The sequence below is a fragment of the Watersipora subatra genome, chromosome 8, assembly GCF_963576615.1.
Source record: "Watersipora subatra chromosome 8, tzWatSuba1.1, whole genome shotgun sequence".
NCBI classification, from domain to species: Eukaryota; Metazoa; Bryozoa; class Gymnolaemata; order Cheilostomatida; family Watersiporidae; genus Watersipora; species Watersipora subatra.
In genome coordinates, this window is record NC_088715.1 from 10,588,084 (window position 1) to 10,660,172 (window position 72,089).

At 35.0% G+C, this 72,089-nt stretch overlaps 1 protein-coding gene across 1 annotated transcript; it reads left to right on the forward strand.

The window, feature by feature from the left end:
• The first annotated feature begins 20,264 nt into the window (after nt 1–20,264).
• LOC137402284 (uncharacterized) lies at nt 20,265–42,682 on the forward strand. The gene is made up of 9 exons (XM_068088778.1): nt 20,265–20,428; nt 22,705–22,861; nt 24,381–24,564; nt 24,949–25,139; nt 29,376–29,546; nt 37,455–37,563; nt 39,612–40,151; nt 41,710–41,841; nt 42,534–42,682. Exons 1-9 carry the CDS (start codon nt 20,265–20,267, stop codon nt 42,680–42,682), a joined length of 1,797 nt encoding a protein of 598 aa, XP_067944879.1.
• Nucleotides 42,683–72,089: the final 29,407 nt, after the last annotated feature.

Consider the following 72,089-nt stretch of genomic DNA (forward strand, 5'->3'; position numbering starts at 1 on the left):
TATAGTTTCAGGTATCCAACTGCTCTAACAGCCATGTTATTACAATATGAACATGAATTTTTATTTATTTCAAAGGGTGTTCCAACTAATTTGGTAATCAATTTACATATAGATATACCTAGACATAAATATGGCCATGGTATGTAATGTTACCAAAATATAAACTTAGTTGATAATCAATATAGCATAGTAACTGTGAGTCATTTACACCGGTGGTCATGGTGACAGGGAGGTCTAGTGGCAGCGTGTGTCAACCACTGGGCTGGTGGTTTGACTCCTGTTTAATTCCGAGCTGACAAAAAGCTCTCAGCAAGCTTGCAACATCAAATTGCTTGGTCTTTAGCATCTAGACCATACTTTGAAAGTCCCATGTTCCACACTGACAATGTGGGCACGTTGAAGATCCACCTCTGTCCTTTGCACATTCGGCAAGTAAAATGGCTACTCGGCTCTGTCATACTAGCTAGATGCTAAGGCATCCTATCAGGTTAATCTGACAATTCCAGAAGTGGTAGATTCAGAGAGCTGGGTCACCTCTTTTCTACCATACTGCCCAAACATGCATCGCTGAGAAGAAAATGATTGTAGAAAGTGACAGACCGCAAGCCGCAAATGTTAGCGCTATGGCTAAATATTCGGACTTGCTAATAATCACTTTGTCTAAGTTATTATATAAATCACTACTTTGTAGTTTTTATACATTGTACTCTCGCCTCGAACAATTTTAAAATATTCTTAATATTTTAGTATTTAATAATACTTTTAAGAAGTTTCAAGGTTTAAAAAGGTAATAGCTAAAATATCTGATTCGAAAATATGCTTTGGTAAGAAATTGTGTGTGTGTACCGACACATGTATCTCTGCATGTCTTGTGTCTGTGTGTGCATGTGTGTGAACACATGTGTGAGCATGTGCACCCATATTTGTGTGTGTGCATGTATGTTTGCGGATGTGTGTGTATGTGTGTGTGTACATGTTTGTTTGCGTTGGTTTGTGTGTGTTTGCGTTGGTGTGTATGTGTGTTTGCGTTGGTTTGTGTGCGCGTGTATGTGTGTGTGCGCGTGCCTGCGTGCGTGTGTGTGTATAAAATAGCCTACTGTTCTACTCGAAGCTATCCATCAAAACTATGAAGAGGACGATACTGGTACCTCTCGATACTGGTCCAGGTGTAATAACCAGATATCATATTGTATTTGTCTGACCAAACGGAAAGGGAATGTAGAGGCTCTTCCTACGGATATAATAAAAGAAGAAAGGAATTTAAAAAATAGGTTTTGACCCCAGATATGGTAATAAAGCTATATGTAAGATTTATTTCAACAGACCATTGTAACGCATTGCTAAAATAATTAGTGTGTGCATACAGTATTATGGTATTACAATATGTTAACACCTCGGAGTGCTATGTGTCCTATAGCTCAGTGGCAGTGTCTGAATTTTAAACTGGCAATAACAGTTGAAATGATTTGAACTCCATGAGTTCAAATCCCTGAGTTCAAATCCATCAGAACACGAAAAACGTTGTATCGAAGATTGTAATAGCTAAAGCTGGATGCAACTACAGATATACCATCAACTTTGAGAAATATATACATATTATATTGAATATACATATTTACATATATATTAATATACATATTAATGTACAAATATATATATTTACATGTATTTAGTTTTATATAACTTTGCATGTCCCTGATTATAGTAGCTAGCACACTGAAAGTCTATTATGCTGAGAGTGGTAGTCAGGTGGGACCATAAAACAAAGAGAGCAAATATCTGTCCAATTATTCTGGAACATCGGAAAGTGGATGATTAGTGAAAGTTAGAGAGTATCACTCTACCAAGCTGAATGTCACAAGTTCAAATCCTGATTATAACAATATTTTATCATAACATCTAACTATGGTTTCAGATAAAGTGATAGCCATGCCTCATATAATAGTTATGATTAACAGTAGTTCTATCCATGACCAATTGTGAATATGTTAGTCAAATCCTGTTTATACCAAGGGTGCCCATGTCAGACCGGTTATACTGCCCATTCAAAATGTACTCACATAAATCTATGTAGATTTTATCAGAACCTATCAGTGTTTCCACCATTTGCAATTTATTTTAATTTTTGGGTGATCTGACTGTCAGGATGTTTCAAGATTGTAATGAGAAAAACTTAGTTGTTGTGAAATGTTTAGATCAAGCAAAGATATGATTATCATGTCCAAAGTTTCAAAGAGACCAACATAATTGAGATGTGGAACACAACAGCTTGAGAGCAATTATAGCAGATGTCAACAATAGCAGTGATAGTAACTAGTGCCATAACTTTGCACATATTGATCCTCGGAGCATGTTAGTCAGAATCGATTAACATCAAGTCTTGTTAATTTCTACCTTGAAACATCCAAATAGTCGGAACACCACAAACAAAATAGACATTGAACAGTTGAAAAATATTGATAGGTTCTCAGAAAATCTACTAAAATATTTTGCTAGTTGATCTTTCACTGTAAGAAGTGTTGGTTTTAAACAAAGCCAGTGTTTTTAAGGATGAGCTAACATTTATAAGTGAACAACTGAAAGAAGGAATGCAAGAAACATTTAGCATAAAACAGTATTACCAAGGCAGTCATTTTAACCTTTGGTTCGGAACAAAATATTACCAGTACATTTATCATCTGACTTCCAACAATGCAAACATCAAAATGTGATGAACACTTTATTTTAACAAAGCGCAAAATTTCAAAAGGCGGGACGAGACTGACTGTTTGGAGCACCGAAGACAGTAATGAAATTGATAGGAAAACATTACAAACACAAAAGTATAAGATTAATGACTATTTTGGTTAAAATAGCTAAACTTCAAAAATAAAAAAATATATTTATGCACCGAATTCTAGAATTTTTTTACCAATCATTTCTAATGATTTCAAACAAAATTTAGCAAAAATGCGGAGTTATCATAACATGAATGTATTAACTAGGTCAAGTAACTCCAAGTTCTCTGACCACCTGAGTATATATTCCAACTTGGAAGCTGTAATAACAAAAATGCTATTTGCTCATGCAGTTGGGAGTGTTTACAGCTTTTAAATCGATAAGATGTCTTGAATTGTTGTTAAGGAATACAATCATTGCTCTACATTTAGATTTATATAATGTTAGCTTTAAAAAGCTTTTCAAAAGTTTGTTGTGAAATCGTTATAAAATTGATAGAATTGCAAGGGGCTAAGAAAATATATGATTTTAAGTTTAGGCGAAAAATAGTTTTAAATATTTAACCTTCCATGATAATACATTTTTTGAAATTTAGAAACATAAGAGCAAACTTGCTGGTAAAAAGGATTTTTTTTACAAAACCATGAAATTCTGGAGCATAAATAGCATATTAGCGCTGGAGTAAAAATTATCACATCAGTTTAATTTTAAAAGTAGAAACAAAATTGGAAAATAGAGAAGCAAAACTAAGCCTCTTTTGTCCGTAGAATGAACTTTTGAAAGATTCTTTACAATAAAATTTAGTTGAAAATAGGATAATTATAACATTACTACTACTAACAAAATTATTATATTGTGGTACAAAATTTTGCAATTATTATTAATATATACATAAGGAATCTAATTATACAATGGTTAAAATGTAAATTCATAAAAATTAAGTACTTGGACTAAGTTCTAACAATTTTCTTTGAAGCTATATCAAGTTCTCTGTATAATTATGTTAAAGTTTTACTGCACATGAAATATATAATCTCTATCTTGTTTTATGTCAGTACAGTGATGTTATTGTGTGAAACTCAGGTAGGTAGAGTCTGAGATCTAAACAGTCAACAGGGGTGTTTCTAGACCAATACGAATTAAGAAAAATACATGAATATAATAGTCTTACTGCGGCAGTTTCCAAGGATTGGGTAGTAGATACAACCATTGTAGCAGACGATATTAGGTTTTTTATACCCCTCATTGGTCAACAGCGGGCAGGTATCAGAGGTACTCAAAGTCCTTAGAATACTGAGTCACAGCGCTAAAAGAGACTCAATTAACATAAAAAGCAGTTTTCTTTTTCAAACATGCTTTACTGCAACCATGTTGTACATTCAAGTCTGGCTCTTATCAAACTTTATTATAAACATCGTGTAGGAGTTGTGTTCTCAGGGTATAACAATCCTATCGCAACTGATTTGTATCAGTAGTTAAACGAATCCGGCTCTTTAACTGAGTTGAGAAAGATAGTAATCTTGTTTTGTAAAACGGACTGTTTTAGAAGATTTAAGGGAAACAATTTCAATTTTTGTACCGTAGTTATTTTCAGATATGTACTAATATTATTAACAATTATCAGTAAACATGATATTGCTCTGGATGTTTAATTTAAATGGCTTCTTTTCTTTTAGGCACCATGAGAGATTGTCATATGTAATAAATACTTGCATATTTATTCTTAGATGTGTAAACGCATTTGGGTTCTATAGATAGTAGTGTGCTTGGCTAGGAATTCAATTATCTTAATTCAATTGTCATCTGGTGCAAACTTTCGTTCTTTTGATGGTAATCCGAACAGACAGACAGACACGCCTCATATTATAGTAAAACTAGCTGTGCTACACGGTGTTGCCAGAGAATAAAAAGCAGCTTATAAACAATGAGACGTAATTAGAGTTGCCTGCCACTCGCTATTTGCCTGGCACATTGCCAATGAAAAATTTGAGTATGCTTACTGATGAGAGCTATTCCTTTCAGTGGCGTTACGCAATCGCCCTGCGTAGTATGCAAAGTGATTGGGTATTTGCTCCCATATAGCGCCATATACCGACCAGCAAAAAAATCATTCTCTGTGGCCAAACTAGTAGTGGTTGGACAGGCAAATGGGAAGGTCCAATATTAAATAAACTTTGGTACCGATTCTTTGTTCCAATATTTTTATACGTATAGCCAGAATGACAGATCCACAGACATAATTTGAAAAATATAAATAAATAGATTAGACATGAGCTTTGTGCTGCTCATGATTTCTTTTACTTTAAAACAAATTTTAACTTTTACTTTTGCGGCAACAATCTATGAAAGCTTCGATCAAAAGGAATTATTTTGAATGCTTGTAATGTAATAACTTATAGTTTTAATCAAGTATTCCATGGCACATTTATATACAAGTTAAACAGTTATAGTTTTGAATTAGGTATACCATGGCACATTTATACAAATTCTAAAGATTTAAGATTGTCAATTGAGCCAGTCATTGCTTGAAGTAAGCTTTATATTTCAACTTAGATAAGTTGTATTTTGTGAAGCAATGGCAGCCAGGTCCTATAATTCTTCATTCACTCAAAAATTTACATTTTTCTATAACAGTATAGATTATTATATTTATGGCTATATTATAGATGTTGTTAGTAAAGTGCTGGTATCCTAACTTGAATGTCACAAGTTCAAGACTTGTACAAAACAATATTTTATGAAGCCGTATAATCACCGCGTGACAATATGGCAGTGAAATACTGTCACATGGTACTGTATGACATTATCGCACTGTCAGTTTACTGATCACTTGAAAAACTTTGTTAAAAATCAAGCTTGTTAACAAAATGATTAGAGTTTTATAAGTATACAGATTGGTAGAATTGTCCAAAATAAATACTTACTATATTAAGTGTTGTGTCCACTTATCTAAAACAATGGTTGAAAGTTGGGAAAAAATTATGGCAACCAACTACAATTTGGCATATTGGAATAATTATTCATATAATTATTACAGTTAATGATCTCTCACACCAGAATACTAGTATAATAACCATTGAGTACGGCAACATGTAACGATTTTTTTGTTGTTTCTGACCAAAATCACAAAATGAACAAAAAACACCAAAATCATTCAATCAAAATTCACAAAATTATCTAGCTGTGCATGCACACCGAAATTATTGACAAAACACTTTTAATTGGCTAAACAATTAATTAGCGAGCACAATTCTAGAAGCTTACGCAATCTATATAATTCAAGACACATAGTGCAACACACAGAAAAAGTAGTAACGTGATTGGCAACAGTAAACACGATGCAACTAACTTGATTGCCCTAAAGATAGCAACTTTTCTTTACAACGGAAGTTTTGCTGCTAAAAAGAAATTGTTGTTATTAAAAGCAAATGGTTAATAGCCATGCTGTACAAACGATAAAAATCAACCAAAGTGCAATCTTTGCAGTTACATCGAACATATGTACTATGATAAATTGTAATGATGATTTTATTGTGTGTCGTAATATGTGTCTTGGATTATATCAATTGTAAAAACTTCTAAAATCGTGACTGCTAAAAAATTTTTCAACCAATTAAAAGCATTTCATTGACAATTTCGGTTTTCATTTTGGCTCAGATAATGCTGCGAATTTCGGCCAAACAATTTTGCATTTTTCGATCTTTTTGTGAGTTGAGTCGGAACTAACGGAAAAATTGTAACGTGTGGGCATTTCTTTAGACAGAGAGTAAAGCTGAAACACATAATAATTATTTTATAACTAGAGTAAGTACTATTAACATGGCTAACACAGTGAACCTTTGAAAGAAATGCAGCCAACTAAAGTATGATAAATAACATGTGAGACAGCATGATATTGCTATTGGCAGGTTTATTAGATCTATTCATTACAGTGAGTTACTAATTGGTTGGGTAGCTCATCTGTTATTACAGTGAAAACCTGTAAATTGCATTTGTTACAGTTAGAGCTTTTACCAACGGGTTTCTTTTGCTGCTACACACATCATTCAGTGATTTAAATGTTGACAGATATTTAGTCATACAGACATTTAGGAAAAAACTTATGTGACTCAGTAAAAATAGCAATTCATAGTTTATAGATACAGTCATATGACTTGGAATAAAATGACAGAAGATATAGAAATATGATATATTCAATTTGTTTGTAAACTAAAATTTTACATTATGATATTCTCTATTATTGAGATGGTTATGTTAGCTCAATACCAAGTTGTAATTCTGTCTAGAAAATCATTTGTCACAGCGGTGAAGGGCATAACTAGTAAAGCTGACTAATTTTTGGCTATTTTTTGTTAATTTGCTTTAATCTACCCCTTTACTAGACATGTTCAATTAATAAAGTGGAGTTGTCTCCTCCTAAAATATCTCAAATAAAATAAAGACAAGTCCGAAGAGTATAGAATCTTATTATAAAAATGATTGCAGAACCTGCTTTCCAAATGTTGTATGCACTCCAAAAGCATCACGAATATACGACAATTACTCGAGGCCAAGTAATAAATAAAGCCAAGTTTAATATTTCTATATTTTCCCTCTTATTGAGAATCGTCTACTTTCTGAAAGCATGGCATAAAAATAATCAAGTTGTGGAGATAATCAAAACTTAATAAAGTTATTTATAATAAAGTTCAAACTAATTCTAACTTTTCTTCTTCACACAAAGTAGAAACATAGACGCTGCTCAAATTACTTAATGCGTCGCTGCCTCACTATGGGTGATCTCGTATGATGGTCAAAATGATCTGTGACTGGCTGCTGCCTTGATCTATGAAAAGTTCCACTGTAAATACAATGTGACAGCAACAATCATATTTAAGTACATCATGTACTCAGCAGTTTGTTTCCAATTCCCTGGCAGCATAGAGATCACCCTTATTGTAGCACTACATTTCTAGTTAATAAATACATAAAATGAGCTACTTCAAATGTCTTAATGTGTTTGAATATGAATGTAAATTTTATTTTGAGCCTAAAAGTGCCTAAAACTGTTCTTTTAATAACATCAAACGTGAAAACCTTCAAATTAAAATACCACAACTTTTACATAATAAAATCTGGCATTAGAATAATTTAGCCCGTAAAATCCAAAACTGTGCACACAGTTGTGTTGTAATAATTCCTGATCAAAGACTCTCAGGCAGTATTGTTATTCAAATTGCTTTGAGTCTACTACTGCAAATCTATCAACAAGTGTTCTTGCTAATTTTAATTTGTTAAATCTATTTATTGACCCAGATGCGACTTTATTTTTTAATCTGACTGTGCCACCTTAACACAAGCATCTCATCGTTAGCAACACAAAATATATTACTACTGCTATTTCTTATGCTATTCAACTTGCTTTAAATCTAAAATTAGATCACAGAGAGAAAATAGAACCAACTGTGCCATTATGCCTCATGTATGTTACACAGTAAACCAATTACTATCAATAGCCTTGGGTCCTGGCTTTTACGTACATGTAACTGCTCTTTAAGTATTTTTTGCAACTTGTTTTATGACAGGTATAATTTATTAGGTCAGCAGTAGTGTAATGTTAATTATACACAAACATTCAAATAAATATAAGAATTAGTGTTTTGCTGATTCTACATTTTCATTAACGAATTAAATGTGAATAATTGTTTAAAATAATAAATAGGCAAAACATAATATTAAAGTAACTTATGTAAATGTTATTTGTTGATATTTTAAAACTCAACAAAATGCTTGAAATGGTTCTTCAAATAACGATCAGACTGTCTGTTTAATATATGTATAAACAACAGTATGATAATATATTTTTTAATGACCTTCAAAGTGACCCTTGCAAGCCCGGTCAGCTTTAAGACACTTCAATTCAAAAGAATTCAAAGGCATATAAATATAAAGGAAAAGAGAAAAAACATAGAATTTTTACCTTTTTTTTGTAAAAATATATAAAGAAAATTGTAAATGGAAAAGAACAATTGTGACAGGCAGGAATTGTCTTATCCTGCCAGTTTGCTAAGTGTGATCGACTGTTCCTGAGACCTCACACATGTGACCAGCATAGAAGGTTCCGCTCATTCTTAAAATTTCCGAAAGAGTGTCAGTGTATTACCTGCAAATTTTAACAGTCTTAAACACCTGCCTGACATGTCCATCAACAAGCTTAGTCCTTTCATTATTGGCTTATCAAAGAAATGACTTAATCTTCTTGGGCTTTGCTCGATTTAAATAAAGCAGATGAGGCGAATAATTAAGAAATTTGAGCCCTTTTTTTCCTGGCTATTTTTCTATGTTTTCTATCTATACAAAACCTCTTTGTTTAAAGGAATTTATTAAAGTCAACAATGTTGTAAATAGTAGAAGGTGTTGATTAAATTCCTTTCATAGTATCCGTTAAAGAAGGGAGTGTTGCAGGCATAAACCTTAGAATTATTACGCAAGTCAAAAAACATTGGCTAAGGTTCAACTAATTAGCTCAACTGTAGTTCAACTATTTTGCTTCAAATGGCATGTCAGTTAGTCTCAAGCTTGCCTGATTGCAAGTTTTTATTAGTTTCAAAACATATTTATATCTCATGCATCTGTATTATAACATCCCTAAATTATCAACAGGAGTGACTGTTTATAATAATTCAGAATAATTTTATTTTAAAATATAACTCAAATGAATGTAGAAACCTTATTTGTATATTACTTATAAATAATAAATCTTTTAATCTTCTCATAGCGGTAAGACAACTCCCAGGTGAATTTACAAAAGTTTGAAAGATGTATTTGCACCAAATTTTTGTTGATTCTATCAGAAACTAAAGGTATTATTCTATCATTTGCAATCATTTTTGATGTTTGAGATAATCTGACTGCTAAGATGTTTCAAGATTAAAATCAACAAACCTTTTGTCGATGGAAATGCTTCGAAGAAAAAAACATCCCGAGACTTCCCTGAAATAATATACATAGCCACGAGGCTGTTTGTATCTTGCTCATATTCACATTGGCTCTTGATATCATTTTTTTTTTAATCGATTTACCCATCGGATCAACTCTGAAAATAAAGAGTTAAATAACATAAACCCTTTGTCTGACAAAGGGTTAATGCGGTAATGTGGTTAAGTTATTAGTGTGGCAAATAGTTTTTTGTGTAGCTCTTAATACTAAGTTCAATGGAATTGAGTCGAGATATGAGAAAACTCGCTGACAATACAGCACTGGTTACGCATAATTAACCCATTTATCAGGCAAGTTTTAGAACAGGTGGTGCAGACTTATTTGATATTTTCTACAAATAATTTTTTGTTTAGTGTTATGCGACTGATATTTTGAATGATAATTTTCACAACTATGTTTTGCATTATCTTTACCATCATTAGTTATTATGTAATTTTTACAAGCCAAGATATGTTCATCTCAGCAAAGGTTTTCATTAAAAACATCCATCACAGCCACTCACATGGTTTCAGCTCATATAATATGAACAGTTATTCTTCTGCAGTAAACTTAAACTCTGTATGTATTGTATCTTGATAATTCCCCCATATCCTTAATGCTAGGATAAGTAGCTCTCAGTATGTTGTATATGCAGGCTAGTAGTAGCCACCACTTTGCTATTGTAAGCCCTTCTTGGTATTTCCAAAATACAATTTATCTGTACAGTAAATGTGTCACAAAATGGTGATGCATTGTGACAGGTTCGAGATATCTGGTGTTGTGATTGTATCCTGATGTCTGCACAAGGCTAAGAGTTACAGTAAGACGTCCGGGTGTAATATTGCGGCTAACTATGTATAAATAATATAGTGTCTATATAATAATATGCCGAGGATTGCTGTGAGATTATAAAATAATCCTTTTTTGCTGACTTGTAGCCATGTACACTGTAAACTGGATTGTTATGAGCTGCCCTGTACTAGCTGCAGTCAGACTATTTATACATCCTTACAATTATTCTAGAAAATTCCAAAAAATCCATTCAGGAAAAATCTAGTAATAGAACAATATTCTAAATTTATGATCATGACTCATCAAAACATGTACACCTACATTTATAAAGGGCTAATAATAATCCACTGTGCTACTACTGTATGATTCATCAGCGTATTGCGCAATAGCTATTGTCATGCTATAACTTTGTTTACTATACTACGTGTACTAGCTGTGCCACCCGGCTGTTGCCCGTGTAATAGAAGAATATTTGGACAGGCAAATGTTGTTATATGTATTTAACATATAACAACATTTGCCCTTCTAAATTTCAAACTACATATCATGAGAAAAGTTTTTTGTCTTATAAACAATTAGTAGTGAGAGCTTTGCTATTAGCCAGTTTAATAATGTGAGCAAACTGCTTCTCATGACGTTATGCTATTACCCGCGTCATACGTAAAGCAATTAGGTATTGCTCTGATATAATATCTAATATTAGCTAGCTAGTAATTCGACTCCTGCAGTCTAGTGGGCTAGGTGTAAGACTGGTGAACGGCTAGGTCCGAGGTTGAATCATCTTCGGTACGGAATATTTATTTCAAGATTTCAAGATCTATAGATAGAAAAACGTCATATATACGATCCACAACAGACTTTGAAAAATATATATAAGATACTATACTATATACAGCACTCAGAATCTGTGACAAAATGCTTGACTTCTTTTGTCTCTGCATACCATGTTGTGCATCCCATATTGCTGCTGTTTTTCTAATGGTTTTAAACTCTCCACATCTGGATACTTGGTTACTAACAAAACATTAAAACCTCGTAATCCTTTGACAATTTATGGAATGCTGTTTGAGAGTTTTATGACACCTAGCACAATATCAGCAAAAAATATCCAATTAGCTACAAAACCTACCATAGTAGTGTTGGTAGCTATGATAGGCAACTCTCATCAAACTAAGTTTTCTCAATGGACCTGGTTTCATAAGACCGGTAGTTTTTTGCACATCTGCAGCACACTTAACGCCAGTCTAAGGAACCGAATGGCATATATCATGGTTTGTGCAGCGGACAATCGTGTCTCTCAAACCAAATGCATCGCTGTTTGAACACATAAAAACGAAATATAAGACGGGTGTTTAGTAGCATCTGTCAGAGTTGGAGACATGGAAAGTTGAAGGCTGTCACAAACAGCATAAAAGAAAGCAGCAATCAATATGATGACATAAACTCTAATGACCTTTAAAGTGAACTTTAGTAAAATAATCGGCTTTAAGGTCATTTGCCGACTAGCTTATCTTCATTTGACTCATCGTAAATATACTGTAAATTTGAACCTCGTCATGATTTACTAAAGTAACAATTCAATGCAGTAATGGGCTATTAAAAAAACCGCTTTCAGATAGCATCGTCGGAGTAACATGGGAACACAAGTTAGTTGAGTGTAACAACAACAACGACAACGACAACAACAACAACAACCAACAACCAACAACTGTTAAAGATTAGTTGTGCATCATGTGGAAACATACATGCATCTAATAAAAATATAATGCAACGATAACAACCCAGTAAACTATTATGGTTAACGACATATTATCCTATTTGTTGTTAGTTTGGTAGTTATATGAGAAGTTGGGATGATCCACAAGTAGAGCCGACACATATATGATTAGCAAGTAACAAGTCATGTGATCTTAGAGAGTAATGTTCACAGTAAATAACATAAAAGAATTAGTAGCATATGTCTATCTAATCATACTGTAACATATAATTTAGGTAAAATAAGGCTTACATGAATATACCACACATAGTTACTTTTTATAAAGATGAAAGAACATTCACATCCATTACTATTGTTACTATTATTACTACTGTCACAGGAGTCAAAACAAAATATGAAATAAATAGTACAAAACTAGAGCTTTGTCACATGTGAAAAGTTAGATCAGATCAGATTGTTCTCACTGAGAGCCTCTAAAGGCAAAAAGACATAAAAACTCAGTTTCAAGAACCTTTTTTGTTTATTTTTTTACTTTTATTTTATTTATTTATTCTTTATTATATATTTATTTATTGACATATATACATGTACAAATCTCTCCGGTTAAATCAAAGAAACTAAACATCTGCAAACTCGACATTCCCTTGAAGATCCCTAGTTGTTTTTGGCAAAAAGGAGTGAAAATATTGCCCTGATTTTATAAATGGCATGTACAGTTCCCTATTTTGTCTTGTATCGTGTGGGTTATTGGGAAGAGTAAAAGTGTTTTGAATAATACCAAAACTCAACACTTTGCAATATAGTTCAATTCGGGCATCTCATCTACGTTCTTGTAATGATTATATGTTAGTGCTTTCCCTGAATTGTGAAAAGCTTACTGGTGATATGCGGTAAACAAATTTCAGACATTTATTTTGGATTTTCTCGATCTTCTTGATATTTTTTTTTAAATGTTGGTCCCACACCTGGCAAGCATATTCAAGACCTGATCGTATCACAGTCTTGTATGCTACTAATCTTGTCTTAGTGTCAGCTGTTTTAAGAACTCTATGTAACATTCCTACAAGTCTGTTAGCTTTTGATGTAATTTTATCTATGTTTTTTTCCCATTTTAATTTGCTACAAATTTGCTCAAATCCTAAATATGGATTAGAGTCAACATTTTTTAACTTTACATCATGTAAATAATAGATAATTTATAATCTAAACAAACAACATGTAATTATATAAAAGAACCATTTTAATTATAAATAAAATTATAAATTAATAAAATGAAACTTGTAAAATATAATCCCGTTTTTTTGCGGCTCAATATAATTAGGCTACTATTACTAGTGTTAAGCGTATTTTGGGGTGTTAACTGTACACTTTGTATGCAATCTAGAACGTCGTACTTGTTGTCGTATCAACATAATTACACACTTTCATTATAATGTATGTATAGAAATATTCAAAGTACTTACCATATTTGATATTCAACCATGTTAAAAATATTCTATAAATAGTTAGTACTATAAAATGTATATTTAGTCAAAATTACAGCTATGAAATTTATTTCTCTGAATCTCACATGGAAAAAAAACTATTTTAGATTTGAAAAGTCATTAAAGCTTATTTTGCAGAAACTCTATTTACCGCTATAAGGCAACTCTTTGTGAAATTCCATGATTAAAAAGAATCCTGCAGAGACATGGAAAAATGAATGGTTTCCATGAATTTGATAGTTCTGAAGACCACTGAAATTGCTCGAATTCATTAAAATGTAATTGGTATAAATCGTAAAAATTAAATTTGACATAAAATAAAGGTAGAGTACAAGGGCTAAAATACAAAGATTGAAATGCAAGGCAATTCTTGTCTGTTTGAAATTCCTGTTTGACATTAGCTCTCAGTATGTTGTATACGCAGGTTGGTAGTAGCCACCACTCTGGTATTGTAAGTCCTTCTGGGTTTGTCCAAAATACCATTGATCTGTAGATGCTTGAATCTTTCTGTTTCTCCATACCATGTCGTACATATTATGTTCCTGCTGCCTTTCAGATGATTTGAGATTCTCCATATCTGGATACTTTGATATTAACAAAATATTAAACTTTCCGTACTTTTGATAATTTATTAAATATCACTTAGAAGTTATATGATATTGACACCTTTTCTTAACAAATTATTATGGAATGTTACCAAACTTTTGTAACAGTTTAAATTTTTTGAACTTTAGTAAAAGTTTAAAAGAAGTTAAACCTTCACAAAAGTTTTACTTGATAGTTAATTTTTTTAAAAGTTGACCTAGTACTGTATGGACTCACAAAGTTATACAAAAAAAACTTATTTCATTGTCATATTAAAAGCCGTAACGCCTTCAACCATAAATGCCTTTTATCACAAAACACCAAAACAAAGATCAGTTAAAGATAAGTTATTAACACTGTTAAACATACATTACGTGTCCAGTAAAAATAAAATGCAACTATGACAGGTCTGCAAACTATTAGTATTCGCTGCATATTATCTTATTGGTTCTTCCTTTGCTAATTATATGACAAGGTGGGATGATGAGCAAGTAGTACTGACAAACACATGTCAGTATTTGTTATATAGATAAATGTGACAAGCAAGAAACAAGCCAAGCATTCAGATAAGAATGCATGACAACAAATATGAATGATATTCTTATCTGTTGTTTCCATATTCTCAAATATATTTTGTGCTATACTAAAACAGAATATGAGTGAGTTTTTGTTTGTTTCATCTATTAATTTTCTATTTTGCTGAATTAGAACTGTAGAATGACATCACAGCAATTAACTTTCAAATTATCTTTCGTTTTCCTCCATTTAGCAATTGTAACATATGCCTAATAGTTTATGCAGATATATCCTCACATGTGTTGTAGCAAAGGAGGACTCAACCTTCCTTTGCACTTACATGCACTAATATACTGTGGAGTACTGTGTAATCCTCTGGTTCTAGTTATCATAAATCCCTTGACTAACCGTAACAGCTGTGAGCTCAGGCATCAATTTAGTGTGAGCATCAAGTATCCCATCATTCAACACCAATTATTTTCTGCTTAATGTGTTTCACGCCTGATTCATTGTGAGTTCAACTATTTGCTAAGTGACGGATAGCGAGACCCACATACCGGCAAAACTTTGGGTTAGCGATTCCTTTTGGAGTTACCCTTCCTTTTACTCCACATTTGACATACCCTAGGACACTTATGTATTTGCGGCATCTAACTTTCGCGCTTTCGCAGTGTCATCCTCTCGCAAAAGTTTCATGTGCGAAACTAAACTATCATAACAAACGAGCGAAAAAGCGAAACTAAATAGCTTTGTTCATTGATACTGTATAATGGAATTTTATAACGACGTTTATTATAATGTTTTTTAACGACCACTATAGAATCGTTAAAATGTAAACCAACAAAATAATTTGACTGTCAAAATTTATTACGTTATTATTTTGCAATTAATTATGATTACTTTCCCATTAAGAATGATTTATAATGATAGGAATTTGATGTCAATGCACACGTGTTAGTAACGTTTGCTGGGACTTCAATCAATGCAGTGAGCACCGTGTGTTGAAAAAAAATAAGACACATGCACTGACACTCGCAGTACTACACAAACAGCATGGCTCTGGAAAGGTTTGGATTCACCACTGACACCTCTTCAATAACTTGTAATATTTTGAGATTTGTTTTGTTTTAAGTGATGTGACTGACGAGACGTTTTTAAATTAAAATAGGCAAAACATGACCGCAGTTAAAACGCTCAGAAAAAATACATCTTTTTGTTTTGAGCGTTTCAACAAAGATCAATTTTGCGGATTTTATTTTAAGTTCATTCGGAGGCTTTTACGCTTTCGATGGGACATGGCCAAGCGGGTGATTGATAAAACTTAATCTGCTGCAAACCTTTATAAAAGTCGTTAACAACAATATTTTGCTTATGATGATGATAATAATGATGTCTAAGAACTACTAGAAGTTGATGTTTGTCTTTATGGCTTAGAATGAAGTGATATTCTACAGCGATAAAAACCGCATCCATGGCCGTTGGGCAAATAACTTTTTGAATAAATGATGTTGAGGTCGAGTTATCTAAAGGAATTTATCATTGCGTTGGAAATGACCAAACAAATCCGTCTGAGTTGACCTTGTGTTTGAGATGAAATGTTACATTTTATCTGAGGGCGAGTTATCTTAGTTGGACTGTACTTACCGTAAAAAATTCCCAAAAAGTTGGGGCGGCTCAGCCGGCCAGCTGCCCCAGTGAAAACGGGCCTGTTGATAGTCCAAGAAACAAATGGCAGCAAGCGATCAAATTGCATTATCGACCTTGCCCACACCATTCTACCTGCTGTTCACAATTACAAACTAGTCACAAATTGAAATTTTTTTTATCGGTCAACTGAACCTGAGGAATCTAATTATGCTTGTTCCACTGCATTTATTTTTACGTCACTATATTTTCGCACTCATCAGAGCTGCGAAATTAAGTTGCTTCAAAATTTTACTCTGTGAGCTACTCATGAAACTAAATACTAGCGAAATATAAGTGTCCTAGGGTAGAGCGTGTGAAATATATGTTAGCCTATCTATTTTACATGCTTCACGCTTGATCACTCGCTCGCTCAGCAGCTAGCTAACTAGTGACTGATAGCGCTGCCCGCATAAAAGCAATGAACTAATCCACATTACGCTCGGGCTAACTTCCGCGTCGCCTACGTGAGCTAAAATTTATTAAGCCACAACGGTTGAAGCTTCGATCATACGCAGACTATCAAGTAACGAGTAAGTAGATATTCCTAATAGCAGTGTGCTAATTGTGTATTATGATACACACACTGTTATTATCACTTTTATTATTTTATTCGTGTTCATCATCGCTAGCTAAATCTAAAATAAAAAAATAGTTCAGTTCATGCCGTTTACATACATAATATATCACTACTAATCATTATATGTAATGTTTATATATTTATCTGCTTGTTGCTGTCTGACAAGAGGAAGTTGTTAACCCTTTAGCGACCGCGGGCTTACGGCTGGAAATTCCCCAGCGTACCAGTGCATTTACTATGGCGATTTGAGCCTTCGACACCATTGCGTAAAAACTGCATCAATTTTCTTCAAACTTGAGGTAGTTACATAAATTAACATGCATTCGAATCCTGAGAAATTTCTCTACAAGCTGATACTTTTTAATGTAGTTAGCTTGCATTTGCTTACCAGCAAGAGTCGCAATTCGTTGAGGCTACGAGTTTTTTATGTTAGTACGTCATTTTCAATTGTATTTTACATTCACTAAAAGCAATTGGCAATGTTGTATATATAATTATTGCATGGATTCATATGTTCACAACAATTTGCAAAAAAATTTAGTCGTCCAAGAGCATTGAAAGCGGAGTTATGAGCTCCGATGTATAGCGGGAGCGCCATTGGAAAAGCTCGAAACGCCATGTCCATAAGCAGCGCAAGACAGTCATCCGACTAGGTTGCTCCAACTTTTGTGCAAATTGGCACAAAACTGCAAAAGAATATGCCTCTTGAAGCTGAGACATTTTCCTGCAGAATGAGATTTTTTCCTCCACACAGCTTGCAAAAACTTTGCAGCTAGACATCTATGTATGCGCAGTTACAATTTTTGCTCTGAATTTTTATGCATTTCCTGAGACTAGATTTATGTAAAAAATTTGCATATAAAGTCATTGCACAGATTCATATGTGCTGCAGCAAAGATTAACTGGATGTGTGCAAAAAGAATTGAGTCGTGAGCCTATATTCACACATTTGGTGAAGCAGCAAAAGACAGGAAGCAACATTTATGAGCAGAAACAGCAAATCATGGACTGCTAGATTGCAGAACAATATGAAAACTGAACTATTTGATTAGACTGCTGCTCTGAAGATGGCAGTGTGCAACAAATACAGCACATCGATGCACAACTAATACAATAGATTAGCAAATGTATGTACAAAAGCTAGCAATACAAAGCAGTGAAGCATTTGCAGAAACTAAATAAAATACCATTTGTAAATAAATTTAGCTAGCATGGTAAGGATCAAAACATGACTCGCACAAAGATATTCCAAAATTGACTCCGCTGCCAGCGCATTCAGCTTGCTCATCGACAATGTATACAGACAATTGGTGCACATAGCCAGAGACAGCAACGGAAAGCAAATAACATAATTTCAAATTTAGATCTTTTAGATGGAATATGCTGTCTGATGTTGAGCCAGCCTTTCCATGCCAGCAAGCTTTCATCTACAAATATAAATTTATCAGATAGAAAAACAGGATAGAACCAGTTGCATGTCATGGCAAAAACATTTTTTTAATTTGAACAATTTATTGCCAGCAGGGTCTTCAAAATTGTCAATAAAGTGTAAACTTGCTTCTAATTTTCGTTCAATTTATAAACTGATTAAAAATTGGCGTAGATAATAAAGGAATGTGGACCAGTAAGGCAATAGAGTAGGCTTTTTGAAAATACCTATATGCAAAACTAAACAAGCAACTCGCCAAATATTTTTATCATCAACAGGCTCCGAAGCATCGCAATGTTTTTGAAGGCCATATTTATTCGTTTCGTTAAATAAAACATTTATCAAGGCCGATGTTTAAAAAGCTTTGAATAATAAAAACACTTACCTGTTTAAGAATTCAAACTTATACTCCTGCCAGGCTGTCAGCAAAATGTAATTCTTTTGGTTTTAAATCAGCTCCTCTTTGATATCCGCCATTATTCGCCGTTTCAATGCCGGCCATTACAGTCTCACTTTCGCAATCCAATTCATTCTGTTGATTTTCTTTTTTACTTTCATCGTCTTCCTCACATTTTTCTGGTCTAAAATCCTCTTCTTCACTTTCAAACCAGTCGGTATCTTCCTGTAAACGATTCTTTTTAGCAGCGCTTCAAATATCGCGTCCGTTCATGATGATCAGCTTTCCATAAAGAACGTTCAACTTCTAACAACGTGTTCTTTTTGCACATGCGTAGAAGGGACTAATTATTGCTTCAAAATAATAGTGTGATATTTTTTAAAACTCCTAAAAATATTAATTAAAAATTTTAGTGCCGTTTTTAAAATAAATAAATGAATTTAAAAAATACGTATCGAAGACTCAGATCTGACGGGCATTTACGGGTTTGGTACGCTGAGACTGCGCTCTCAGCCCGTCAGATTACGGGAACGGTATTCAAAAGGTTAAAGGACCTGGCAATTATTATACCACTTAGTTTAATATCAGCAAAACGTTCTACACCTCTGATAAAGGACTTCCTATAGCCATTTACCGTAGTAATGGTTACAATTAATTACCTTAGATTGATGGAATGAACTGCAGGAAAAGCCTGGCAGGAGTATCACACTGTCACTTACATAAAACAAGACAAAACTGCATGATTTCATAATAATAGTGTGGTGTGAAGTTTGCGTTGCACGTGATTGATAAAAGTGGACAAACAGGTGGACAATATTTTATGGATACGCTATCTTTCAAGCAGATGTTTTAATGGATTTACAAATACTTTAAATAACTCATTGCTATGATAAAGAAATACGTGCCTCTCCAAATTATGATATTACCATTTACCATCACTTGAGAAATTTCCACACTACAGAATAGAGTTCATTGCTACCCTACAGTGTATTTGCAGTCATAGGTTGTAATCTAACAGAGTCATTTCTATGTAGTTACCGAAAATAGGTTAAATGATGTATAGTTGATAGTATCACATACATATTTCACCCTAATTTATTGTGATACTATTACTGCAAACTAGATGGTCTTGACTTCAACTTTCTGAACAAGATGCAAAATGCTGTTCACTCATTTCAAAGTAATGAACTCATGCAAACTTTGCTTATTGCCTCCCAATGTTGCTCGCTAGGCCATGAAAGGTCACTCAAAGTTCAACAGTGTATTTAAGGTGTGATTGATTGAAACCAAAAGCTTTCACAATTTTTATTACAGTTTGCTGCGGAAACTCTCGACTATGATGTTATACTTATATATATGTAGTGAGATGAATCTCAGACACGGGCGGTTTGTATTTCTAGGTTACAATGGCTGAGGCTGTAGCGGATGTTGAGTGTGAATTTTGTTGCCGTAAAAGTGACACCATTATCAACCCCAAAGTGCTGCCATGCAGTCATATCCACTGTATGACCTGTTTGACCACTTACTATGAGAGCAAACACCTGCTGCTGTGTGGAAACAGTGGATGTGGGTGAGTCTTACTATATGTTGGTTAAAATTATATTATATAATAGTGCACATAGCCTGGGTTGTGATGCATCAGAACTACATTGCATCATTGCAGCGCAATACACAGTAGTTTTGCAATCATTACAACATTCTAATGTGCAGTTGACACTTACTGCTACTGGAACTGCATTCTTACTGCAAATACCTCCCTGAGATCCATTACAGATTTACTTCCATGACGCACATAAAAGTAAACGTAGCAATTTAAAAATGAAAAATCAACACTCTATATGACTGTCTAAAATTGAGAAATGCTATATTCCCGTTTATGCAAACTCTCACTTACCCTTTATATAAACACTCACTAACCCTTCATATAAACGCTCACTAACCCTTCATGTAAACACTCACTAACCCTTCATATAAACACTCACTAACCCTTTATACAAACACTCACCAACCTTTTATATAAACACTCATTAAACCTTCATAAAACAGTCACTAACCCTTTTATACAAACATTGACCTACCTCTAATCTTTTTATGCAAATACCAACCAACCGGCTATACAAACATTTGATAATCAAAGTAAAATCAAAGTCCTGCTCCAGGGCTACATCATAATTAAATAGCATACTTGCATTTGTGCTGAAGTTGACCATCTCAGCACTAAATATTTAATTCAAAATGTTCTTTCAGCTGGCAGCCTATATTCATACGGCTTTATTGGTTTATTGCAAAATATTTGCTGTTTAAACATTGTTTTTAATAATGATTAACAATAGTAATATAGTTTGGTAAATTAGTTGGTATAATTTCATATCAAGTTTCTCCTAATCTCTTAAACTGAAAAGTAAAGATGTTCTGCCTGCTTCTGTGTGTCTCACAATCAACTTTGGGGATCTTATTAATTAACACCCTAAAAGATAAACTTATATAAACATTTGATAGATTTTATCAGAAAGTATAAGTATTTTTTATCGTTTGTAATTGTTCTTGATGTCTCAATTGATTTGAAAGGCAGGATTTTTCAAGATTAATATCGTCAAAACTCATCGCAGTTAAAAAGCTCAAAGGAAAGATATATTCAAAATGATGAGACTATTTGCTATCGATGCTTTGGTTGATATTGGCTAGTCCGATCAAATTGTGTTCTGCGTTTTCATTTTGTCAGTTTCTTTGCAACTATAGACATGATAATCACTGTCTTGTTCGATCTGAGCATTTTACCGAGATCAAAATTTGTCAATTTTAATCTCCAATTATACTTGCTGTCATATCACATCAAATATCAAAAACAGTCATAGATAACAGAAGCGCACTGATACATTCTGATAAAATTACCAAAACTTAGTGCTAGTTCATCTTCAAGTCAGAAATATTTTGTTCAGTTTAAAGACAACTTTAATATTCCGGTGTGTTATAATATATATGTTTGTCTCTAATGGTATCTAAGTAAAACAGAGACCAGACTCCTAATCTACAAGGACGACAGGGAATCATTAGGCCTTTTTTTCTGTCTAACTATAGACCTTCCACATTGTAGGGTTAATATCTATTAACTTCAAGTATTTGTATCTCCTCATGTTTACTTTAAGTACATTTCACATTTAATCGGATCTTTCAGAGACTCTTTTATCGGCAAAAATAGCTGATAGTTTAAGCAAGAGATACTCAGGAAAATAAAGACGGACTAATATTCATGTCTTCTGATATGTATTTACTTCTGATACTTATTTATTCCTATGATACAATTTTTAGTTACTTCAGTTTTAATTTTAGTAATAAAACCTCTCCCCTCTACTCTTTACAGATGTAGATTCATGGATTCGTTCAATGTCAATGAACCAATTTAGCAAGGGACACACCTACTGATTTATGCCTCAGAGTTTTTCACCTATCACTGTACAATTCATAAAGAAACTTACCTATCATAGAATGACTCATAGCGTGTCACACGTCATGGTCATATATTGATCTACTATAGACACACAAGCTTAATAAGTGTAATAGCAACTGACGTAAGCAAGAGATACACAGGAAGATACAGACTATTAGTTAATTATGTCTTCTGATACCTGTGACCATAATGATGTAGCTGTGTAAACAGTTTTAGCTACTTCGGTTTCAATTTTAATAATAAAACCTCTCAAGCCTACCCTTGACAGATGTAGATTCAGAGATTGATCTACTGCCAACCCAAGTTTAGAAATAGACTTATCTACCATAGAATGCATCACATGACACTGTATGACCCCTGTAGCAAAAATATTATCACTTATGACTGGTTCTTTGTAGCCAAGCGTTTGAGATGCCACCAGACAGTCTCCCATCCTATGACTTGGGTACAGACAAGACACTCTGTGATGTTTGTCTAAAGAAGTGCTCAGCAAGGCAGAAAGCTATCATTTATTGTACTTACTGCTGTAAGAAGTTCTGCCCTGCTCATTTGGGGGTACGAGTTTTTCCTTTATATATGATAATTTGAATATGTTGTGGGCAGTAGTTCTGTGTGAAGTTGTTAGTATATATTATCATTTTGCATGTAACTGATGTTGGTAACCAAGCACTTTATAGTACTATGCAACTGTACAAAATCACATATGGAGGTACTATAGAAATGCAATACAAGTTTTCTTGCTCATCAGCAAAAGTTTATGCATGCTTAAATTTTAGGCTGGACTTTTTTATTTTCACAAACCAATGCTGTTTTTTTTAGAAAATTTAACCCTTTTACAGCTGTATGCCCATTCATGTAAAATCTATGGTCAACTGCCGTATGCTCCTTTTTGCGAATATTTCAGCAATTGCGTAGTAACTTAAATTTATTATTTGTTGACAACATAACCAACAATCTTTAGGACTTGTATGATATTGAAAGTTTTGTCAAGCAATTTTAAACTTTTCTTTGAGAACTTCCAACATAAAAACGAACATTTTTCCTTTTGAGTTTCAGACTATTTAGTGTTACGGTATTAGGACTTTAGTAAATACCTCTCGAGTTAGAAAACCGGTAATTAATTATTTTGCTGACATTGTAGCCAATTTATACTCAGATTTTAGTGTTTACACAGATAATTAAAGAAGCAGCACTGGCTCTGACGGTGGTGAAAGGAATAGTTTTGTAAGAGTAAGAGAACAGAAGACTGTTTTAGTTTTGTAGCGATAGTAGCTTCACATACAGTAGCTTTAGCAATGCATAAAATATAAATAAAATGTACTTTTTGCTTACCACTATTTGTTAACATGCTGGTCAAATGAAATATATAACAAAAGTGTTCTAGTTAGAGTTTGAAGTTGAAAAGTTTTGTATAAATATTATGAAGCAAAATTAGCAGTTTTCTGTAAAATGGCTAGCAGTAGGCTGATAGCTAAATTTCTACATGGATGGCAGTGAAAGGGTTTGAATGTGGATGTGCGGTATTCCTTGATACTGTGTAATATCAGCTATAGTGACTTTGGTCTATTGTGAGTTTTATGTTCATTTAATTTCAATTTAAGTCGTAATGGTTTCATGGTTTAAAAAATTTTTTCTAGAATCAGTATAATGTACAGCAAGACAACATACTTTAGTCTGAGTCTAAATAACTACTCATTGAGTATTGGTAAATTAAGTGCTATCTGTGCCTCATAATCACTAAACTCTAGTAAAACCAACCTGATGAGAATCGGTTCTAAACTTGCTTTATTATTTTTACATAAATATTTTACTGATAACATGTTCCTTATTCCTTATTCTACATTATATAGTCACACAGACTAAACTTTGTGGCCAGAACTATTTAAGGGAAGAAGACCCAAAAATTTTGAGGAAATGTGACATTAACCATTCTTCTGTTGGAGTCTTCAAGTGTTTTTTTACCAATAACATGTTCCTCAACATTCTGTAATTCAAAACATGAGATCAAAAAGTCATCGATAAGTTCAGATCGATAATTCAAAAGTCACAGTATTGTGCTGCTTTTATATTTAAGGGTCATGATGAAATGCTGGAGGAGCATCATAAGATAACAATACTTGAGTACCTGACTCAACAACAAAAAGCTAAAGTCAGCAGCTGCCCAAATCATAAAGACCAACAATATATTCTTGGGTGTGGAGTCTGCTATGTGCTCAGCTGCCTTAAGTGCGTTTCTGAATTACCAACCTGTGACACTAGTAAGTGTGGTTATGGTAGGTTTGTGTAGGTCTCTAAACATATTAGATTTGTTAAAAACAAGATATTAGTTTTAGTATGATATCTCATAACATCAATTGACCCGTGATGATATTATCAGCTATACTTTTTTCAGTGTAACATGTTCAAGCTGTATCAATGCATCTGCTTTTGAGTCAAGCATGAGTATTTTGTATTTTTCATTTTATTTTCAAGTAATACGAGTAATGCATCAATAACTGTCTAAATGCTTTTACTATTTACCACAGTCATTATTTGTAATGAGTCATTGTTTTATGTAATTGGTATAGTATAGTATACGTATATTGGTATAGTTGTTATTTGTTATGTATGATTGGTATATGTGAAGTTATATTCTTATTTAGGTTCTACACACTCTTTGCTTCCATTAGAGGACCTGGCATCAGCCCTTCTATCAGGTACGATATCTGCTGAAAGTTCAGCTAGGGATGAGCAGTTTGAAGTGTTGTTCAAGCGAATATCTAAGATGGTCTCTGAATATGACAGTCAGACTGAGTACATGCTAACAATGATTCATAAAAAGAGAGATGAGCAGGTTGGTGAAATAGCTCAGTCTATGTTTGTGTTTAATTATTTTCTGCACCTTTTGACTTGCATTTTCCACTTGTTTCTGTTTCCTATTTTATACATCAATTATAGAATAGTCAGAGATCGAGAATTATTTGCAATTAAGGGCTGGTTCATTACAGAAGTCGCAGTATGAGCTTTTCTCTATTTCAAGAGAACAACAGCTAGCTAAAGTATGGTTGTCTCACATCATACATCATCTGAAATATTTCCTTTTATGGTGTATGCTGACCTTGAACTTTAATGTTGACAGATTTTAAATCGAAGTAAAGATTTTGGAATTTTAAGACTGTCCCCCAACTCAAAACTTTGCTCCTTTTAAAGGGAAAAACCTAAACTTAACTTTTTCATCAAATGACCATACAATAACTGTAGCACTATTGGTTTATATCAACAAATTTTCTTCATTGCTTAACTCTCTGTTTAATGTCTGCCTCTCTGTTTAATGTCTGCCTGACTCTCTGTTTAATGTCTGCCTAACTCTCTGTTTAATGTCTGCCTAACTCTCTGTTTAATGTCTGCCTAACTCTCTGTTTAATGTCTGTCTAACTCTCTGTTTAATGTCTGTCTAACTCTTTGTTTAATGTCTGCCTTTCTGTTTAATGTCTGCCTCACTCTCAGTTTAATGTCTGCCTAACTCTCTGTTTAATGTCTGCCTAACTCTCTGTTTAATGTCTGCCCAACTCTCTGTTTAATGTCTGCCTAACTCTATGTTTAATGTCTGCCTCACTCTCAGTTTAATGTCTGCCTGACTCTCTGTTTAATGTCTACCTAACTCTCTGTTTAATGTCTGCCTAACTCTCTGTTTAATGTCTGCCTAACTCTCTGTTTAATGTCTGCCTAACTCTCTGTTTAATGTCTGCCTAACTCTCCGTTTAATGTCTGCCTAACTCTCTGTTTAATGTCTGCCTAACTCTCTGTTTAATGTCTGCCTAACTCTATGTTTCATGTCTGCCTAACTCTCCGTTTAATGTCTGCCTGACTCTCTGTTTAATGTCTGTCTAACTCTCTGTTTAATGTCTGTCTAACTCTTTGTTTAATGTCTGCCTTTCTGTTTAATGTCTGCCTCACTCTCAGTTTAATGTCTGCCTAACTCTCTGTTTAATGTCTGCCTAACTCTCTGTTTAATGTCTGCCCAACTCTCTGTTTAATGTCTGCCTAACTCTATGTTTAATGTCTGCCTCACTCTCAGTTTAATGTCTGCCTGACTCTCTGTTTAATGTCTACCTAACTCTCTGTTTAATGTCTGCCTAACTCTCTGTTTAATGTCTGCCTAACTCTCTGTTTAATGTCTGCCTAACTCTCTGTTTAATGTCTGCCTAACTCTCTGTTTAATGTCTGCCTAACTCTATGTTTCATGTCTGCCTAACTCTCCGTTTAATGTCTGCCTGACTCTCTGTTTAATGTCTGTCTAACTCTCTGTTTAATGTCTGTCTAACTCTCTGTTTAATGTCTGCCTAACTCTCTGTTTAATGTTAGATTAAAATATAGTCTGTGACAAGACTAAAACTCATACCTGTGACATTCAGTATAGCACATCAACACTTTGACATCAGCACCGATCAATCATCTTAAAGCGCTTCTGAGAGATCGTGCCTATTCCCTGAACCTTATTAACATACCATCTCACACAGTAAATTAAATCTTAAGTATATCTATAGAAATAACTGGGTAATTTATCTCTATATTTTTAGTGACGGTAATTACAACACAATTATATATTCAGTTGCGATGCTATAGTTACCACTGTGTATACGGTTGGTATTATCAAGGTGACCATAACAATAATGAATCATAATTATATATTCAATTGTGATGCTATAGTTACCACTGTGCATACGGTTGGTATTATCAAGGTGACCATAACAATAATGCATCATAATTATATATTCAATTGTGATGCTATAGTTACCACTGTCTATACGGTTGGTATCATCAAGGTGACCATAACAATAATGCATCACAATTATATATTCAATTGTGATGCTATAGTTACCACTGTACATACGGTTGGTATTATCAAGGTGACCATAACAATAATGCTTCATAATTATATATTCAATTGTGATGCTATAGTTACCACTGTGTATACGGTTGGTATTATCAAGGTGACCATAACAATAATGCATCATAATTATATATTCAATTGTGATGCTATAGTTACCACTGTGTATACGGTTGGTATTATCAAGGTGACCATAACAATAATGTATCATAATTATATATTCAATTGTAATGCTATAGTTACCACTGTACATACGGTTGGTATTATCAAGGTGACCATAACAATAATACATCATAATTATATATTCAATTGTGATGCTATAGTGACCACTGTACATACGGTTGGTATCATCAAGGTGACCATAACAATAATGCATCATAATTATATATTCAATTGTGATGCTATAGTTACCACTGTGCATACGGTTGGTATTATCAAGGTGACCATAACAATAATGCTTCATAATTATATATTCAATTGTGATGCTATAGTTACCACTGTGTATACGGTTGGTATTATCAAGGTGACCATAACAATAATGCATCATAATTATATATTCAATTGTGATGCTATAGTTACCACTGTGTATACGGTTGGTATTATCAAGGTGACCATAACAATAATGTATCATAATTATATATTCAATTGTGATGCTATAGTTACCACTGTACATACGGTTGGTATTATCAAGGTGACCATAACAATAATGCATCATAATTATATATTCAACTGTGATGCTATAGTTACCACTGTACATACGGTTGGTATTATCAAGGTGACCATAACAATAATGCATCATAATTATATATTCAATTGTAATGCTATAGTTACCACTGTACATACGGTTGGTATTATCAAGGTGACCATAACAATAATGCATCATAATTATATATTCAATTGTGATGCTATAGTGACCACTGTGTATACGGTTGGTATTATCAAGGTGACCATAACAATAATGCATCATAATTATATATTCAATTGTGATGTTATAGTGACCGCTGTGTATACGGTTGGTATTATCAAGGTGACCATAACAATAATGCATCATAATTATATATTCAATTGTGATGCTATAGTTACCACTGTGTATACGGTTGGTATTATCAAGGTGACCATAACAATAATGCTTCATAATTACATATTCAATTGTGATGTTATAGTGACCGCTGTGTATACGGTTGGTATTGTCAAGGTGACCATAACAATAATGCATCATAATTATATATTCAATTGTGATGCTATAGTTACCGCTGTGCATACGGTTGGTATTATCAAGGTGACCATAACAATAATGCATCACAATTATATATTCAATTGTAATGCTATAGTTACCACTGTGCATACGGCTGATATTATCAAGGTGACCATAACAATAATGCATCATAATTATATATTCAATTGTGATGCTATAGTTACCACTGTCTATACGGTTGGTATTATCAAGGTGACCATAACAATAATGCATCATAATTATATATTCAATTGTGATTCTATAGTTACCACTGTCTATACGCTTGATATTATCAAGGTGACCATAACAATATTGCATCATAATTATATTTTCAATTGTGATGCTATAGTTACCACTGTACATACGGTTGGTATTATCAAGGTGACCATAGCAATAATGCATCATAATTTTTGAGCAGATTATTATGAAAATTTTGCTTATGCTTATCGCTGGAACAATCAGTTTTTTGTTTTACCGTTTTGAATGTCGAGCCGATGTTGAATGGTTTTTCAAACTTTTACTTTTTTCCATGGAAGCGCGATTGGTTTAGCTTTTAGCACAAAGCAACGCCTCTCAGATAATCGTTCGATATTGTAAATCATCAACCAATATTTTGTGGATGACACCTAAAGCTTACTAGTGTTAATGTCCTTTGTTTAACGTTACAAGGTGACAGCTTTATAAACGTCTACCGAAAGCGACATGAATGTCGTTTTCCCACGCAACCGGTAAACAGAATTTTGGTCGTTTCACCAGCCAAAGGGTTAAAACTGTAAACTGTCTGAGCAAAAAACATAGAGTAGGTAGAAAGCAAAATTACGTGTTTTATTTGGATTAAAACTAACTCAATGTACCTGTGAACTGCCTGAGCAAAAAGTGAAATTTTAATTTTATATATCTAGAGAGACATTCAAAACAGCTAGGTTTATTTTCTTGTTTTGTATCAGATTTGACTATAACTGTAGATAAACTCACTGAAGGGGCAGTATGATGAAATAGAGAAGAAGGTGCTCGAGAACAGGCAGAAGTCTAAAGTACAGATTACTGACTTTCTGGAGGATGTGGTCCTTGATAAATGGAGAAGTCTCAGAAATCACAGAGATATGTTGGAGACTAAAATCAAACATTCTCCCCCAGTATGTAAATATTTGAATATCTAAAATAGTACTATAATAATAGTGGAGGTTGAATTCAAACAAAGCCTGGAATTGTATTTTGCCAATGGCTCGTCAGAATTTTCGGGAAATATATGTTCGCTTTTTTTACAGCTGAAGTGAATATTGCTTATTTTTTGCCTTCATTTTTTGTGGAGCAATAAAAGTTACTGCATCCACAAAGTTTATACCTTTTGGATGCAGTAACTCTGCTAGTTTACCAAAAACTTCTCAATGATCTCCTAAAAATATGCATTGAAAAACTGAGAAATATCTCTACCAGTTGATATTTGTTGCTTACACTTAACCTGCAATGATTTTAAACCTTTCACAGCCATCCTTGTACAAATTTAGCTATCGGCCTAATGCCAGCCATTTTACCAAAAAATTGCCGATATTGCTTCAGGATATGTGTACAATATTCTTTTAATTTCGAACTCTATCTAGAACATTTTCGTAACATATTTTATTTTGCCAACATTTTAACTAACACTGCTATGCAAAGAATTCAATGTATCTATACTTTGTGCAATGATAAAGTTATGGTAAACGATCGCTCTGAAGCTAAGACGATCCTCCACAATGTTACTAACTCTTACAAAACTATTACTTTCACCACTATCAGAGTCTCTGCTGGTGCTTTAATTATATGTATAATAACAAAAATCTTAATCTGAGTGGGCTATAACCTCACCAACATAAGTAATTACTGTTTTCTCACCCGCATGGTACTTAGCAAAACTTACACAAAAATTGTTCAATTTTAGGTTAGTAGTTCTCAAACAAACGTTTTATATTGCTTCGTTGTTTTAGGCTAATTTTATACATGTAGATGTATCTTCAAACAATTTTTTCAATATCATAAAAGTCCTAAAGATTGTGGGTTATGTTGTCAACGACTAATAAAATGAAGTGACTACACAATTGCGGGGAAAGTCGCAAAAATGTGTCTACAGCAGTCGACCATAGAAAATGCATAAATGCGTCTACAGCATCAAAAGGGTTAAAGCCTGTGTCCTGCTTTGCATTTTGTTAGAGCTTTCTAATTTTATTTCTTTCTTTTTGAAGACAAATTTTTACTTTGTATCAATATTTACCAATATTGCATAAAGTTTCACTGCACTTATTGATACGTTTGCTACAGTTTGCAACCAAAACTAACTTTTCATGTGCAATATATTAGGGGTTACGACCGTCGATCAATTGTTTGATGGGATTAATGTAATGCTGCTATCAAATAATAGGCTATAAATCTGCTAGTTTTTAAGTTGTATAATGATAAACCATCATATCCTACAAATATATAATCATAAACCAGTGACATACACAAAGCATAATACAGTCATACTTCGACTTACGAGCTTAATGCGTTCCGAGACTGAGCTCGTATGCTAATTTACTCGCATGTTGGTGCAATTTGTTTATATATTGAACAATTAAATATATATTGATTAGTTTCCATACTCTAAAAAATGCAAATAAAACACGCAAAACAAGATATTGTGACAGAAAGAACATGTTGGTTGTTGTCCTAACTTACCACAAGCTTTTAAAAAGCAACAAATAAAAAATAATGCAAGGAAATGTGATTATTAAAATGTAAAATTAAATACATACAATAGCAGCTAACGCTAGTATTTGCCAGAGAGGGAGATATCCTGAAGAGTTATATAGAGAGTTGTTTTTCATTACAACCGTTGACTTTGATAAATTAGGATTTTATCAGTTTTAAAAGACAAACTTAGAAGCAAACCTAAAAGCAAACTTTCATTTTTAACTTAACGTAATTAAAATCTCTTCGGCGTTCATAGTTAGCAGTTTCTCGCTGGTTAGCTAATTTTTGTTTGTCTCGCTTTCACGACTAGCCGGCCATTTTAATATAAACCTATCTGAGGACGTCGGCCTTTGTCGCCCTTTTAACATGTTGCGATTAGGATGAACACAGGTGTCGTCACAAACGGTTAATGTACGACCACTAGCCAACTTGTCCGAATGTTTATAGTTTGATAGATAGCGCCGACCTTTCACATAGCATCGTTCAGTTACGCTGTCACCGGCCAATTGTTTATCTTTTATGCAATGCCTGAGCAGTCTCTGCGCCGTTTAGAAACTATGGTTAGTCCATTTGCGAGCTAAATAAATGCCCTGAATATAATCCTTCTGTTTGATAATTGTGGATGTATTTCTGTCATATTGCTGAGCTAGCTCAATCACACATGCAAATTTCGCATATTTTTCCATAATTTTCTGTTTAATATCAATTGTTATCATTTGCTTTTTCTTTGCATTTCATCTTTCATTTTACTGGCAAACTTTTGGTCTACGCACTGTACTTTTAATTCACATAATTCTGCACTGAAAATCGCGCAAAAAACACGGTACAAAAAGTATAACCCGAGCAGTTGAAAAATACAGAGTGATGCTGTTCTCATAAAACACCTCCGGCATACTGTACTTGGCAACTGACTCACGTGCTTGTATCTGAAACATGGCTCGTATGTTAATGCTAAAACTTGCTTAAAAGATGGCTCGTATCTCAAGTTTCTCGTACGTTGGAGCACTCGTAAGTTGAAGTATTACTGTAATATTACAAACAGAAAGGAAAATTATTGTTTGTAAAACAAAAATTATTGCATAGTTTGCTCTGATCGCTGTGTTCTGATTGTTGCTTTAGATAGAATGAACGTTTCCTGGTTGTCCTTCCACAATATCTTCTGACCTCAACTTTTCTTCTGCACTGCTGAACTAGTTGGTATTATAGCGTTCAAATATGCTTTTTTTGCAAAACTTTTAGACGCGGCTATTAGCACAAATGCAACACGTAAATGTTTCACTCACCAAACATAACTTTTAACCTAAATTATTTGTTCATCTACCAGCAAAAATGTAAACCGTTTTTATGTACATGCAATTCAATGTATCAAAACTGTGTTAAACAAGGAATTGTTCACCTGAGACAGTCATTAGTTATTTTCCTTGGGTGCCTTTCAAAGTTAAAAAAAATTCCAAAAGCTCTGACGTTGGAAAACAAGAGATTTGATTGTTATGGAAAAAACGATTTATTTTTAACTAGCAGGGCTACCCAGGGTTGCCTGAGTAATAAAAATGTATTTTTTTTTCAAAAATTGATATGTATTTAACATATAACAACATTTTCCATTCTACCTTTTAAACTACATATCATGAGAAAAGTGTTTTGGGTAACTGAAATAAATTAGAAGAGATAAAAAATAGCTGTAAAGGCTTTTAAACTTTGTCAAACAACTTTTAAACTTATGTTTCCTCATATCATCAAGAAAATGTTTCGTGCAGGTCAAATAAATTAGGAAAAATAAAACAGCTATAAAAGTTTTCGGTGTAAATGCAATACAATTAGCAAGAAATGGCTAAATTAAGTTGCTTTTGCTATGATTTCAATAAAAGATCATTCAGTGATACAATTAATACGAGCTGAGTAAACGAAATAAAAATCCTGAATATGTAGAATTAATTTTCATAATTCTTGCATAGAAGTGTGTGTCTATAAAAAGGCTACTGTTCCACTAGAAGCTATCTATCAAAACTTTGATTACAGAAACGCTGCAACTATACGGAGACTTTTCCCATGGGGACAATTTAATGGTTCGTCCAAAAAGAATTGGCCCTGACCTCAGATATAGTAATTGAACCTGCACTGCTTCATACACTACTTGCCGCATCATAACACTTTGCCACATTGGTAACATAATCGGCATGCGCTACAGCCATAGCCGGAATTCATACAGACAGACGATATACAACAGCATATTTTGAAAAACATAAATATCTATAGATACTTCTCAAAGTTCGTCTGTTTTCTATGGTCCTTCGGTATGTCCAGCTATGGCTATTAGAATAGCTGTAGCCAGACCATGCGTAAGCAACATAATGGCGTACAGTCATTGAAAGCTTAGTCTTAGCAAGCTCACGGAAACTTTCCATTGGCAAGGGCCTGCCACTTGCGGGAGAGTTGGCTGCCAGCAGGTGGCAGACAACTCTCACTATATCTCATCGTTTATAAGTTGATTTCAATACCATCTTCCATTGGCAAATCACCAAGCTAATAGCAAGTGGTAGGCTACTCTCATTACTTCCTATTGTTTAGAAGCTGACTTTCAATACTCGTGCAACGCCGGGAGGCACAGCTAGTCTCTATTAGTGTTGGGCACGAGTACTTCTTGCCCAACAGGTGTTTGGAGTATCAGGTTTGTTGACACGGATTTTATGTTTTAATTTTATAAACGTTAGACATATCTTAAAGTTTACAAAGCAATTATATTTTTAATCAATTTATCTATTTTTACTAATTTATCTACTGAAACTTGTACTCGAAACTTTAACAAACAGGTTGTTAAAAATTCAAAAGTGCACGACGCCATAGACCGAGTTGTTGTTCACTTTACTCAATGGATCCATGTACGAAAACCCGAACTCGCCTGTCAAAACCCACACCCACCAAATCAAATTGCTCAAACTTTCTATTACCCGATACTCGAGAGAAGACAAACCCACTAGTTTATATATATATAAATTATATTATATATAAATATATAAATACGATTTTGTGGGCACTTTTTTAATATTCACTTGATTTTATGAGTTCATAAAGATCCGACTGGCGGTTAACTCTTCCGCTACAGCAAGTCGATGTATCGGCTAGTGCAGTAATATAAGTAAAGACCGTAAGCTGGTGTATCGGCTTATCAATAGGGTTTCACTTTTCTTTTCATAATGAAATGTACACATTAACTAGGCTAATCAAATTCTGTTTCCAACGAAACAACCTTGCTGCCACCCGAGTGCAATTATTAGAAAAAAATTTGGCTCAACAACTCCAATTCTAATTATTTTTCAAAACAGCAAAACCAGATCGTTATTCCCATGGCAATAAGAAACACAACGCGTTGGTTCAAAGCTAGGAAAAACTACGAGAGTAGGATATACTAAACAATTTTATACTTATCTTGTAGAAAGTTATTTTATGAATAAGATGCCTTTTACAGTAAAACAATATCTGTGTATTTATTCTCGAGATATTGCTTAAATACAAGAGGTACATCATTTTTTTCGAAAATCTTTTTGAATTAATTTGGGCAAAATAATTAATCGGTCAGAATTTAATGCGGTAGCAAAAGAGTTAAACTGGTGGTAAGGTGGAGGTGGGGTTCAAACAGAGGGTGGTGCCCTACTTTTCAACTCTTCTCTCATATTGGCCATCAAATAGAGGTGACATTCAAATAGAGGTGACGCTCAAATATATGTTTTATTGAATAGATATTTTATTGAATAAACGTTCGGTCTGTTGGATTATTTGATGGCTCTTTTAGAAAGTAAAGGGCTGGTAGAAACCTTTACAATATCATTTTTATGTTTGTATCAAAAGGTACAAATATCGTTCATCAAAACTTTGAATACGATGAGCCTCTGCTGCAACAGTAACCTCTTTTATACACACACTTCTATGAACTCCCTTTTGTATTTTTTTCTTATTTCATTTAATTTGCATAAAAAAGATTTCAGATAGAAAGTTTAAAAGTTAGAATTTTATATGTTGTACATGTTAAATAAAAATATGGTTTTGACACATATAATTTCTATCATCATATACATCGTTTACATTTTTTGTATTTGGTAAATAGGTCATCATCTCAGAAGCCATGGTTAAGTCGATTGTCTGAGATTCACAGTTATCAACACTATAAAAATGAAGAAATTCTCAGAGTTATTTGCAAAAGGATTTTTCCTTCTAGCTCAAAAACAGCAGATTTTATGGTCAATAAACTCAATGCATGTTTACCATTAGTGCGAAAACATAGTTTTGAGAAAACTGGTATTAAAGTTTGAGAAACGAAAACAAATGCACAAATTGTTTACAAGTCAAAATGTCAAAGCAACCAATATCAAGATGTTGTGAGATTTATTAGATTTCTGTATTTATATATATCAGACCTGTCAACTTGGTGCTATGCAAATGAGGGAGAAATTAGCCTCTATAGCCTCGCACTAGCCGAACATTTTCAAATAGAGACCTAAACAGGTAAACATTGTATTACAGCTCTAAAATTATGCCTAAGTGAACTACCAAAATATAAAAAACAAATCATAGGCGACTTTTACGAACTTAATGTTCTACATTTTTGTTCTGCAAAAAACATTGTATCCCGTGGTGATGAACATAACGTAAACATAAAACTCTCAAATTTTCAATGTAAATGAATTTGGTAATTAGACGGGGATGCTGCATCATCTCTATGAACATTTGGGTCTGCACTGATTTGAGATGAGGTAGCTACTGCTCCTTGATGTTTCAAGTTGTAGGTTTTGGCTGACTTTTAACACTTTTGAGTAGGTCAGCTTTCAACTCTGTTTCAAAGCAGCAGGTACAATGACAGGACGATACATCCTAACTACCCTTAGTGCTTGATGCAATGAAGGGCCATTATTTGGTTCATTCCGGTTATAATTTTGATGCGTACTTGAGTTTTTTGGACATGACTGAATGGTGGATCGTATCTCGCGACATCGAAACAGGAGAATTTCAAACCTGTGGGAACAGCCCACCCAAATGGCTATACATATGAACTTTTACTTGGACCTAGGTGGCTCTTAAGCCTACGAAAAACAAATGTTCTGAAATATTCGAGTGCCTAATTCAAAGGCCATAAAGTTACCAAACGATAATTCTATGCACGAAGTCATAAAAAAGTGTTTTTGGCGATACAGTGAGTATTTTGTTATCATTAGATTACACGCATTGTGTTAACGCTATAGCGACTGATAGATAAATGGCTCGGTAGTTTATACTAGAGCACAAAACATAAATCCGGGAGTATACTGCGTGATTTTATTTTTGTGGGAAGGTAATTTAACTTCCGGCAGGGTCTTGCAAAATCTGGGAGAATCGACAGCCCTGATTTATATACAAAAATGTTCCTGAATTTAAAAATTTAAACATATTTTATCTAGCTGTCAAAGAAATCGCTGTATATCTATCAGAAAATGTATTACTTATTAATAATTTTTCAGGTGTTTAAAATGGCTTGGCAGTATCACGAGTTCGGGCACAGCCATAGTATCACCAAAGCTTTTTTTGAAAGATGATAACAGTCACATTTGCACACCATTGGACACCATATACTTCGATCTGGTAAAATCGAATAATTATTCTTATAATTAAATATTATAATATTCTAATCATTGTCATTCAAAAATATCATCGTCATTCCCGTTACGTTCACTGCTTCCGACATCAGGAATACCAAAGTACTCATTAAAAGTGTCCAAAATGTTAGAGTTATCTTAAAAACCAGCAAAAAAAATTGATTATACTTCTATCGAACACCATTTTTCAGTGCTTCCTGTTTAGCGAAGCAACGGTTTCAAGTTATTTTTTCAAGGTTTGGACACTTCCATTGGCTGAACTGACTTCAGATTCAGAAATGTCACTCTTTGATTGGTCTAGAGGCACATGTTGCAAAAATCGTTACCGATTTTATAAATTCAGTTAGTGCAGCTTCAAAGTCAGATAACTCGAATTCGTGATTTGCGACTTAACCGTGGTTTCTGAGATTGTGACGCATATACACACTTTTAATAGGCTACAGAAAGTTATAATATAATACCATTGGACATATTTATGTGTGTAAATCATCAAGAAAAATCAGTTCAGTTATGTGAAATCAAAAGGAAGTGGATAAGCTTTTTGAATAAACAGTTTAGCCTTTTTTTACATGTACAAATGCTAATTGGCTTTAAACCTAAACGCTGTGTTCTTTGCTATAAACCACATTTCTAGCTTTCTCACAATAGCTTATACACATGATGTTAGTCTATGTCAAGATTATAACAGTTTTTAATACATTGGATATGTAGGATGACATTGTGAGAGGATTCAAGGAGCTGAAGGAACAGATGGACAAATTTATTGTGGAGGAGTTGCCTAAACTGGAATTGGGAGGACAACTCGAACTAAGGCAAACAGGTATATTAAAAGAATCAAAATAAATGATAAAAGTTATAGTATATACTAAGACTTCTACCATATTATTTATGTTAAAAGTTGACTTGCAACAAAATTCACATTACAGTAATTTGGTATCAAAAGGTTCACCATGTCCAACTCTGTTGTGTTGTAAGTGCCAAATATGTGGAAATGTGATTACAAGCTCCTAAAAGCTCAAAAACGAAAAGCCGCCATAGATTGGAATCTTTTTATTTCGATGTCATAACCCCGAATTTTAGTTATTTTCTTGTCACGTATGTTCTCACGTGAATTGAAAGGCCAATACAAAGCTCAATATAAAACTTATCGTAGTACTAGTTTATGACAAACACTTGGGGTTTGACCAAAGACCCCGTATCAAACATAGATGCTCGCTTACTTTACAGTTTTGTTTCAGCATTATTCAATTATCAAGTCGTAATCTGATCATGTGACCCAATAATTCACAAATGATTTTTGCAGCACTTTTCGATTATCACAGGTGACCAACAGGCTCATCATGATTATCAGACAATGATATGTACTCCTTTGAGCTAAGGTTGAAAAGTTTAACCATTTTTTACGGTAAGTTATAAGATATCAGTACTAAAAGTGACAGCATTACAATGACGATAAAACAGACGCGTAAGAACAATAGACATAGTCTAATTAAATGCGTGAAGTATATTTGTGAAAATATTTCGACGAATAAGGTTGCAAGGAAGTGTAAACAGAAACCATCTCTCACAACTACATCACATTTGAGCCGTTTTGGAAAGGAAACCCAAACTACGGCAATGGCTGTGATTTTATGTTGGTTTTTGAGCTTTTAAAAGCTTGTAATCGCCTTTCCACATATTTGGCACCTACAACACAACAGAGTAAGACATGGTGAATATTTTCATATCAAATAACGGTAATGTGAATTTTGTTGCAAGTCAACCTTTAAAGATAAGTCTAGAGTCAAATTGTTATGTTTACAAGTGAGGAAGCGATCTTTAGTAATTGCTCTGAGGGCGGGCTGTGTTGAAAGACATGTTAGCTATACAAGCTCAACGTAACAAGTCAAATTATGCAGTAAATTGTGATGGCGCTAAAAATAGGACAAGGGATGAGTCAACTCTGACTACTAGAAGAAAATCAGCAATTAGCCTAATTGCATACTAATTAATTAGTTAGAAATTACGAGAAAAAATATGATATTTTTTCTCCTATCTTTCAATAATCAACAAATCTTTACAATTTATGCCATATTTGTCTGGAAGTTAATATAAATGATAAACACAATGAAAATGCAGGATATGGACACTCTACGCTCAGGTTATGATATTACATAAAGATAAATTGTTACAGTATCTTTGTGCGCATAGCTGGTTAACATTGTACAGTCTCATTTACATGCAAGCTATAATCTCAGGCTAAAATAGACATAATAGACACACTGTTAAAATATTTGTACACTGAGCTAATAAATTTTAGCATGTCTCTACATGCATGATCTGCTCTCAGGCTAAAATATCATAGAAGCACTGTTACAGTATCTTTATTTAAATAACTCTCATATTTATCACTTTAAAACATTTCGCACATCTAAATTTTAGTCAGTTGATAAAAGACTGTATTTTTATTCTTACTGTTTTCATATTACAAAATTTAATATGTTAAACTTTCTGATGTTTCTGGTAGATGATTTGAGCCAATGAGTAATTAAGTCCTAATTATTTGAATAAAATGAGTAATTAAGTAATCTGTCTTGACTCTTTTCTATGATGTTGCACTGTGCTGCCAAAATACAAATATTTTATTACGTAAAAGCACGTCATTATGTTATTATATTATTAATATTTCAGGTGAAAAGCGTAAGATTGAGTTGAAGATTGTTTCAGCTGGTGACATAGTAGTTAACAGTAACCAGCGCTCTGTAGTTCCTCAACAACCACAACCTCCTTTATCCCAACTTCCTCCAAAGTCTATAACTCTACTCAAATCCATAGAACTACCATGAGCTCCTATATCAGTATGTCAGCATGAAGGAGTTACATATGTAGGATTGGATAATGGTACAGTCAGTAGAATTGATAGCAACTACAAGCTGCATGACTCATTCATCTCTACTTCTGGTATTGTTGAGTCCATCAGCCTCCATGAAAACAGACTATACATATTGTGTCGTAGTAAACCTCGCACAGTAAGTGTCTATGATCTGTCAGGGCGAGTGATCACAACCTGGCAGCACCCTTATCATGGCAGTTGGTATAGCATGCTGACTGTAGCAGCGGGTAATGTAGTGATTGCTGATCCTCCTAACAAGAGACTAACTATTTATTCTCTCACTGGTAAGACTCTGCGTAACGTCAGCTGCCCCCTTTTGAGTGATAATCAGGTTTCGATATGCGCTGGGCTTGGTGAAGATGTCATCATAGCTGACCATAAGACAAAGAAAGTCTTCAGATTTAACATCACCACTGGTAATGTCATGTGGACTTTCACTCACCCTTATCCTCCACAAGGTCTGGTATGCTATGGAGACTACATACTGGTAGCTGCATTGAACAGCAGTAGCATCTACACACTCAGCTATGCTACAGGTAAGTTGTATGTATGAGGTGCTGGTTAGTAACATTTATTAAGAGTGTCATGTTAGCTTATGAAGCATTTCATAATTTAGTAAAATGTTTCTGCCAGAATTTGTTCTATGATAAAAAATGTTTTCAAATCCTGGTATAAGTATCTTTAAACCCTTGATCACTTTATGTATGATTTTAAAAATTAAATTACAATATGTTATCAAAGTCAAATTGAGTAAAAGATCATTGATATCTCCTTTGCTTGTTTTCCAAAGTTGATTATGTGAGATGTAATTTATTGTTTGTAACTAGTTTAAAAGCAATATAGTATGTTAGATATTTGATACATAATTACCTATTTATAATTTAATATCATTGAAAAGCTCACTAAACTAATAATACAATACAAAGTGGTTAAGTTGTTCTGTCAAGATCAGTTCTCCTTGTAATGATGACTATACAACACTGAAGTCATGATTATTGTATTTAATACTAATATTACCATATTAACAGACAGAGTCTAGTATTGACTGGTACATCATTCTGTTCCCCGTAATGACAGGTTGCATTACATATACGTTTGAACAAGCGAACACAAAAATGTGTCAACTTTCTTCTAGTAAACTTGGCAACCGTCCAAATCAAAGTTATCAAACTCTTTATCTAGCAGAGCCGCTATGGCTCAGGTACCAGCTTTAGGTTTTTGCCTAAAGGTTACAGTGAATTCTTGACTTGCACCTTCATATAAATTTTAACATATCTTTAGTGATGAAAATTAACAACTGACAATAAAAACTTGTTCTATTTATCAGCATTTCATTGGTTTTATCCTTATTTTTCATTTATTTTTATAGACACTCTTGGCTAAAGTTTCATTTGAAGCATTTCCTTTTAATTTTATATATAATTAGCAGATGTTTTCACTAATATATTTTTGATGGTTGAATAAATTAGTGTTGTCACCAACAAAATTTAGATTGTCAAATAAGTTAGTGAAATTACAGTTAATTCTAATGATAGTATGCACATCATCCTATGGCAATTTTGGCTGCAAAAGAGTCTTGGAAAGAATTAAAACAATTATACAAATGAATGATACAGTAACATCTATAGCGGTTATATAAAATGTGTGCCAGGGAAGGTAGCTACAATAGATGACTCAGCCAAGTCCAGTATTTGGTGGCTATGTTTGTTGCTTTCTGACGTTACTACTTTCTAGCAAGATTAGGTTGCTTTCTCAAGATGACTTTCTTCCATAACCACTATTTTCTCGAAATGATTGATTTTTTAAATTGTATCGTCATGGTTTATCTTTGCTGACCAAATGGTAGACATGGCTAATCTTTTGTTGATCTTCCTACAAAGAGAACCTGCAACTTATCGTATCTTATTATAGCGAAATATGAGCTTGTTTGTTATCACTTACAATGTTATATTTAATTAGATTTGTATTAGCTTTTTAATAAAAATGTTATCAGGTACTCTCTGTTTAGTTATTGTCTATACAAGTATATAATAAGTGTGGATGTGATGATTGTACAGTAATAATAATCAAGATATTCAGATACTTTTATTACAGGTGAGAAAGTATCAGAGATGAGAGATGATGCTATTGTTGGTCTCCTCAACCCTATCTATAGCTTGAGTGTCACTGGTAACACCTTGGTTGTACCTCAGAGGCGGACTAAGAAGTTGCTCTTCTATAAATGGAGTGAGAAATAAGGACCACATTCTTATTAATCATCATATAACAATATTCATGATCAGGTTTCATCAAGACTGACTACTCTATAGTGAAGTTATACTAACAGTATCATTATTAATATCATCATATTTTATCTTCTATCAACTTTCTCAGCTAAATGACTAACTCTATGATCTTAAACTGCTTATTTAGATGTAGTGCTGTCAGAAGTTTAACTTTACCTTCTGCTCTGCTGCTTCAGTCTCCTTTTGTTAAAGTGGACAGAACATACCAATTGTTTGGTTCTATATCACAATATTTCTTTTTAAAGTATAACATTTGTGTTCCAACTATGAATGCATATTTGTACATGAAGTTAATATACTTTTGTGATTATCAAGTTATACATTAGCAATGAGGCTGATATACATATTCCATTATAATGATGATTTTGAGTAAGCTTTTTATATGGTGATTACTTAATAATAATATTAATAATAATAATAACTTAATAATAATCAATAAGATGTCTGTATGATGATTACCTCCATTTTTATTTCTATATTGCGGCATGTTACCGGATGTGCTAGAATTTATTTTTATGTATAATATAAATGCATGAAAACTATTACGGGCATAGAAATCTACATGGGCATGTATATGAAAATCGACAAGGACACGAGTATGGATACTGACATGGGAATAGTCATTGATCTTAGGCATGAGCTGGAACATGGAACTGAATATCATCAATAGCTTGGGCTTAAAATTTGATGAAGACATGGGCGAGGCCATAGCCTTGGTTGCAGGCAAAAACCTGGCCATTTTCAAAGAGATGGATAGACATAAACAAGGCCATAGTAGTTAATGTCAGCACAAAGCTAAAATCTAATGCAATAATTGTACTCAGAATGATTGCATAGATAATCTGTGCAATAATTGTGAGTAATATGACAAGATATTCAGACCTGCTAATAATCACTCTGTCTAATTTATTACATAAACTACTAGAATATAGCTTTTATGTATTTTACTCATTCCTCAGTTAATTTTAAAATCATGGTAATATTTTAATGTTACTTTTGTTGAAGAATGCACTAGCTAAATAATATTTGATTTAAAACTATACTTCGGTAAAACCCACTTTGTGTGTGAGTAAACACATGCACACACGCACGCACACACATTCAAGCGCTCAATTGGACGAGCGTGTGAACACTCAAACAGATGTATGTGCATGTCTTCACGCGCACCCTACACACCCATGTATTTGGGAACTGTTCATGCAAATGTGCACTCACAAGCGCATGTCCATGCCTGCACGCACATGCATACACATACCCACGCAAATCACCTCACACTCACACACCAAGACAAACACGCGCACCCAGTAACACAACCTGCAGTACTAACTTAACATAACAGAAATGTGAAGTTATCCTAACATGAACACATTTGGTGGGTCAAAACTTTTGGTTATCTCTGATCACCTGAATAAATCATCCAGCTGTTAAAAGCAGCTATTATTATCGTATATTAATACTATTAAGAATGATGAGAATTCTGATCAGGTATCATAGCCGAGTTACTACAGCAAAGTAGGAGCTGAAAAGTAATTGCAGCCTGAGAGCGATTCCACTTCAACAAGTTTGGTGTAGAGGAGTACATTGTTAGTAAAAGAACAACAAAGTGCATCTACGGATTATCAAAACAGTAGGGTGAAGACTTGTCGGTAGAGGTCAACCTCAAACCTATTCAAAGCAAGGAAACCCAGTGTATATCTTCTTGTTGCAACTGTTGGAAAGCTGCAACAACAATTCTAGCTATTCACTCATTCAGTTTGAAGCTGTTGCAGCTTTCAAATAAATATGATATTTTCAACTCTTGTTGTGGAATAAAATTCTCTACTTAGATTTTTAAAACCTTTGCATAAATAGCTCATCAACTGTTTGTTTTGTAATCCAAGTTGAAAGATTAAATACTGGTTGTGTATATACATGATTTCATTACACTGATGATCTCTCACACTAGTATACTAGTATAATATCAATTATACAGTAAGTTAAACTGTAACATATAATCATTATCACATCATTAGATTATGTACAATTAACATGGCTAATAGAGTGGATTAACAGAGTGAACGCTGACATATGATAAGTAGGTCAGCACTTTGAGTCATACAATAACCATTGGTGGTGTTAGGAAGGGTACCCAACCACAAGTTTTTGTACCATATATCATAATCAATATATTATATACTAAGATTGAGACCATTTGCAGTGGTATCCCTAATAGGAAAAGGTGAAAAAGAGCTAACTAAAGATTAACTGCTTACAGTCTGTGTTCATGCTCTCAGACTAGACATGTTTACTTATCTATACAGATGATGTATATCACATATCATACTTTAGACAGAATAGAGAAGCACGTTCCTACTTACACTGCTCTAGTACTAAAGCAAGAGTAGCACCTTCTGCAGCCAAATTAACCACAATGTGCAAATCCTCCATGTTGATTGGTTTTGGTGACAACTCTGGTACAATTCTGCAACTGGGATAAATTGCATTACATTGAATAACTGACATACTTTAACATTAGAAGTTTTAATTGTATTTCAACTATGGTTGACTTGCAACATAACAAAACTTATAGCACTGACGCCTTGCCCTGAGCTCAACATTTTTGTAGTGCCTAAAATACCAAGCAACTTGCAACAAGGCTATGGCTATGTACTTACTTTCTCTCTGATATAAACAAGAAGAGGCGACTTTTATTTTTTTAAAGTAAAATAAATTGACAGGGTATCGTCCTTATGTTTTTCTTACTGTATGCAAACCTTTATTTTTAACTGGAAGATCAGCAACAGCAGAGTCAACAGGAAACTTATTTTGTTAGCTCATGAACTGTTTGAACCTTGACATACTTACATAAACTTTCAATAAATATAATCTGATTCAAAAAGCTGACGGAACAGCTTGGAAGTAGCCTTTTTATGAAGAATGCAACTCCATATATTCACTGCTCTAAGTTCACATGTATATCTCTCATATTTATACTCACAGAACTTGAAGACAGAAATTATTTAACTAACATTATATTTATACTTTGTTACAATCATGAACAAAACATATACAATTTTATTAACATTTCGAGCATAATATGTTTTGCAAAAATTAGAATATCTCCTTAGACTCACACATTGTGAAGTTGTACCTAACAGAAGTTGCCTCCTATTGAACCCATAACATGACAACTTCTACAAAAACCCCTTTCATTTTGCTTATAAAGCTAGCTATTTAAAACAATAAAAATACATGTATGTTTATTTATATTTAAATACACGTATATTTATGCTGACAAACAAGAAAAATATCTGCTTGCATAAATATTTAGCCAATCATCAGCAAAACCTTTTATTCAAGTCGTAATAAATGTTATTACTGTCAAACTAGCTGTCATCTGACCCAGATGCGACATTATTTTTAATCTGACTGGTCCCCCTTGAAACAAGCATCTCATCATTAGCAACACAAAATATATGACTGTTGCTATTTCTTATGCTATTCAACTTGCTTTTAATCTAAAATAAGGTTGCAGGAAGAAAATAGAATCAACTGCACCATTATGCCTTCGGTATTTTACATGGTGATTCAATTACTATCAATAGCCTGGGATCCTATGGCTTTTACGTACATGTAACTGCTCTAAAAGTAACCTCTTTGTAACTTGTTTTATGTTAGGTATTATTTATTAGGTCAGCAGTAGTGTTAGGTTCATTATACACTTACATTTAAACAAATATAAGAATTGGTGTTTTGCTGATTTTACATTTTTATTCATGAAATAAATGTGAATACTTGTTTAAAATAACAAATAGAGAAAACATAATATAAGAGTAGCTTTAAGACACCTTAATTCAAAAGAATGCAAAAAAATATAAATATAATAGAGAATAGAAATAAAATAAATTATACACATTTTTTTTGTAAAAGTATATAAAGAAAATTATAAATGGAAAAGTACAATTGTGATAGACAGGAATTGTCTTTTCCTGCAAGTTTGCTCAGTGTCATCGACTGTTCCTGAGACCTCACACAATATTAATAGATTTAGTATGTGACCAGCATAGAAGGTTCCGCGCATTTCTAAAAATTTCCTAAGGGTGTCAGTGCATTTCCTGCTATTCACAGCAGCTTAAAGCACCTGCCTGACATGTCAATCAACTAGCTTATTCATTTCATTATTAGCTAATCAAATAAATGACTTCATTATTTCCTTGGGCTTTGCTCAATTTAATTAAAGCAGATGAGGCAGATAATTAAAAAAATTAAGCGTTCTTTTCTTTTTCTGGCAATTTTTCTATGTTTTCTATTTATATAAAACCACTTGGTTCAAAGGAATTTACTAAATTCAACAATGTTGTAAACAGTAGACGGTGTTGATTAAACTCCCTTCATACTATACCTTCAAATTAGGAGGAGTGCCACATGCATAACCCTTAGAATCGTTATGAATGTCAAAAAACATTGGCTAAAGTTCAAATAATTAACTCAACTATAGTTCAACTAATTTGCTCCAAATAGCATGTCGGATAGTCTCAAGCTTGCCTCATTGCAAGTTTTTATTAGATTCAAAGTAGATTATTAACTAGAGTACCAATACTGTAACATCCCTAATTTAGAAACAGGATTGACTGTTTATAATACTTAAGAATAATTTTAATTTGAAATATAGATCAAATGAACGTAGAAACCTTGTTTGTAAATTACTTTTAAATAATCAATATGGTAGTCACTTCATAGTGGTAAGACAACTCCCAGGTGAATTTACAAAAGTTCTAAAGATGTACTTGCACCAAGTTTATGTTGATTCTATCAGAAATTAAAAGTATTGTTCTAGCATTTGCAATTGTTTTTGATGTTTGAGGTTGTCTGACTGCTAAGATGTTTCAAGATTAAAATCAACAAAACTTTATGTCGATATAAATGCTTCGAAGAAATAAATATGCCAAAACTTGCCTGAAATAATATACATAGCCACGAGGCTGTTTGAATCTCGCTCATATTCACATCATCTATTGCTATCAACTTCTTTAAAAATGATTTACCCACCGGATCAACTCTGAAAATAAAGAGTTAAATAACATTAACTCTTTGTCTGACAAAGGGTTAATGTGGTAATGTGGTTAATTTATCAGTGTGGCAAATAGAGTTTCTCAAATAGCTCTTAATATTGGGTTCAATGGAATTGAGTCGAGATATGAGAATACAAGATTTGAAAAAACTACTTAGCAAAACACATCTATGGTTATGCTTGGTTAACCCATCTATCAGGCAAGTTTTAGAACAAGTGGTGCAGATGTAATGAATATTTTCCACAAATCATTTTTTCATTCATGATTACTTGACTGATTCTTTTAATTATAATTTGCAAAAGTATGTTTTGCATTATATTTAACATCTTTAGTTATTATATAATTTTTACAAGTCAAGATAGATTCAACTCAGCGACGGTTTTCATTAAAATCATCCATCCCAACAACTCACATAGTTTCAGCTCATATAATAGGAAAAATTACTCTACTGCAGTAAACTCATACTATTAATGTATGGTATCTGGATATTTCTCTTTATTTCTGATCCTAGGATATGCAGCTCACATTATTTTGTATATGCTATGTATATATTTGGCATATTGTTAGTCCTTCTGGGTTTGTCCAAAATACAATTGATCTGTAGATGCTTGACTCCTTTTGTATTTACATATCATGTCGTACATTTCATGTTTCTGCTGCCCTTCAGATGGTTTCAGACTCTCCGCATTTGGATACCTGAGTACTAACAAATTATTAAACTTTCATTATCTTTGGATAACATATTAAATGCCGCTTAGAAGTTATCTGACACCTCGTGAAATATCAGCAAAATATTAGCGACAAAACCTACCATGGTAGTGTTGGTAGTTATGACAGGCCATTCTCAATGGATTAGGTTTTCTCAATAGACCTGGTTTCATGAGGCCGGTAGTTTTCTGCACTTCTGCAGCACACATAAAACCAGTCTGAGGAACTGAATGCCACATATTATGGTTTGTGCAGCCGACCATCATGTCTCTCATTTCCCTGCATGGCTGATTGAACACATAAAAATAATTTTATGGTAAAAAAAACAAACTATAAGATGGGTGTTTAGTAGCTTCGGTCAGAGTTGGAAACATTGAAAGTTGAGGTCAGTCACAAGCAGCATAAAAGATGCAGCAATCAATCGATATGAAGACCAATTCTCATGAGCTTTGAAGCGAGCTTTGGTAAACTGATCAGCTTTAAGATCATTTGCTGACTAGCTTATTTACATTTGACTTTATAGTAAATAGACTGTAAATTTGAACTTTATCTCGATTTACTAAAATAACAATATAATGCGGCTTGAGGGAGGCTATTAAAAAACCCCTTCAAATGTTGACTTGCAACAAAATTCACCTTAAAGTTTTTTGATATCAAAGAATTCACCATGTCTTACTCTGTTGTGTTGTAGGTGCAAAATATGTGGAAATGTGATTACAAGCTCTTAAAAGCTAAAAAAAACGAACAGTTAATCGCAGCCACACGAGACCGCCATAGTTTAGATTCTCTTTCCAAAACGGCTCAAATGTGACGTAGTTGTAGTGGATCGTTTCTGTTTACACTTTCATGTAACCTCATTCGTCGAAATATTTTCACAAATATACGTCACGCATGCAATAAAACCATGTATATTGTTTTTACGCGTCTATTTTATCGTCATTGTAATGCTGTCACTTTTCGCACTGATATCTTATAACTTTCCGTAAAAAAATCATTAAAATTTTTAACCTTAGCTCGGATGAGTACATATCACTGTCTGATAATCATGACGAGCCTGATGGTCATCTGTTATAATCGAAAAGTGCTGCAGAAAGTATTTGCAAAGCATCGGGTCACATGAACTGATTACGACTTGCCGATTAGACTAAGTCGAAACAAAACTGTAAAGTAGCGAGCATCTAAAGTTTATACGGGGTCTTCGCTAAAACCCGAGGTGTTTGTCATAAACTAGTGTTACGATGAGTTTCATATTAAGCTTTTTATTGGTCTTTCAATTCACGTGAGAACATCACGTGACAAGACAATAACCAAACTGTAGTGACAACGTCAGAGAAATAAACAGATTCCAATCTACGAGGGCTTTTCGTTGTTGAGCTTTTAAGAGCTTGTAATCACATTTCAACATATTTGGCACCTACAACACAACAGAGTAAAACATGGTGAATCTTTTGATACGAAATAACTGTAATGCGAATTTTGTGTAAAGTCAACCTTTTAGATAGCATCATTGGAGTAACACTATTATACAAGTATGTTGATTGTAACAACAACAACAAAAAACTGTTCAAAATAAGTTGTGGACATACATGTATCCATTAAAAGTGAAACACAACAATAACAATACAATAAACTATTATGATTAAGAGCATCTTATTGGTTCTTCATTTAGTAGTTATTGAGAAGTTGGGATGATGAGTAAGTGGATCTGACACAAACGCGACTAGCAAGTAACAAGTCATGTGATCCATTACTATTGTTATAATTATTACTATTATTACTACTGTTACTAATATTACTATTACCACTATTATTACTATTGTTACTATTATTACTATTATTGCTATTGTTACTATTATTACTACTGTTACTATTGTTACTATTATTACTATTGTTACCATTATTACTATTATTACTAATGTTACTATTATTACTATTATTACAATTTATACTATAATTACTATTATTACTAATATTATTATTATTACTATTGTTACTATTGTTACTAATATTACTACTATCACTATTGTTGCTGCTATTACTATTATTACTTTTATTACTAGTATTAAAATTGTTACTATTATTACTATTATTGCTATTGTTACTATTATTACTATTACTATTATTACTACTGTTACTATTATTACTATTGTTATTATTATTACTATCATTACTATTTTTACTATTATTACTAGTGTTACTACTATTACTATTGTTACTTTTATTATTATTATTCTTATTATTAATACTAGCACTATTGTTGCTACTATTACTATTATTACTTTCATTACTAGTATTAAAATTGTTACTATTATTACTATTATTGCTATTATTACTATTATTACTATTACTATTATTGTTACTATTATTACTATTGTTACTACTGTTGCCATTATTACTATTGTTACTATTATTGCTATTGTTACTATTTTTACTATTATTATTAGTGTTACTACTATTACTATTGTTACTATTATTACTATTATCACTTTTATCCCTATTATAACTATTATTACTTTTATTACTATTATTAATATTGTTACTATTATTACTATTATTACTGTGGTTACTATTATTACTATTGTTACTATAATTACTATTATTACTAATATTACCATTATTACTATTGTTACTAATATTACTATTACCACTATTATTACTATTGTTACTATTATTACTATTATTGCTATTGTTACTATTATTACTACTGTTACTATTGTTACTATTATTACTATTGTTACCATTATTACTATTATTACTAATGTTACTATTATTACTATTATTACAATTTATACTATAATTACTATTATTACTAATATTATTATTATTACTATTGTTACTATTGTTACTAATATTACTACTATCACTATTGTTGCTGCTATTACTATTATTACTTTTATTACTAGTATTAAAATTGTTACTATTATTACTATTATTGCTATTGTTACTATTATTACTATTACTATTATTACTACTGTTACTATTATTACTATTGTTATTATTATTACTATCGTTACTATTTTTACTATTATTACTAGTGTTACTACTATTACTATTGTTACTTTTATTATTATTATTCTTATTATTAATACTATCACTATTGTTGCTACTATTACTATTATTACTTTTATTACTAGTATTAAAATTGTTACTATTATTACTATTATTGCTATTATTACTATTATTACTATTACTATTATTGTTACTATTATTACTATTGTTATGATTATTAATATTGTTATTTTTGTTACTATTATTACTATTATTACTACTGTTGCCATTATTACAATTGTTACTATTATTGCTATTGTTACTATTTTTACTATTATTATTAGTGTTACTACTATTACTATTGTTACTAATATTACTATTATCACTTTTATCCCTATTATAACTATTATTACTTTTATTACTATTATTAATATTGTTACTATTATTACTATTATTACTGTGGTTACTATTATTACTATTGTTACTATAATTACTATTATTACTAATATTACCATTATTACTATTGTTACTATTATTACTATTATTACTATTATTACTATTGGTACTATTATTACTATTGTTACTATTGTTACTGTTATTACTACTGTTACCATTATTACTATTGTTGCTACTATTACTATTGTTACTAATATTACTATTATTACTATTGTTATTATTGTTACTATTATTAATATTATCACTTTTATCACTATTATAACTATTATTACTTTTATTACTATTATTGCCATTGTTACTATTGTTACTAATATTACTACTATCACTATTGTTGCTACTTATTACTTTTATTGCTAGTATTAAAATTGTTACTATTATTAATATTATTGCTATTGTTACTATTATTACTATTACTATTATTTCTACTGTTACTATAATTACTATTGTTACTATTCTTACTATTTTTACTATTTTCACTACTATTACTAGTGTTACTACTATTACTACTATTACTATTATTACTATTATTATTATTATCACTATTGTTGCTATTATTACTATTATTACTTTTATTACTAGTATTAAAATTGTTACTATTATTACTATTATTGCTATTGTTACTATTATTACTTTTGCTATTATTGTTACCATTATTACTATTATTACTTTTATCACTATTATCACTATTGTTGCTATTATTACTATTATTTCTATTATTACTATTATTACTTTTGTTACTATTATTACTATTATTCCTATTGTAACTATTATTACTATTATTACTGTGGTTACTATTATAACTATTATTACTATTATTAATATTGTTACTATTATTACTATTATTACTATTATTACTACTATTACTATTGTTACTATTTTTACTATTATTACTTTTATTGCTATTATTACTATTGTTACTATTATTACTATTATTACTGTGGTTTCCATTATTATTATTACTATTGTTACTATTATTTCTATTGTCAAAGGAGACAAATATAATAAATAGTACAAAGCTAAAGTTTTGTCACATGACAAAAATTAAGTAATTTGAAATCTAAACAAACAAAATATAATTATGTAAAAAAACTATTTTGAATGTAATTAAAATGTAAATTTTATAAAGGGAAACTTGTACAAATGAATATAATCATGTTTTTGTGTTGCTCTCCATAATTACCATTACCAGTGTTTAGCCTCTTTTGGGACATTAGCTGCACATTGGTTATGCAATTTCTAATTTTGTACTCATTATTATATCAAAATAATTATATACTGTCAGTATAATGTATATTGAAAAATATTCAAAATGTTTACCTTTCGTATACTCAACAAAATTATAAAAAATTCTCCAAATAGTTTGTAGTACATGTATATAATGTATGTTCAGTCAAAATGATAGCGATCAAAAATGTCCTTAAATCATATTACTGTAGTAGTAGTACTCGCCCAAATGGCCTTTCTCCTAGCAGTGAAAAAGGTAAAAACCAGTAAGTAGCAGTAAAAGGGTTGCAATATTTCACCCTTTTGGCCTCTTTGACCATATTTTATCTTATATAATCACTTTCAGAGGCTCCTATTATACAGATCGTTTGAGAATAGCATCTATTTATGGCTTCTTGTCAGAATTTTGGAAGCTATGTGCAAATACTAACTAGGCATAGAGAAATACTTTTGGTGTGGTAACCTATCACCTTAATTTTTGAAGAAGCATACAATTTTGGTAAAGATTAATTTGTAAAAGTTGAAAGTTCTTCAAAATAGCTGTTCAACTTCGAAGGCATATTGCAAAGTGTAAAGTTTACATAATTGTCTCTGTCTCTTTTTATTCTAAGGAATAGAAAAAAAGTCTTGGTATATATATATTGCTTCATTATTTTGGTTTCTCTGAATCTCACATTGGAAAAACCTATTTTAGCTTTGAAAACTCATTTAAGCTTATTTTGCAGAGAGTCTGTTTACTGCTAAAAACCAGCTTTTTAGGAAATTCCATGATTAAAAGGAGTCTCGTAGAGGCATAGTAAAATGACTGTTTTTTATGAGTTTGATGGTTCTGAAGACCACTGACATTGCTCGTATAAAGTAAAACGTAATTAGCATAAATCCCAAAAATTAAAATTAACATAAAGTAGAAGGCATGAAATACAAAAATTAACATCTAAGCTTAAACAATACGATTCTTGTATATCGGACATACTCAACCTTTCATTGTAACTCTAAGACATATGCATAGAGGCTCTCTTCTACTCTGTATAGTCTGTTTGCAAGATTGGATAGCGGTTCCGTTATCACGTATGTTTGTACAATGCGTATGCAATATTTTGATAAGTTGAATCTGAAAGAGGGTATAAACCAATGTATAAATTATGGTGAGGTACAGGAATTTGTGAGTTTCCAGTCCAGTTAGCAGCTGACATCCGGCGGTGTGTTATGTCTAAAATGAATAGGTAATGGAATCTCCTTTCTGCAGGGATTGTTGTCATCAAAGGGCTTAGTAGTTCATGTTTTTGTGGGCAATATAGGTTCTCATGAAAATAATGTTGCACGGCTGACTTCTGACAGTACCGCATCTCGTGTCTTGTAGACAGTCTGTATCCTGTTACAGCCGGCTAACTAGCGCGGCGTAATAACATTTATTGTCATAATTGGTAAGTTATTTGTGGGATGTAAGGATTAAAGGCATTAATTTATTTACGATGTAGTGAAGTTGTTACTATTATTATTATTATTATGCCTGGTCTGCAGGTGGTACGAATGGCCCAGCATAATAATTAGCCCTATCAAGCGTAGCTCCTTATCCTGATAAACAACATCGGAATTGCGCGCCGCTCCTACTTGTGCGTTTTCTAATGCGCTTCGCTTGAACAACACCTTAAATTGCAAGCGTATTTGACAAAGTACAGCAAGGTATCCGTAATTCCGATATTTATGAAACGATGCGCTAAGGCTGAAGTTCCGCTTGATTGCCTGGCAACGCAACAATTCCGTTCGTAACGAAGCTGGTGGTATCTTAGAGCTGTTACACATTCGGTAAGCAGATATTTAAGCTTTTACCTGATTTTGACGAACTTAACAGAAATGATGCAGTTTGCATCGCAAACCTGGCATAAATTTACGCGTAACAACATTACTTTTTACCCCAATGTTTTATGAAAGAATAAGCTTATTTATTCACTTACTTAGGAAAATAGACGACGCTTTCGTCAATTTTAAGATATGTCTGCAGTTTTTTCTACATGAAAGGAAAAACTGCAATTCAAAAGGCTGCGTATCTTGTTTTTCTTACAATAATTTTTTATAATTAATTGAGCAATATATACCGTAATGAAGTGTTTATATCGCTAACAATGCGTCAACGGGCTGGATCACAATTAATATTGTGTTCCCATTGTGTTGGATCCTGCGACCAACACGTAGAGGCGACTAGGTCGGCTTATTCTACCGGTCTGCATTCACCCTTCACAGGGGCTGTGTGCGGGTTGCCCGTGACCAACACGCGGAGGCGACTAGGTCGACTTACACCACCGGTCAACATCAACCACCTTGCACAAGGGATAGCTCCCAGAGTGGGTTTTGTACCAGGTCGACAAGGTCGACCGGAGGTCGACGGGGTTGACGATGCTTCTATGAATTTATCACCACAGCACAGCCCATAGACTAGGTCTTTGGAGTTAGCTATATGCTTGGGGTGGTTCTGCTATCGCTCAAGGTAACAGAAGAAGAATGGTTCCAAATGCAATGCATATATTTGAACGACTAATAAGAGCCGAGGCCCTGCCTTAAGTACATTAGATTATGTAAATGAAGTACAAGGACCAGCCTTCTTTAGGGGCGTGGTTACAAAGAGAAGAAAAAGGGAATATAACTCCCATTAAAATTTATACAGAAGGATGGCAACCTAGCGTTCCATCACACACGCCGCCCCTATAGACGACAATCGGCTATATAAAAACCAAACCAAAAAAAAGAATAAAATAATATAAGGAAACACAAACAAACTAGAACACACCATAAAATGGAGATAGTCCATGTCGTTAACGGATTCGGTCGTAATCTTTATTGGGTCGACATTCGATTGGCCAATTCTTCTAGGCGACGGGCCGTCCGTCGGAGGTTAGAGGCCTCCTCCCGAAGGGTGTCCACCGTGACTCGGGGTCGAACGTCTCCCAGTCGGCTCTGTATGCTCCCGACCGTCGTTAATGTTTTTCTGGGAGCCGGTATGGGTCTCCCCGTTTTGGGCGGACTACCTTTCTGAGCTGTCCGCTTTTTCTTCGGGGGAGAGAGAAAAGATGCCTGGGGTCCCCTCCTCACAGGTGGCTTCATCCTAACTGGACCATATGGTGTAGGTTTATCGAAGGCCGGGGGGTTGACCAATCGGACTCTCTTGCTCCATGTGGTGCAGCTGGCGCGGTCGACCTCATAAATCTTAATGCCTGTTCAACCGTGGGCTTTCCGGATTTCCACATCCTTTATCCTGGATTGATGCTTAGCGATCGTGTCCCTTGAAGTCGAATTTCTACCGCATTTACAAAAGAATCTGGTAAAATGTTGCGCAATGTGAATCCGGCGCCGTCGAGGGGTGCACAATAATTGTTGGCATAACGGACAGTTGATACCGTCTTCCCGGCATAGCTTCATGATCCTCTTGGTCGTTTCTTCTGAGATCCACTTGGTCGGCAGACAAGAGTTCGGGGAGGACTCTTCCTTCATCGAGTCGGACTCCATATCATCTAATGTTTCATTGGGAGCCGGGTGTAGCTCCAATGGGATCACTAACTCCGATAGTAGGGGCAAGGCTCCGGTAATTGGAGAGGCCTCCTTAACGGTTTCCTTGGTCATTTCCATGGCTGGAGGGTGTAGATACGTGTGTGTGTGCGTATCGAGCTGATAACAAGCAATGAGCGCGCTTTCTTTGGTTTCCAAAATGGCCGCCCTCTGACCTTGACCCCTTCTGGCTTCTCCTGATTGGACAGTACTGGTGTCATAATCTGCCAAATACGCAGGGGGCTTTCTTATTCGTTGGGGCCGTGTGGTGTTTCCAGCCCCAGCGGTACTAGCCTGGGTTCCTACGTTCCCCGTAGTTCTTGCTTCCTCGGTCGCCAATTCGCAGCCAGGGTCGGGGCCAGCCCTCGAGTTAGGGTTGTGTTCCCCTGGAGAGACCAAAAAATCCTCACTGGGAAGCCGAAGTGATTCCAATCTTCCCGGCGATTGTGGTATTGGTAATTCCATTAGTCGACTAGGCAGAAGTGATTCTGAGATAACGGCATCTGGATTACCGTTCTCTCGCGGTACTCGTCTCCGGGGGTAACCTCTCATGTTGGGACGTCGGGCAGGTTCGACTTCAGCTGGGGCTCGTCCTTGTTGCACCGGGCTAGGGCGACAGAGCCTTAATCTTCCTTCAGCCTGAGTGGATCGCTGTCCATATCTTTCTCTTTCGTAGGTTCGGTTTTTGTGACTCCATAGTACGCGATAGGGCCCCACATACTTGGCCGCTAATTTCGGATTTTCCCCTCTTCTTCGCCTCTTGCTTAGCAACCATACGAGGTCACCCTCATTGAATAGCGGAGGCTCTCTCACATCGGTTGATACAATCTCCTTCTGTCTATCTCGGAGGAGAGTATGGGCCTGCATCAACCGGTCGTGAACAGTCTGAACGTACTCGTGTGTGCTCTTAAATGATTCCATCCTATTTCCATGCAGCAACTGGTCAGGAAGACGAAGCTCCCGACCCAACATCAAATAATTTGGTGTTTCCTTAGTGGCGGAGTGCGGTAGCCCTCGCAACGTCTGCATGATCTGTGGCAGTAATTGATCCCAGTCCTCTTGTCCTCTGTCCAGTAAAAGGGCTCGTAGGGAGTCACCCAATACCCGATTGTTTCTTTCAACCACACCATTCCCTTCGGGGTGGTACGGAGTGGTCCTAGATTTGTCGACTCCCCATAAGTCACATAGCTCTTGGAACAAGGAGGACTCGAATTGGCTCCCCTGGTTGGTGTGAATAATTTCGGGCAGACCGAAGTAACTAAATACTCGCTCATCCAAGACCTGGGCCACCGTTGGGGCTGTAGCGTCAGGGATGGCTAAGGCATCCGACCACCGAGTGAAATGGTCAGTGAGTACCAACACCCAGCTATTTCCTTGAGGTGTCTGAGGTAGGGGTCCCACCAAATCTACGGCTAGACGCTGCCATGGCCGCCCGGCGTACAGCCGCTGTCGGTTCCCGGAGGTCCGGCCCTTTCCCGTCTTAGCCCGCTGGCAAACTTCGCAAGAGAGAACTGCCCTCCTGATATCTCCAGTGATGCCCGGCCAGTACCAATCCAGCTGGACGCGCTTCAGGGTCCTTTCCACACCGCAGTGAGTTTGTTCGTGGGCCTTCCACAGAATCTCTTGTCTCAGTGTTTGGGGGCATACCACCACCACCCTTTCTTGCCCATTCTGAATGAGATGAAGGGTCAATACACCTGATTCGTCAATCTGGAGCTGATGGAACATCCGGGCCAATCGCTGCAACTCGGGGCTACCTACTTGTAGTACGGCCTCTTTGATTCTTTGCCGGTTCCTGACGGCCTGGTAAATTATCCCTAGGTCGGTAGCGGGTCTCTGTTGCAGTGCTCGTACCTCATCCAGCGGAGTTTGCACCACTGTCAACAATTCCGGGACCTTTGGGACAACTGGTGGTGAGAGGTCTAAATTCATGGCTTTAGCGTCTGCTGGTACCGTAATTTTATCAGTCTCTACCACGAGCCCTGGCTCACCTGCCACCTTGGCGGCCCGTAACCGAGGGTTTTGAGACTTTCTGAGGGGGTTGTCCAACACTCTCGGTGACCCCGCACCGCATGGCAGCCGTACTGGAACTAGGCTGGCTGGTGTGGGAGTCAAGAAACTGGGCCCTGTATGTCTGCGGCTGGGTAGTTGAGGCCATTCGTCCTCGTCCAACTGGTGGGCGCTAGGATTGGGTCCTCCTGTGCCTCTTGGTGGCTGTACCGTAATTGGGTCCACTGGTACAGTAGTTTCCCAATTTGTCCCAGGGGTTACTAGAGAGTCACACACTTGCGACCTAGTTGGCCCCCGATCCCGCTTCTCAATGGCAGCACACTGCCGGCAGTCGATGCACTGTTGTCGACTCAACCCATCGGCGTTACCGTGCTTAACGCCTTTTCGATGGATGATTCGATACTTGTGCTCGGCTAGGCTCTCCAACCACCGGGCCACCTGGCAAGAGGGTTCCTTCCTCCGGTGCAGCCAAACCAAGGAGGCATGATCTGTCCGGATAGTAAACTCTCTGCCATATAGGTAGGGCCGGAAATGTCGGACAGCTAGCACGACTGCCAGCAACTCTCTTCTAGTCACGCAGTAGTTGCGTTCGGCGGGGGAGAGGGTCTTGCTATAGTAGGCTATAGGTCGCTCCTTGCCTTGCTGGACCTGGGATAACACAGCCCCGGTCCCCACGTTACTAGCATCGGTATCGAGCACGTAGGGTAAAGAGGGATCAGGATATGCCAGTACTAGAGCGTGCGTCAGTGACCACATGAGCTTAAGGAAAGCTTCCTGTTTGTCTTCCTCCCACTTCCAGGGGACCCCCTCGCTTGTCAACAAGGTGAGAGGTTTGGCGATCGAGGCGTAGTCAGGTACGTATCGGTGGTAGTACCCAGTGGTACCCAAATACGACCTTAACTGAGTCACATCCTGTGGTGCTGCCCATTCACTGATGGCCTGAATTTTCTCAGGGTCGGTAGCCACTCCAGTGTCGCTGACTATGTGGCCCAGGTACTTAACTTGGGTCTGGAACAGACTGCATTTAGAGGGCTTCAATTTTAACCCTGCTTGCCTCAATCGTTCCAACACCTCTGCCAGCCTGGTTACATGACTAGAGAAATCTGCCAACATGACGATGATGTCGTCTAGGTATAACAGCAAGGTTTTCCAGTGTAACCCTTGGAGGACGCGGTCCATTAGCCGCTGGAAGGTAGCCGGAGCGGAGGTCAGCCCAAAGGGGAGCACCTTCCATCTCCATAATCCACTGCGTGTGGTGAATGCTGACCGTTCCTGGGCCTCGGCAGAGAGAGGTACCTGCCAATACCCGCTCATCATATCCGGGGTACTGAAAAATTTGCTGCCGGACAAGGCATCTAAACTCTCGTCAATCCGGGGAAGGGGGTAGGCGTCCTGGCGGGTGGCACTATTGAGCTTTCTATAGTCCACAAATAATCGCCACGCCCCATCCTTCTTCCTCACCAAGACCACCGGAGAGCTCCAGGCCCCGTGAGCGGGTTCAATCATGCCTTGTTTTTCCAGGGCCGAAACCTGTCGCTTGATTTCGGCTTCTTTCTCGTGTCCTACTCTGTATGGGTGTTGACGGATGGGTTGTGCCTCTGGGAGAAGGGGGATTTCATGTTGTACCAGGGTGGTACGCCCCACGTCTTTGCTTCCTTGGCTGAACACATCCGCATAACGGACCAGCAGGTCTTCCATCCTTCGGTGCTCGGTAGGGGACGAGCAATGTGGTGCCGCCTGTTGGAGCAAGTCTTGCATGTGGGGGGGGGGCACGCTTGAAGGAGAAGGGGGAGGTTCCTTAGGAGTCTCGTCATCCCCTTTTGCTGTCCAGGGAACCCCTATTTCGTCCGGTCCTACTCCAGTGTATTGTCCTACAATCGTCCCTGCCGTGAAACTGACTGGATGGTCGGTAGGATTCATGCAGCGGATGGCCACTCTCCCCTTTTTACCGGGTTGATGTAGGCTGGCGGCCACCATATAACTGCTTCTTACTCCCTCGATTAACCCGACCGGCTGATAGGATGAGGACGTGAGACGCCCAGCAACCAGGACTTCGGTTCGAGGGGGAAGTGTTGTGGCTCGCATTATTTGAACCCCACTTGTCAGGGGTCGACCCTCTCTGTCAGTGCAAGTCAATTTCTGCCCATTTAACACCAGCGTGGGTTGCTGGAAATTCATCTCACAGTGGTGGTCGACCAAGAAGGGCATGCCCAAGATGGCATCCTCCTTCAGGGCACACACCACTAGAGATACAGTGACTTGGACACTCCTGACTCTGACTGGGAGAGTGATGAGTCCGTGAAATTTCAGCCGTGTACCATCTGCCATCCGTCCATAGTCTTCTCGAACCTCTAATTGGCTTTTGACATCCTTGGGTAAGCGCTCAAAAACATGTCGTCCCAACAGATTAGATGTGCATCCGGTGTCCACGAGAAACTGGACGGACTGCCCTCCGATGCGACCTGGCAAGAAATAGCTGCTATTATGTGGCTTCCACAATTCATCTCCATGAGTTCGTCTGGCTTTACTCATTTTCTGGGGGCCTTTTTGGGAAGGCCGAGACGGCTTTGGCCAGACGTATGTTTCCTCCTTGGGTTCTGAGGGTAGAAGACCTGCACACTCAGGTAAGGGCTGATATTGGTTATGCAAGGGGACCGGTGGCGAGCAGGGGGGGAGCCTGTGTCGCCTAGTCCGTCGTGGCCGTTGCCACTGGCCTTGCCTTGGTATGGTAGATCCACAGTCAGCACTTCCCCCTACTGCTGTGGATGGGAACCGTTTCCCGACCTCCTGCCTTGAGGTGATTGTCTTTGGATAACTTGAGGGCACCGGCGTCGTACATGTCTTGTCCGGCCGCAACCCCAACAGTTAGGGTCCCTTTTCTCTGCTCCCCGTTGCCCCAGTCGGTTTCCTTCTTTTAGTCCATCTGTTAACCCTTTTATAGCCATTAAGACGTCATTCAGGGTGGCTGATGGAGGATCCGAGTAGACGGGGGCGACTGTAGCAGGGGTAGTCTCCTCCTCCTCTACTGTCATTACTATGGGTCGAGCACCAGACCGAGGAAGAGTGGGCTGAATTTGCAGGAACTCGTTCCCTGCCTGCACTGCTTCCTCTAAGCTCTGGGCTCTTACTGCTAAAAGATGGCGTTGGAGGTGCGTGTTTCCCAGAGTCAGGGAAAACGCATCCATGGCCATATTAGCTTGGTAGGAATCCGGAAGGTCAGCGTATGCTATCTTCACTAGCCGCTTCATCTCCGTTGCGTGTTCTTGGAGGCTAGTCTTGGTTTCCCTCTTGAGGTGGAGCCTGCTCTTAGCTTCTCTCGGGGAGAGCCCGTACTTGGTGCGTAAGGCCGAGAAGATGGAGGCAGGCGAGTCTCCTCGACTACAACCTCTGGCTCCCTCCTTCAATGTCTCACGCAGGTGGAGGAGAGCGGCCTTCTCATTCCACTCATTAGATTCTGCAACCTCCTCGAACTGGGAGATGAACAGTTCCACATCTTCACTCCCATCGAACTTCGGTGGCTTGAAGCTAGCTCCCTTCTTAGGCATTTGTAAGGCTCTAGTAATAGCCTCTGTCAGCTGACCAATCTGGTCGACCTGTTGTAACTCTGCCTCAGCCAGATCTCTGGTAGCACTCCGTCGGCTGTTTGGCATGGTTACAAGGTTTGTCTTATAAGTCCGAATTACCGCAGTCAGATCCCACTGCTGCCACCAGTGTGTTGGATCCTGCGACCAACACGTAGAGGCGACTAGGTCGGCTTATTCTACCGGTCTGCATTCACCCTTCACAGGGGCTGTGTGCGGGTTGCCCGTGACCAACACGCGGAGGCGACTAGGTCGACTTACACCACCGGTCAACATCAACCACCTTGCACAAGGGATAGCTCCCAGAGTGGGTTTTGTACCAGGTCGACAAGGTCGACCGGAGGTCGACGGGGTCGACGATGCTTCTATGAATTTATCACCACAGCACAGCCCATAGACTAGGTCTTTGGAGTTAGCTATATGCTTGGGGTGGTTCTGCTATCGCTCAAGGTAACAGAAGAAGTATGGTTCCAAATGCAATACATATATTTGAACGACTAATAAGAGCCGAGGCCCTGCCTTAAGTACATTAGATTATGTAAATGAAGTACAAGGACCAGCCTTCTTTAGGGGCGTGACTACAAAGAGAAAAAAAAGGGAATATAACTCCCATTAAAATTTATACAGAAGGATGGCAACCTAGCGTTCCATCACACCATTCAACTGCGACAAAAAATCATTACCGTGTGAATTTTTGTGTGTTACAAACACGTGTGTTTAAACAATTTATAATTAAACTTAGCACTTAGAAAGTTTAAAAAGAAACAACATTGTGTTTTACAAAATGGATTAACACAAAAAAAGTTTCATGAAATGTCACACATGCTTCAATGAATGAGTTTTTTTTTATTAGCTAGTAATTCTATTATATCTTTATGTAGTTTTTGATTGTTTGATTACGAGTATTTTCTTGTTTTTATTTAATTAATAAACAAAGAATCCTAAAGTACAGCATTTATTTAGTTATTAATGTAGTAGCGATTAATAAAATATTTTACGGTGCTAATTTAATCTTTTAATCCTTCTTCATGCAGCCTGAGATTACAGACAGTGATAAATTATGCTGGTGAGATGATCTATAAAACTTGAGTTAGTACTGTTTGGACCCTTAAAAAGAATGTGATATTAAAAGTTATTAATTGTCTCGCAGCCTGAAATTACAGACAGTAACCTGCACTGTTGAGATAAAAAATTGCTTTGAAATTGAATAAAGTTTATTGCTGCTAAAATGCTCAGAAGAAAAAGATGTGGGAAGACTTGCCTAAAATGATTATGTAGAGAGGCAGCCTGTCTCTTTCTCTCTTATTCAAATTGGCAATTGCTATGAAAGTCGAGTCATATGTGGCTGTCTCAGCATAAGTTTAATTTTGTATTTCCTCATGATTGATAGAATAACATTTTTAATTTAGCTATTTATATATTACTATAAATGTCTCAAATAAGGTAATTAAAATTTGTCCCATTAGTTTTTCTAATTGTTGTGTAAACATTTGAGCACTGACTACGATTCTGCCAGTTTATGGTAATTAGGTCCTCGGGTAAACCTAGTTCATTGAAGCCTTTGTATCAGCAAAGTTTTCAGTTGCTATTCAAACTGAAAAGTTGTTAGTAGATGAAATAAGCAAGTCGCATCTTTGAAAAAATTATATTTGAGTATAGCTGAAACCAAATACGTTCCTAAAAATACATGCATATTCAAAATTATCTAGTCATTATTGGTATCAGTTTGCAATAATAAAGGCAATAATCTATTCCACGATACACTTGGGCTAACCTCCTTGTCGCTTACGAAAGCTTAAATATATTAATCCATAACAGTCGAATATCCGATCTTATGCATAGTATTAATCCAGTGAGTAGAGAGTCCTAACAACAGTGTAATAATCATGTATTCTAATACACAAACTATTAGTATCACCTTTATTATTTTATCAAATTTCATCACCGCTAGTCAAATCTATGAAAAAACTATTTCAGTTTCTGTATATTAAATACACCATAAACTATTAATGATTTCCATCTACTGTTTATATGTTTATCTGTTGGTTGCTGTCTGACAAGAGGAACTTATTTAAGGACTAAACAATTATTATACCACCTAGATTAAAAGAACAAAAACATTCTATGCCTCTGATAGAGGGCTCGTTCCAATAGCCATTCACCATGGTGATGGTTGCAATGGAATACGCTTAAATTGGTGAGAGGAATGGCAGGGCATGCCTGACATGAGTGTCATAGTGTCAATTGCATAACATGATAGAATTGATTCCATAATAGGCCTACTTATGTGGTGTGAAGTTTACATTGCTTGTGATTGATAAAAGTGGACAAACATGTGAACAAAATTTTAGGGGTACTTGTCTCTCCAGTATCGGTTCAACAAAATTTACAAATAATTTAAATAACTCATGGCTAAGAGAGAGATACAGGCCCTTCTAGATTATGATGTTATGATTTATAATAACTTGATAACTTCCATGGTACAGAATAAAGTTCATCGCTACACTGGCTGGGTGTTGGCAGCCAGACTTAATACATTTGTGCAATGAATAATGTTATTTACTAATTGTTTCCTAATGCTGCTTGCTAGGCTATGAAATGCCACTCAAAGTTTGAAAGTGCATCTAACTTTGTAATTGGTTCAAACCAAAAGCTTTCACAAATTGTGTTATAGTTTTCACCTGAAAGTTTCAGCCAAGATGCTGTACTTCTACATCTTAGACATGTGCATTTTATTTTTAGATTATAATGGCTCAGGCTGTAGCAGATGTTGAGCAGCTGTCGTAATGAGCTTGAGGTTGAGTTTTTGAGGATTGTTTAGCATTTGTAGCAGGTACTGGCAGGTGCTAATTTCTCTCGACTGCAGACCTTCACACACCCTTAATCATTTAACCTTTAAAACTGAATTTCAACAAATATTGGTTTTGTTAAAGTTAAACATCACAATGGCTGAAGCTCTAGCAGATGTTGAGTGTGAATTTTGCTGTCGTAAAAGTGACACCATTATCAACCCTAAAGTGCTACCATGCAGTCATATTCACTGTATGACCTGTTTGACCACCTACTATGAGAGCAAACACCTGCTGCTATGTGGAAACACTGGATGTGGGTAAGCCTTACTATCGGTTGGTTAAACTTATATTATATAATAGTGCACATAGCCAGGGTTGTGATGCATTAAAACTGTATTGCACCATTGCAGCGCAGTATACGGTAACTTTGCAATCCATTACAACATTCTAATGTCCAGCTGAAGCTTATTGCTACTGGAACTGCATTCTTACTGCAATTTCTTCCTGAGATCCACTGCGGATTTATTCCCATGACGCTCATGAAAGTGAACCTAGCAATTTATGTGCACTGCACATGTACATTCTTCAAAATCTGAAACTGCATATTTACTGCAGCTGTACTTTAGTATTGGGGTTGATACTATTGATCAGCTTACACTGCTGACTCTTCAAGTGTTTATACTGCATTGTACAAACTGTCCTCTGCTGGGTTTAGCAAGCTAAAGAAGTTGCTCTATAACACCCATACCATTTCATGTATTTCATGCAGCATGTATGGTCTGTGTAAGCAGGCATATCGTGTTAAAGCGGAATCTGAATAGTTAATAACATTTCAGAGGGACAAAAACTATGTATTACTTTTTCGTTAATAGCTGTATTTGCTCTAAATAATACTTACTAATATATATCTCAGTGTTCGTCTGTCACCAGTATGTCATCCGTCTGTCATCCGTCTGTGTCTCGTCTGACTTCAACTAAAAATTAAAATCAACTGAAATTCATTGCCATTAAAATGTCCAGAATAAAAAAATGTGCTAATTGCTATCATTGCTATAGTTGATATTGTCTACACTGTTCAGAGTTACTCAAGTTTCAGAGTTACAAGTCTCTATTCTGTCAGTCTCTTTGCACTTATGAACGTCATAATTGAACTCTCACTCTATCTGAGCAGTTTATGGTGATCAACTTTCGTCGATTGTAATTTTGAAACATTATTGAAGTCATTTCACCTGAAACATAAATAACTATTGTAGATGATAAAAACCTGCCGATAATTTCTGATAAAATCCACCAAAATTTTGTGCAAGTTTCTCTCTAAGTAGAAATATATTGTTCAGTTTAAAGACAACCTTAATATTCTTGTATGTTATAATCTGTATGTTTGTCTCTAATGGTATTTAAGAAGTGTTAAATTTTTAAATTAAAATAAAATAAATTAATTGAATTTATTTAATTAGCAAAGTGTTCGAGATGCCACCAGACAATCTCCAATCCTATGACTTGGGTACTGACAAGACACTCTGTGATGTTTGTCTAAAGAAGAGCTCACCAAGACAGAAGGCTATCAACTATTGTACTTACTGCTGTAAGAAGTTCTGCCCTGCTTATTTGGAGGTACGAGTGTTTCCTTTTTAGATCTGTAAGATCATCATTTAAATAGGTTGTCTTCTCTGGTTCTGTATGAAGTTGCTCATGTAAATTATTAATAAAAATTGATCTGATGTTGGTAATCAAACTCTTTATAGAATGATCCAACTACAAAAAGGTACAATGTGAAGGTACTATAAAATTGCAATAAAAACTTACTTTCTCGTCAGGAACAAATGTTACGCTTGTTTTTATTATAGGCTAGACCCTTTTTCCCAAACCAATACTGTTTCTAAAGGAACTTAAAAGGTGGTAACAATCTTTAATACTTTGTAATTTCAACCATGGCGACTTCGGTCTATTGTTGGTTTTACGGCCATTTAAGGTTTTTCATTTTAATAACATTGATAATTGTGTCAAGATCACAGAAACCATGGTTAAGTCGGGATTGTAAGATTTGGAGTTATCTATACTAGTGGAAGGAGAAAACTCTCACAGTTATTTTGTGAATAAAATTTCGATTCTAGCTTAATTACAACAGATTTTATGGTCAATAAACTGAATGCACGTTTACCATTAGTGTGAAAACATGGTTCCGAGAAAACTGATAGTAAAGTTGGAGAAAAGACAACCGATGCTCAATTTTAATTACATTTCAAAACATCATAGCAACCACTATCAAGAAGTTGTGATATTTGTCTAGATTACTATATCTATATCCAAAGCATTTAGCTGAGTTTAAAAATCTAAACAGATTTTAGCTGGTTGTCGTAGAAATAGCTGTATATCTATGTATGATCAACAAAAGCTTAAAAAATAATAACAGTAGCATGTTGCGCATCATCAGTCACTATATACTTGGATCTTGTAAACTCGAATAATTATTCTTATAACTAAATCCTATATTAATCTTATAAAATTGAATGTTTATCCTTATATTTATATATTGTAATAATCTTGTAAGAATCATTAGGAATATATAATTGTCATTCCTTTTACTCTCACTGCTTTTGACATCAGTTAGAATGCCAAAGTAGGCTACTCATTATAAATGCCCAAATTATCAGAATTATCTTTAAAGGTTGACTTGCAACAAAATTCCAATATATGGCCGCTTTTCGTTTTTGAGCTTTAAAGACCTTGTAATCACCTTTCCATATATTTTGCACTTACAACACAACAGAGTAAGACATGGTGAATCTTTTTACACCAAATAACGGTAATGTGAATTTTGTTGCAAGTCAATCTTTAAAATTGTCAAAAAAGAAACAATTACGTTCATCGGACGCCATTCTCCAGTACTTCCTGTTCAGCATAGCAACGGTTTTAAGGTTTTTTCTTCCGAGGGTCAAATACATGTATTATCTAAACTGACTTCAGATTCAAAAATTTCACTTTTAGACTGGTCCAGATGCATGTGCTACAAAAATCATTACCAATATTATAAATTCAGTTAGTGTAACTTTAACTTACTTAGCCAGTATGGTGTACAGCAAGACAACATACATGTACTTTAGTCTAGGTCTAAATAACTAGCAATTGAGTGTTGGCAAATTAAGAATTGTCTTTGTCTCTAATCACTATTCTTTTGTTAAAACCAACCTGATATGACTATGTTACCAATAGCTTTATTATTGTTATAGATGCTTTTTACCGATGACATGTTTAGAAATGTTCTGAAATCAAAAATGTGAGATATTAGTCAAAAGTCACAGTATTGCGCTGCTTTTATATTTCAGTCCCATGATGATACAATGGATGAACATAACAAGATAACAATACTTGAGTACCTGTCTCAACAACAAAAAGCTAAAGTCGGTAGCTGCCCTAAGCATATAGACCAACAATATATTCTCGGGTGTGGAGTCTGTTATGTGCTCAGCTGTCTGAAGTGTGTTCCTAACTTGCCAACCTGTGACACTGGTATGTGGGGTTATTGTAGGTGTGTTTGTAGGCTTTCAAACATATTACATGCAGATTGGTTAAAGACAAGATATTAGTTTTAGTGTGATGTCTCATAACATCAATTGACTCATGATGATATTATCAGCTAGACTTTTGTCAGTGTAACATGTTCAAGTTGTATCAATGTATCTGCTTTTGAGTCGAGCATGAGTATTTTGTATTTTTCATTTGGTTTGCAATTAATACAAGTAATGCATCAATAGCTGCCTAAATGCTTTTACTAATCACCACAGTCATTATTTGTAATGAGTGATTGTTTTATGTAAAGTTATTTTTTTATTTAGGTTCTACACATTCTTTGCTTCCATTAGAGGACCTGGCTTCAGCCCTTCTAACAGGCACGATATCTGCTGAGAGTTCAGATAGAGACGATCAGTTTGAAGCGCTGTTCAAGCAAATATCTAAGATGGTCTCTGAATATGACAGCGAGACTGAAGATATGCTTAATATGATTCATCAGAAGAGGGATGAGCAGGTGGGAATTAGGACGGTCTATGTTTGTGTTTAATTATTTTCTGCACCTTTTTATTTGCATTTTCAACTCAATAATATTTGTTTCCTACGTTATACATCTATAATTAAATAGTCAGGGATATAGAATTATTTGTAATTAAAAGCTGGTTCAATACAGAAGTTTCACAATGACATATTCTCTATTTCAAAAGAAGCAAAGCTATCTTAAGTATGGCTGACCGACATCATATATCTAAAATATTTCCTTGTATGGCGTATGCTGACCTTGAACTTTAATGTTGGCAGCTTTAAAATCGAACTAAAGATTTTAAAATTTGAAGACGGTCTCCCAACTCACATCTTTACTACTTTCAAAAGAAAAAAAACTAGACTTAAGTTTTTCATCAAGTGGCTGTACAGTAACTGTAGCAGTATTGGTTTGTATCAACAAATATTGACAAAACAAGCAGTACTTGTTTGTATCAGCAGATTTTTTAAAATTTCTCTCAGTTTAACTTAGCTCATGGTCCATAGCTATGGTAACTCTACAATGATGTACGTGAACGCACACCTAAAATAGCAAATTAAATTCATATATTTAATTTTTACAGAAAGCATGGTTTATTAGCCAAATTAGAAACAACCAAAACTTTCTGTTCTGTCAAAAATAAAATAAAGCAAAAGATTTATTTTTTCTACTTTCTTTCTTTGGTATACCCGAAAGTGCAATGTCTGCCTAACTCTGTGTTTAATGTTAGGTTCAAATGTAGTCTGTGACGAGACTAAAACTTATGTCTGTGAAATTCAGTATAGTACATCAACACTCTGACATCCTCACCGATCAATCATCTTATAGCATTTCTGAAAGATCGTACCTATTCTCTGAACCTTATTAACACACGATCTCACACAGTAAATTCAATCTTAAATATATCTATAGACATAACTGGGTAAGTTATCTCTATATTTTTATTGATGTTAATTACAACATCACAATTATATATTAAATTGTGATGTCATAGTTACAACTGTGCATACGGTTGGTATTATCAAGGTGACCATAACAATAATGCATCATAATTATATATTCAATTGTGATGCTATAGTTACCACTGTACATACGGTTAGTATTATCAAGGTCACCATAACAATAATGCATCATAATTATATAATCAATTGTGATGCTATAGTTACCACTGTACATACGGTTGGTATTATCAAGGTGACCATAACAATAATGCATCATAATTATATATTCAATTGTGATGCCATAATTTCCACTGTACATACGGTTGGTATTATCAAGGTGACTATAACAATAATGCATCACAATTATATATTTAATTGTGATGCTATAGTTACAACTGTACATACGGTTGGTATTATCTAGGTGACCATAACAATAATGCCTCATAATTATTGAGCAGATTATTATGAAAATTATGCTTATGGTCATCGCTGGATCAATCATTTTTTATTTTACCGTTTTGAATGTCGAGCCAATGTTGATTGGTTTTTCCAACTTTTATTGTTTTCCAAGGAGGTGCGATTTGTTTAGCCTTTAGCGCAAAGCAACGCCTCTCAGGTAATCGTTTTATATTGTAAATCATCGACCAATATTTTGTGGATGATGTTTAAAACTTACTAGTGTTAATGTCTTTTGTTTAACGTTACTAGGCGACAGCTTTATAAACGTCTTCCGAAAGCGACATAAATTTCGTTTTCCCACGCAACCGGTAAACAACATTTTGGTCGTTTCCCCAGCCAAAGGGTTAAAACTCTAAACTGACTGAGCAAAATGCAGAGAGTAGGTGGAAAGCAAAATAATTTATTTTATTCCGATTAAAACTAACTCCTTATACCTGTGAATTTCCTGAGCAGAAAGTGAGTTTATAACTTTTCATATATAAAGAAACATTAATCAGTAATGTTCATATTTTTGGTTTGTATCAGAGTTGACTATAACTGTAGATAAACTCCCTGAAGGAACAGTATGATGAAATAGAGAAAAAGGTGCTTGAGAACAGGCAGAAGTCTAAAGTACAGATTACTGACTTTTTGGAGGATGTTGTCCTTGATAAATGGAGAAGTCTCAGAAACCACAAAGAAATGTTGGAGACTAAAATCAAACATTCTCCCCCAGTATGTAAATATTTGAATATCTATAATAGAACTATAATAGTGGAGATGAAATTCAAACAAAGGCTGGAATTGTACTTTGCCAATGGCTCGTCAGATTTTTTGGAAGATAAATGTTCACCTTTTTAACAGCTGAGGCGAATGTTGCTTATATTTTGCCCTCATTTCTGGCGGAGCGATATTAAACCTTTTGGATGCAGCAACTATGCTAGCTTACCACGAATTTGTCATTGATCTCCTAGAAATATGCATGGTAAAACTGAGAAGTATCTCTACCAGTTGATATTTGTTGCTTACACTTAACCTGCAATGATATTAAACCTTTCACAGCCATGCATGTACAAATTTAGCTATCGTCCTAGTGCCAGCCATTTTACCAAAAATTGCCGACATTGCTTCAGGATATGTGTACAGTATTCTTTTAATTTCAAACTCTATCTAAAACATTTTAGTAGCATATTTTGTTTTACCCACATTTTAACTAACACTGCTATGCAAAAAATTCAATTTATCTATACTTTGTGCAACGATAAAGCTATGTGAAGCGATCGCTACGAAGCTAAGACGATACTCCACAATGTTACTTACTCTTACAAAACTATTACTTTCACCACTATCAGAGTCTCTGCTGGTACTTTAATTATCTGTATAATCGCAAACATCTAAATCTGAGTTGGCAATAACCTCACCAACATAAGTAACTACTCGTCTTCTGACCCGCATGGTACTCAGGAACAATTAAACAAAAATTGTTTAATTTTAGGTTAGTAGTTCTCAAACAAACGTTTTAAATTGCTTTGTTATTTTAGGCTAATTTTGTAGATATATCTTCGAACAAAGTTGTCAATGTCAGAAAAGTCCTAAAGACCGTGGGTTATGTTGTCAACAAATAATAAAATGAAGCTACTACGCAATTGCTGGGAAAGTTGCAAAAATGCGTCTATGGCACTCGACTAGAAAACGCATAAATGAGTCTACAGCATAGAAAGGGTTAAAGCCTGTGTCCTGCTTTGCAATTTGTTCGAGCTTTCAAATGTTATTTCTTGCTTTTTGAAGACATATTTTTATTTTGTATCGATATTTGCCAACGTTGCATGAAGTTTCATTGCACTTATTGATATTTTTGCTACAGTTTGCAACCAAAACTAACTTTTTATGTGCAATATATTAGGAGTTACGACCGTCGACTTTTCCCATGGAGACAATTTAATGGTCCGTGCAAAAAGAATCGGCGTCGACCTCAGATATAGTAATTGAACGAAAATGTTTCATAACAGGGGCATCGTAACACGTGGCTGCATTGGTAAAATAATCGGTGTGTGCTACAGCCATACCCGGAATGCATACAGATGTACGATATACAACAACATATTTTGAGAAACATATATATATATACATGTATTTCACAAAGTTCGTCTGTGTTTTGTTGTTGTTCAGCATGTCCAGCTATGGCTATTATTAGCATACTTGTAGCTGGACCAAGCGTACGCAACATCATGGCGTACAGTCATTAGAAGCCTTGCACTTAGCAAGCTTACGGAAAATTTTTATTTGCAATGGCCTGCGACTTGCGGGAGAGTTGCCTGCCAGCAGGTGGCAAGCAACTCTCGCTACTTCTCATTGTTTATAAGCTGACTTTCAATACTCGGGCAACGCCAGGTTGCACAGCTAGTTTCTATTAGTGCTGGGCACAAG

Excerpts from the sequence above, each read along its gene's own strand:
- LOC137402284 (XM_068088778.1), top strand. The coding sequence starts at position 20,265 with ATGGCTGAGGCTGTAGCGGATGTTGAGTGTGAATTTTGTTGCCGTAAA. Across the intron at positions 29,547-37,454 it reads AAATCAAACATTCTCCCCCA|GATGACATTGTGAGAGGATT; the intron begins GTATGTAAATAT and ends TTGGATATGTAG. Across the intron at positions 40,152-41,709 it reads CACACTCAGCTATGCTACAG|GTGAGAAAGTATCAGAGATG; the intron begins GTAAGTTGTATG and ends CTTTTATTACAG.